This window comes from Rana temporaria, chromosome 11 (assembly GCF_905171775.1).
Source record: "Rana temporaria chromosome 11, aRanTem1.1, whole genome shotgun sequence".
NCBI classification, from domain to species: Eukaryota; Metazoa; Chordata; class Amphibia; order Anura; family Ranidae; genus Rana; species Rana temporaria.
This window is the reverse complement of record NC_053499.1, coordinates 164,023,171-164,093,123: the sequence shown is the minus strand read 5'-3', so window position 1 is coordinate 164,093,123 and position 69,953 is coordinate 164,023,171. Positions and strand designations below refer to the sequence as shown.

The window sequence follows — 69,953 nt, the reverse complement described above, 5'->3', positions numbered from 1 at the left end:
CCCCCTCCAGTGTGAGACCAATATTTGAGGCAGTCAAGCTGGCATTCAGCTAGTCTTGTCACTCTATGATGAATATTGCACAGGTCTAGGAAAAGATGGGATTCTGAAATACTCTGCAGGATATTTGTATCGTCTGTGGACTTTGGATCTTTGTATGTTATTGGAAGTTAATAAAATTTTGTGTTCTCTGGAGAGCCTGAGTCGCTGCGAAACAACGTAATTTATGGTCATCATACTAACATCAAAGATATCAATTATCTAACCGGACTACTGGATACATATACATTATCACTACACAACCCCTCCCCCCCCCCGCTGTATAAAGGGGGGGGGTATAAAGACTCACCTGCTCCATGTACAGGATGTGATACGGTAACGAGGTTCCTTTTAGAATGTTCTCTATTTCAGACACGTCCCGCTCTCGCTCCTCCCAGCTCCGGCCGCACACGGCGCCTTCTATAGAGAGAGGAGACATCCGCAGTGTTGGGGTTGGAAGCCGCCGCTCACATACATCACAATACAGGAATCTGATTGGTTTGTACTAAAACTTCTCTTCCTTCAGGAGAATTTCCCATCCCCCGGGACTCGGCGTGAAGAAATGAAAAACGTACAAAAACAGCAATGAACACCTTACAGAGAATCCAACCCTTCCCCCCTCCCCCCAATCAGGGTGCAGGGATTGCCATCAGTGACCCCGATGGAGGGATTCTGCTCACTTCCTCTAATGTCCGGCTCTCCTCAGCAATCTGCTGATTTCTCTGCCTGTCTATGGACCACAGAAGGAGAAGGGGGGGGGTGGGTTATCTGCCTGAAGAAGAGAGTCTTGTGATTCCTCTTATTCGCTCTCCTTACATTGTATTTGCCGATTTCCTTCATAGAGGATCAGCCGAGTGAAACATGAAATAAAATCGCGTCGCTGTCACATTTCTGAACTCCGCTGACCAATGACGGCGGTCTGAGAGTTTTCAGTGATAAATATTTTCCCGCTTAACCCAAAAAGGACTGTGAACGATCGATATTCCCCCTACTCACCATCAATAAACAGAATGGCGGGTTCAAAACGCAGCTTCTTAGGAGCATCGCAGCTCCGCCCCTGGAAGATACAAATCCCGGTCAGTTTACAGCCATATAAAGAGATTATTTCTATTGTAAATGACAATCATATCAAACTTCCCGGCTCTGTGATGGTTCTACACAGAGCAGCCCCAATCCTCCTCTTCTGGGGCCCCACGCCGACGCTCCTGGCCCCTCTCCCTAACCAAGTGCCCACCATACACAGCCACTTGTGTGCTCGCTCCTCAGCCGGTAAAATGCCGATATGGTTCCGGCTAAAGGGAAAGTTCCTTCAAGGACTGCGCAGGCGCAAACTTGCTGACGGAAATCTCCGAACCTCGGCCGGCATCCAGGGCGACGTGGATTTCGAGGAAAGTGGCCAGTCGGCCTCATGTCCTCGCTCCGCTCGCTCGGCCTCCTGGCTCTTTTCTTAACATCCTCCAATCCACGGGGATGCGCAGTCCTTGAAGGAACTTTCTCGTTAGGGGAACCTTAAGGACAAGTCACCGGCTCTGTGTGGCTTGGTCCCGCCCACATCCCCTCCTCACTGGCTGTGATTGACAGTAGCAGGAGCCAATTGGAGGAGAAAGAGCGAGAGGGAGGGAGGGAGGAGAGGGAGGGAGGGAGGAGAGGGAGGAGAGGGAAGGAAGGAAGGAAGGAAGGAAGGAAGGAAGGAAGGAAGGAAGAGAAGTGTTGGATGGAGAAGGGGGTCAGGTAAGTATACAGTAGTAGTAGTAGTAGTAGTAGAGTTGGGGTGGTGGGCGGTGTAAGCGGTGGTGGGCAGTGTAAGCGGTGGTGGGCAGTGTAAGCGGTGGTGGGCGGTGGTGCGCAGTGCGGTGTAAGCGGTGGTGGGCAGTGTAAGCGGTGGTGGGCAGTGTAAGCGGTGGTGGGCAGTGTAAGCGGTGGTGGGCAGTGTAAGCGGTGGTGGTGGGCGGTGTAAGCGGTGGTGGTGGGCGGTGTAAGCGGTGGTGTAAGCGGTGGTGCGCGGTGTAAGCGGTGGTGGGCAGTGTAAGCGGTGGTGGGCAGTGTAAGCGGTGGTGGGCAGTGTAAGCGGTGGTGGGCAGTGTAAGCGGTGGTGGGCAGTGTAAGCGGTGGTGGGCAGTGTAAGCGGTGGTGGGCAGTGTAAGCGGTGGTGGGCAGTGTAAGCGGTGGTGGGCAGTGTAAGCGGTGGTGGGCAGTGTAAGCGGTGGTGGGCAGTGTAAGCGGTGGTGGGCAGTGTAAGTGGTGGTGCGCGGTGTAAGCGGTGGTGGGCAGTGTAAGCGGTGGTGGGCAGTGTAAGCGGTGGTGGGCGGTGTAAGCGGTGGTGGGCGGTGTAAGCGGTGGTGGGCAGTGTAAGCGGTGGTGGGCAGTGTAAGCGGTGGTGGGCAGTGTAAGCGGTGGTGGGCAGTGTAAGCGGTGGTGGGCAGTGTAAGCGGTGGTGGGCAGTGTAAGCAGTGGTGGGCAGTGTAAGCGGTGGTGGGCAGTGTAAGCGGTGGTGGGCAGTGTAAGCGGTGGTGGGCAGTGTAAGCGGTGGTGGGCAGTGTAAGCGGTGGTGGGCAGTGTAAGCGGTGGTGGGCAGTGTAAGCGGTGGTGGGCGGTGTAAGGGGCAGTGTAAGCGGTGGTGCGCGGTGTAAGGGGCAGTGTAAGCGGTGGTGCGCGGTGGTGGGCAGTGTAAGCGGTGGTGGGCAGTGTAAGCGGTGGTGGGCAGTGTAAGCGGTGGTGGGCAGTGTAAGCGGTGGTGGGCAGTGTAAGCGGTGGTGGGCAGTGTAAGCGGTGGTGGGCAGTGTAAGCGGTGGTGGGCAGTGTAAGCGGTGGTGTGCGGTGTAAGCGGTGGTGTGCGGTGTAAGCGGTGGTGTGCGGTGTAAGGGGCAGTGTAAGCGGTGGTGGTGTGCGGTGTAAGCGGCGGTGGTGGGCGGTGTAAGCGGCGGTGCGCGGTGGTGGGCGGTGCGGTGTAAGCGGTGGTGGTGTTCGGTGAAAATCTTATTTGGAGTCAATCTTTTTTCCTTCTCCTTTCACACCTCACACGGTCTTCATTTGTACAATACAGATTTTTATGGCCATTTTACCTATAAAACATCAGTGATTGGTTCTTACCTCCTGAACCTGCTGGATCAGAGCGCTAGAGGACGGCCCGCCGGAATACGCCAAGAGAACCTGAAACCAGCAGAAGATCAGACAGCGATCAATCGTCATGTTCTGGAGGATGGTACACATTGGGGTTCCACCAATACTAAGAATTTGAACCCGTATCGGAAATCGCATGAAACAGATATTTCCATTCTCGCTTCTTTCAGCCGGATTCCCCCACCGACACCCGAAATGTAAAAAAACACACACCTGGCAATTATCGGTTGTGAAGGCCGCAGCGTCCTAAACAACCGATGACTCAGAGGGGTTCCCCGATAAACTGAAGTCCTGGTGATTGGAGCCGTCATATAAAAAAGGGGGGGGGAGGGGCAGCTGGGAAATGTCCATCAACAACATCGCTCAGCCCAAAGGTAAAGAGAAACATTGTTTTGTATCTTTCTGTTTCTTCATCTACAGATCAAAGAGATGAACTTCCCTCTGCAGATGAAGTTTAAAGCAACCTGACAATATTTCTCTGTTTAACCCCTCATTTACTCTAATCAGCCCCAATTAACTCCTTATTCTCCGTCTCCATTTAAATTATCTTCCTGTTTTTTTTTTCTACTTCCATTTTATAAACTATTAAAACATTTTTTTTTCTTTGTTTTCTTGCGTTAATATTTTTACACTTTTCACAAAAAATAAATAAAAAAGGTCATTTGTAATGAACTGTTCAATGCTTTGTACCGTTGCTGAAGTGTAGAGGAAACAGTTGCGGTCGGGATCGGTAATTGGTGAGTAATATAATAAAGTTTTGTCACTCGTAGTAAAAAAAATAAAAAAATAATGTTATTGGTGCGTCCGCACTACACTGGCCGGCACCAACAGGCTGAGCAAAAGTATTCAGCAGCAAAAAGAGGCTGTAAATAGAGAACATGGGGGGTGCGTCCCGCCCCCGGAGTCCCCCCAATACACCCCACAATCTCCGCTCACCTTCTCTCCTGGGAACACCACTCGGTTCTTCCCCAACGCGGCTCGGAATTTGTGCACAAAGTATTCCCTGAAGCAGGACCTGGAGGAAGAGAAGAGAGATGATCTACATTCTGGATTCCCTCTGCTGACCGGATTTATAGAGATTCCATTTTCCAGCAGGACTTGGCTCCTCCCACATTGCCAAAACTACCAATACCTGGTCACATGATCATGGGATCGCTGTGCTTGATTGGCCAGCAAACTGGCCTGACCTGAACCCCATAGAGAACCCAGGCTGGTCGCCTCCAGGCCACGCCCCATTGATGCCGTAATTCATGGAAGAGGACCCCCGAGCGAGTACCGGGCACATAGATCTGCAGTATTGTGTCCCTCACCCCTCTCCTGACCCTTCCTCTGTTATCAGCCTGAGAACTCCTGACAAATCCTCACATCAGATAAAAGCAGCCAGAATCCTCTGTCCGGGGAGGTTGCTATAAATAGATTAGCAGGGAGCTGGCCCTGTTACAAAACACCTCGGAGAATCTCTGCCTATGATGAGAGGGGGGTGTGCGCCTTTCCTCCAATCAGCAATGTTATCCATCTTGGCTGTATAGCCAGACACCACACTCTGTTATACAGGAAGAGAAAATCATTATACAATATATATTTGTTATTGTAACACCCTAGAGAATAAAATGGTGGACATTGCAATACTTTCCGTCACACCGTATTTGCGCAGCGGTCTTACAAGTGCACTTTTTTGGGAAGAAAATACACTTTTTAAATTAAAACCAGAAAATTTAGCCCATTTTTTTTTTATATTGTGAAAGATAATGTTATGCCGAGTAAATTGATACCCAACATGTCACGCTTCAAAATTGCGCCCGCTCGTGGAATGGCGACAAACTTTTACCCTTTAAAATCTCCATAGGTGACGTTTAAAAAATTCTACAGGTTGCATGTTTTGAGTTACAGGGGAGGTCTACGGCTAGAATTACGATCGCGGCGATACCTCACATGTGTGGTTTGAACGCCGTTTTCATATGCGGGCGCCGCTCACGTATGTGTTCGCTTCTGCGCGCGAGCTTGGCGGGACGGGGCGATTCCAAGTAAATCTGTCAGGCCCTGGTGTAATGTATCTATATAGAATATCGGAGTTTCACTTTTTTTAATTGAATTACTGAAATAAATGAACTTTTTGATGATATTCTAATTTTATGAGATAGATAGGAAATCCCTTTATACACATCACTACTACTACACAGCTACTACAGTGGAGTTCAGAGAGTGCATTTCATGAATGAAGGTAAAGTGTTCTCTGATTGGATGAGGTGAAGGGATGGGGTGGTGATGTCACAGTATAAAACACCCGGAACTCTTCTCTATCACCCGAAGTACATCTGTGGCTCATCCGGTCTTTTTTATGAGAACCTCTGAAGAACGATTCAGGAAGGACACTGACCTGCAGAAGGCGTCTCCGACCCGGATGATGAGGACAGCGGGGGACTCCCGGCATTTCATACACCGCTCACCGACCCTGCAACCAAACCATAACAATTTACCCTTCCATCTCACTGACTCCGCCCCAATACCCACCCCGCCTTCAATCCCCACCCCCCAACTCCACCCCAATGTTCAAACTCCACCCAAATCCCAACCCCACCTTCAAACCCCAACTCCACCCAAATCCCAACCCCACCTTCAAACCCTGCCTCCAATCCCCACCCCCCCCCCCCAACTCCACCCAAATACCAACCCCGCCTTCAAACCCTAAACCCACCTCAATCCCTGCCTCCAATCCCCACCCCACCCAAATCCAAAACCCCGCCTTCAATCCCCACCCCAATGTCCAAACTCCACCCAAATCAGCCTTCAAACCCCAACCCCATCTCACCGACCCTGCAACCAAACCATAGACCAACAATTTACCCTTTCCATCTCACCGACTCCGCCCCAATACCCACCCCACCTTCAATCCCCACCCCCCAACTCCACCCTAATGTCCAAACTCCACCCAAACACCAACCCCGCCTTCAAACCCTACCTCAATCCCTGCCTCCAATCCCCACCCCCCCCCCCCCCAACTCCACCCATATCCCAACCCCGCCTTCAAACCCTACCTCAATCCCTGCCTCCAATCCCCACCCCCCCCCCCAACTCCACCCATATCCCAACCCCGCCTTCAAACCCTACCTCAATCCCTGCCTCCAATCCCCCCCCCCCCAAATCCCAACCCCGCCTTCAATCCCCACCCCCCAACTCCACCCCAATGTCCAAACTCCACCCAAATACCAACCCCGCCTTCAATCCCCACCCCCCAACTCCACCCAAATCCCAACCCTGCCTTCAATCCCCAACTCCACCCCAATGTCCAAACTCCATCCAAATACCAACCCCGCCTTCAATCCCCACCCCCCAACTCCACCCCAATGTCCAAACTCCACCCAAATCCCAACCCCGCCTTCAAACCCTACCTCAATCCCTGCCTCCAATCCCCCCCCCCCCCAACTCCACCCATATCCCAACCCCGCCCCAAATCCCAACCCCGCCTTCAATCCCCACCCCCCAACTCCACCCCAATGTCCAAACTCCATCCAAATACCAACCCCGCCTTCAAACCCCAACTCCACCCCAATGTCCAAACGCCACCCAAATCCCAACCCCGTCTTCAATCCCCACCCCCCAACTCCACCCCAATGTCCAAACGCCACCCAAATCCCAACCCCGCCTTCAATCCCCACCCCCCAAATCCCAACCCCCCAAATCCCAACCCCGCCTTCAATCCCCACCCTAATGTCCAAACTCCACCCAAATCCCAACCCCGCCTTCAATCCCCACCCTAATGTCCAAACTCCACCCAAATCCCAACCCCGCCTTCAAACTCTACCTCAATCCCTGCCTCCAATCCCCACTCCCCCCCCCCCAACTCCACCCAAATACCAACCCCGCCTTCAAACCCTAACCCCACCTCAATCCCTGCCTCCAATCTACACCCCCCCCCCAACTCCACCCATATCCCAACCCCGCCTTCAAACCCTAACCCCACCTCAATCCCTGCCTCCAATCCCCCCCCCCCGCCTTCAAACCCCAACTCCACCTCCATCCTGGCAACCAATCCCCCCCCCGCCCCGCCTTCAAACCCCAACTCCACCTCAATCCTGGCAACCAATCCCCGCCCCCCCCCCCAACTCCACCCCAATTTCCAAACTTCATCCAAATACCAACCCCGCCTTCAAACCCCAACCCTACCTCAATCCCTGCCTCCAATCCCCACCCCCCCAAATCCACCCATATCCCAAACCCCGCCTTCAAATCATAACCCACCTCAATCCCCACCCCCCAACTCCACCCATATCCCAACCCGCCTTCAAACCCTAACCCCACCTCAATCCCTGCCTCCAATCCCCACCCAAATCCCAACCCCGCCCTCAAACCCTTCCTCAATGTCCAAACTCTACCCTGATTCCGCCCCAATCCTACCCCTATCCCCCAACTCCACCTCCAAAACCCTAAACCCACCCCGCTGCCCAAACTTTACCCTGATTCCGTCATAATCCCGCTTCTAAACCCTAACCCCACCCCAACGCCCAAACTCCACCCTTATTCTGCCCTGATCCCAACCCTGCCCCAATCCCCCAACTCCACCCTAACTCCACCTCCACCAACTCTGCCCCAATCCCCGACTTCACCCAAGTCCAAACTCTGCCCGCAAAAACGTCACTCAAGTGTTTGCTGGGTACAGCCCCTCCCCCTTTACTCTCTTTCCCCTCCTCATCCGCAACACACCTCCCATCTTTCTGAAATGGGAATGAGAGACACCTATTAGCAAATGTATGCAGGCAAAGGACACACCCCTGCCACACCCCCCTTAAAGCAGAGTACCGCCCAAAAACTGGAAGTTTTGTTTTAAGGCCTCCTCCCCGTGTTCTGTTTGTGAAACTGAGGGGGGGGTACCCGATTTTGCCAGGTACCCACTCCCACGGCATTCGGAAGTTCTCCTTCCCCCTCCTGAAGTCTTCTGGGACACACAATGAATTCTAGAAGACTTTGGGACCGGTCAGAGTGCAGTGTCACTCGCGCATGCGAGGCGGGGGCAAGATGCCGGGGAGGACGCGTGGGCAGGAGGCGGGGAAAGGAAGCGGGGGACGAGGCGGTGGAGGATGCGGGGGAAGAGGCAGGGCCAGGGAGGACGCAGGGGCATGATGCGGAGGAGGGACAAGGCGGGGGAGGAGGCGGGGCAGGACGCAGGGGAAGAGGCGGGGGCAGGACGCGGGGGTGGGACGTGGAGGAGGAGGGGGGAAGGAAGCAGGGAGACGAGGCAGGGGCAGGACACGGAAGAAGAGGCAGGAGGCGGGGGCAGGACACGGGGGAGGGACGTGGAGGAGGAGGGGGGGGAGGAAGCGGGGGCAGGACGTGGAGGCGGGGGCAAGACGCGGGGGAGGGACGTGGAGGAGGTGGAGGAAGGAAGTGGGGGAAAAGGCGGGGGCAGGATGCGGGGGAGGGACGTGGAGGAGGATGCGGTGGAGGAGGAAGGAAGCGGAGGACGAGGCGGGGGAAGAGGAAGAGGCAGGGCCAGGAGGCGGGGGCAGGACGCGGGGAGGGACGTGCAGGAGGCGGGGGCAGGACGCGGGGAGGGACGTGCAGGAGGCGGGGGAAGAGGCAGGAGGCGGGGGCAGGACGCGGGGGAGGGACGTGCAGGAGGCGGGGGAAGAGGCAGGAGGCGGGGGCAGGACGCGGGGGAGGGACGCGGAGGAGGCGGGGGAAGAGGCAGGACGCGGGTGAGGGACAAGGCGGGGGAGGAGGCGGAGCAGGATGCAGGGGGAAGAGGCAGGGCAGGATGCGGGGGTGGGACGTGGAGGAGGAGGAGGGGGGAAGGAAGCAGGGGGACGAGGCAGGGGCAGGACACGGAAGAAGAGGCAGGAGGCGGGGGCAGGACGTGGAGGAGGAGGCGGGGGAAGGAAGTGGGGGAAAAGGCGGGGGCAGGACGCGGGGGAGGGACGTGGAGGAGGATGCGGGGGAGGAGGCGGAGGAAGGAAGCGGAGGACGAGGCGGGGGAAGAGGCAGGAGGCGGGGCAGGACGCGGGGGAGGGACGTGGAGGAGGAGGGGGGGAGGAAGCGGGGGCAGGACGTGGAGGAGGAGGCGGGGGCAAGACGCTGGGGAGGGACGTGGAGGAGGTGGAGGAAGGAAGTGGGGGAAAAGGCGGGGCAGGATGCGGGGGAGGGACGTGGAGGAGGATGCGGTGGAGGAGGAAGGAAGCGGAGGACGAGGCGGGGGAAGAGGAAGAGGCAGGGCCAGGAGACGGGGGCAGGACGCGGGGAGGGACGTGCAGGAGGCGGGGGCAGGACGCGGGGGAGGGACGCGGAGGAGGCGGGGGAAGAGGCAGGACGCGGGGGAGGGACAAGGCGGGGGAGGAGGCGGGGCAGGACGCAGGGGGAAGAGGCAGGGCAGGATGCGGGGGTGGGACATGGAGGAGGAGGAGGGGGGAAGGAAGCAGGGGGACGAGGCAGGGGCAGGACACGGAAGAAGAGGCAGGAGGCGGGGGCAAGACGCGGGGGAGGGACGTGGAGGAGGAGGGGGGGAAGCGGGGGCAGGACGTGGAGGAGGAGGCGGGGGCAGGACGCGGGGGAAAAGGCGGGGGCAGGACGCGGGGGAGGGACGTGGAGGAGGATGCGGGGGAGGAGGAAGGAAGCGGAGGACGAGGCGGGGGAAGAGGAAGAGGCAGGGCCAGGAGGCGGGGGCAGGACGCGGGGAGGGACGTGCAGGAGGCGGGGGCAGGACGCGGGGGAGGGACGCGGAGGAGGCGGGGGAAGAGGCAGGAGGCGGGGGCAGGACGCGGGGGAGGGACAAGGCGGGGGAGGAGGCGGGGCAGGACGCAGGGGGAAGAGGCAGGGCAGGATGCGGGGGGTGGGACGTGGAGGAGGAGGAGGGGGGAAGGAAGCAGGGGGACGAGGCAGGGGCAGGACACGGAAGAAGAGGCAGGAGGCGGGGGCAGGACACGGGGGAGGGACGTGGAGGAGGAGGGGGGGGAAGCGGGGGCAGGACGTGGAGGAGGAGGCGGGGGAAGGAAGTGGGGGAAAAGGCGGGGGCAGGATGCGGGGGAGGGACGTGGAGGAGGATGCGGTGGAGGAGGAAGGAAGCGGAGGACGAGGCGGGGGAAGAGGAAGAGGCAGGGCCAGGGGCAGGACGCGGGGAGGGACGTGCAGGAGGCGGGGGCAGGACGCGGGGGAGGGACGCGGAGGAGGCGGGGGAAGAGGCAGGACGCGGGGGAGGGACAAGGCGGGGGAGGAGGCGGAGCAGGACGCAGGGGGAAGAGGCAGGGCAGGATGCGGGGGTGGGACGTGGAGGAGGAGGAGGGGGGAAGGAAGCAGGGGGACGAGGCAGGGGCAGGACACGGAAGAAGAGGCAGGAGGCGGGGGCAAGACGCGGGGGAGGGACGTGGAGGAGGAGGGGGGGGAAGCGGGGGCAGGACGTGGAGGCGGGGGCAGGACGCGGGGGAAAAGGCGGGGGCAGGACGCGGGGGAGGGACGTGGAGGAGGATGCGGGGGAGGAGGAAGAGGCAGGGCCAGGACGCGGGGAGGGACGTGCAGGAGGCGGGGGCAGGACGCGGGGGAGGGACGCGGAGGAGGCGGGGGAAGAGGCAGGAGGCGGGGGCAGGACGCGGGGGAGGGACAAGGCGGGGGAGGAGGCAGGGCAGGATGCGGGGGTGGGACGAGGAGGAGGGGGGAAGGAAGCAGGGGGACGAGGCAGGGGCAGGACACGGAAGAAGAGGCAGGAGGCGGGGGCAGGACACGGGGGAGGGACGTGGAGGAGGAGGGGGGGAAAAGGCGGGGGCAGGACGTGGAGGAGGCGGGGGCAAGACGCGGGGGAGGGACGTGGAGGAAGGAAGTGGGGGAAAAGGCAGGGGCAGGATGCGGGGGAGGGACGTGGAGGAGGATGCGGTGGAGGAGGAAGGAAGCGGAGGACGAGGCGGGGAAGAGGAAGAGGCAGGGCCAGGAGGCGGGGGCAGGACGCGGGGAGGGACGTGCAGGAGGCGGGGGCAGGACGCGGGGGAGGGACGCGGGGGAGGCGGGGGAAGAGGCAGGACGCGGGGGAGGGACAAGGCGGGGGAGGAGGCGGGGCAGGACGCAGGGGGAAGAGGCAGGGCAGGATGCGGGGGTGGGACGTGGAGGAGGGGGGAAGGAAGCAGGGGGACGAGGCAGGGGCAGGACACGGAAGAAGAGGCAGGAGGCGGGGGCAGGACACGGGGGAGGGACGTTTAGGAGGAGGGGGGGGAAGCGGGGGCAGGACGTGGAGGAGGAGGCGGGGGAAGGAAGTGGGGGAAAAGGCGGGGGCAGGACGCGGGGGAGGGACGTGGAGGAGGATGCGGGGGAGGAGGCGGAGGAAGGAAGCGGAGGACGAGGCGGGGGAAGAGGCAGGAGGCGGGGCAGGACGCGGAGGAGGCAGGGGGAAGAGGCAGGAGGCGGGGGCAGGACGCGGGGGAGGGACGCGGAGGAGGCGGGGGAAGAGGCAGGAGCAGGACGCGGGGGGAGGGACGTGGAGGAGGCGGGGGAAGAGGCAGGAGGCGGGGGGCAGGACGCGGAGGAGGCGGGGGAAGAGGCAGGAGGCGGGGGCAGGACGCGGAGGAGGCGGGGAAGAGGCAGGAGGCGGGGCAGGACGCGGGGGAAGAGGCGGGGGCAGGACGCGGGGGTGGGACGTGGAGGAGGAGGGGGGAAGGAAGCAGGGAGACGAGGCAGGGGCAGGACACGGAAGAAGAGGCAGGAGGCGGGGGCAGGACACGGGGGAGGGACGTGGAGGAGGAGGGGGGGGAGGAAGCGGGGGCAGGACGTGGAGGAGGCGGGGGCAGGACGCGGGGGAGGGACGTGGAGGAAGGAAGTGGGGGAAAAGGCAGGGGCAGGATGCGGGGGAGGGACGTGGAGGAGGATGCGGTGGAGGAGGAAGGAAGCGGAGGACGAGGCGGGGGAAGAGGAAGAGGCAGGGCCAGGAGGCGGGGGCAGGACGCGGGGAGGGACGTGCAGGAGGCGGGGGCAGGACGCGGGGGAGGGACGCGGAGGAGGCGGGGGAAGAGGCAGGACGCGGGGGGAGGGACAAGGCGGGGGAGGAGGCGGAGCAGGACGCAGGGGGAAGAGGCAGGGCAGGATGCGGGGGTGGGACGTGGAGGAGGAGGAGGGGGGAAGGAAGCAGGGGGACGAGGCAGGGGCAGGACACGGAAGAAGAGGCAGGAGGCGGGGGCAAGACGCGGGGGAGGGACGTGGAGGAGGAGGGGGGGAAGCGGGGGCAGGACGTGGAGGAGGAGGCGGGGGCAGGACGCGGGGGAAAAGGCGGGGGCAGGACGCGGGGGAGGGACGTGGAGGAGGATGCGGGGGAGGAGGAAGGAAGCGGAGGACGAGGCGGGGGAAGAGGAAGAGGCAGGGCCAGGAGGCGGGGGCAGGACGCGGGGAGGGACGTGCAGGAGGCGGGGGCAGGACGCGGGGGAGGGACGCGGAGGAGGCAGGGGAAGAGGCAGGAGGCGGGGGCAGGACGCGGGGGAGGAGGCGGGGCAGGACGCAGGGGGAAGAGGCAGGGCAGGATGCGGGGGTGGGACGTGGAGGAGGAGGAGGGGAGAAGGAAGCAGGGGGACGAGGCAGGGGCAGGACACGGAAGAAGAGGCAGGAGGCGGGGCAGGACACGGGGGAGGGACGTGGAGGAGGAGGGGGGGAAGCGGGGGCAGGACGTGGAGGAGGAGGCGGGGGAAGGAAGTGGGGGAAAAGGCGGGGGCAGGACGCGGGGGAGGGACGTGGAGGAGGATGCGGGGGAGGAGGCGGAGGACGAGGCGGGGGAAGAGGCAGGAGGCGGGGCAGGACGCGGGGGAGGGACGCGGAGGAGGCGGGGGAAGAGGCAGGACGCGGGGGAGGGACAAGGCGGGGGAGGAGGCGGAGCAGGACGCAGGGGGAAGAGGCAGGGCAGGATGCGGGGGTGGGACGTGGAGGAGGAGGAGGGGGAAGCGGGGGCAGGACGTGGAGGAGGAGGCGGGGGCAGGACGCGGGGGAAAAGGCGGGGGCAGGACGCGGGGGAGGGACGTGGAGGAGGAGGGGGGGGAAGCGGGGGCAGGACGCGGGGGAGGAGGCGGGGGCAGGACGCGGGGGAAAAGGCAGGGGCAGGACGCGGGGGAGGGACGTGGAGGAGGAGGGGGGGGAAGCGGGGGCAGGACGTGGAGGAGGAGGCGGGGGCAGGACGCGGGGGAAAAGGCGGGGGCGGGACGTGGAGGAGGATGCGGGGGAGGAGGAAGGAAGCGGAGGACGATGCGGGGGAAGAGGCAGGAGGCGGGGCAGGACGCGGAGGAGGCAGGGGGAAGAGGCAGGAGGCGGGGGCAGGACGCGGGGGAGGGACGCGGAGGAGGCGGGGGAAGAGGCAGGAGCAGGACGCGGGGGGAGGGACGTGGAGGAGGCGGGGGAAGAGGCAGGAGGCGGGGGCAGGACGCGGGGGAGGGACGCGGAGGAGGCGGGGGAAGAGGCAGGAGGCGGGGGCAGGACGCGGGGGAGGGACGCGGAGGAGGCGGGGGAAGAGGCAGGAGCAGGACGCGGGGGGAGGGACGTGGAGGAGGCGGGGGAAGAGGCAGGAGGCGGGGGCAGGACGCGGGGGAGGGACGTGGAGGAGGGGGGGAGGAAGCGGGGGCAGGACGTGGAGGAGGAGGCGGGGGCAAGACGCGGGGGAGGGACGTGGAGGAGGTGGAGGAAGGAAGTGGGGGAAAAGGCGGGGGCAGGACGCGGGGGAGGGACGTGGAGGAGGAGGGGGGGGAAGCGGGGGCAGGACGTGGAGGAGGAGGCGGGGGCAGGACGCGGGGGAAAAGGCGGGGGCAGGACGCGGGGGAGGGACGTGGAGGAGGATGCGGGGGAGGAGGAAGGAAGCGGAGGACGAGGCGGGGGAAGAGGAAGAGGCAGGGCCAGGAGGCGGGGGCAGGACGCGGGGAGGGACGCGGAGGAGGCGGGGGAAGAGGCAGGAGGCGGGGGCAGGACGCGGGGAGGGACAAGGCGGGGGAGGAGGCGGGGCAGGACGCAGGGGGAAGAGGCAGGGCAGGATGCGGGGGTGAGACGTGGAGGAGGAGGAGGGGGGAAGGAAGCAGGGGGACGAGGCAGGGGCAGGACACGGAAGAAGAGGCAGAAGGCGGGGGCAGGACACGGGGGAGGGACGTGGAGGAGGAGGGGGGGGGGGAAGCGGGGGCAGGACGTGGAGGAGGAGGCGGGGGCAGGACGCGGGGGAGGGACGTGGAGGAGGAGGAAGGAAGTGGGGGAAAAGGCGGGGGCAGGACGCGGGGGAGGGACGTGGAGGAGGATGCGGGGGAGGAGGCGGAGGAAGGAAGCGGAGGACGAGGCGGGGGAAGAGGCAGGAGGCGGGGCAGGACGCGGAGGAGGCGGGGGGAAGAGGCAGGAGGCGGGGGAGGGACGTGGAGGAGGCGGGGGAAGAGGCAGGAGCAGGACGCGGGGGGAGGGACGTGGAGGAGGCGGGGGAAGAGGCAGGAGGCGGGGGCAGGACGCGGGGGAGGGACGTGGAGGAGGCGGGGGAAGAGGCAGGAGGCGGGGGCAGGACGCGGAGGAGGCGGGGGAAGAGGCAGGAGCAGGACGCGGAGGAGGCGGGGGAAGAGGCAGGAGGCGGGGCAGGACGCGGGGGAGGGACGTGGAGGAGGCGGGGGAAGAGGCAGGACGCGGGGGAGGGACGCGGAGGAGGCGGGGGAAGAGGCAGGAGGCGGGGCAGGACGCGGAGGAGGCGGGGGAAGAGGCAGGAGGCGGGGCAGGACGCGGAGGAGGCGGGGGGGAAGAGGCAGGAGGCGGGGGAGGGACGTGGAGGAGGCGGGGGAAGAGGCAGGAGCAGGACGCGGGGGGAGGGACGTGGAGGAGGCGGGGGAAGAGGCAGGAGGCGGGGGCAGGACGCGGGGGAGGGACGCGGAGGAGGCGGGGGAAGAGGCAGGAGCAGGACGCGGAGGAGGCGGGGGAAGAGGCAGGAGGCGGGGCAGGACGCGGGGGAGGGACGCGGAGGAGGCGGCTGGGCACAGCACCGGATCCCGGGACAGGCGGGGGTTTATTATCAGTCAGAAAATACAGAGATGACCGGAACTCCTCCTTCCCACCGCTATTCCTCCATATTGTCTTCTGAGAGGATTATCAATATACAGAGAATCACAAGGCGGGACTTCAGCGGGGATCTCTCACCTCCCGGCCGGCTCTTCTCTCTTCACCTCCCGGCATTCTCTTTCCTCCACCTCACACATTTCTTCCACAACGTGACTAACTCCACTGACAGCAACTTCCGGCCCGCTCTGAAGACGTCATATCTGCTTGCGACACACTTCGCTCTGATTGGCTAATGGGTGAAAGTGGGTCAGAAGTTGTAACGGAAGTGACGTTTCGTCGCGGCCATCTTGGTACACCCCGCACTCGGCCGCAGTAAGGATACAGTGAGAGGTCGCCAAGCGGCCATCTTGTTACACCCCCCCGGAGTCTGGCATTTGACACTTATTTTTAGCAGTAAACGGACCTCAGATAAGAGACATTCGGGATTTAGAAATCTTTCTGAATGTTTTGATGTTGAATCATAAAATCAGCAAACCTGTGAGACCAGAAAACTCGCCGCTGCTTTTATAATTTAGACTCAGAACAGTCCGACGGATTTCTAAATCCCGAATATCACTATATAAGGTCCTGGTACTGGTAAAAATAAACTACCTACTCCACAGTGCGTTCCACACATTATGTGTGCAGAGCTCCCAACTGTCCCGGATTTGGAGGGACTGTCCCTGATTTGGAGTAATGTCCCGGATTTGGAGGGACTGTCCCTGATTTGGAGTAATGTCCCAGATTTGGAGTAATGTCCCTGATTTGGAAGGACTGTCCTGGATTTAGAGGGACTGTCCCTGATTTGGAGGGACTGTCCCGGATTTGGAGTAATGTCCCTGATTTGGAGTAATGTCCCTGATTTGGAGGGACTGTCCTGGATTTAGAGGGACTGTCCCTGATTTGGAGGGACTGTCCCGGATTTGGAGTAATGTCCCTGATTTGGAGTAATGTCCCTGATTTGGAGTAATGTCCCTGATTTGGAGGGACTGTCCTGGATTTAGAGGGACTGTCCCGGATTTGGAGTAATGTCCCTGATTTGGAGGGACTGTCCCTGATTTGGAGGGACTGTCCTGGATTTAGAGGGACTGTCCCGGATTTGGAGTAATGTCCCTGATTTGGAGGGACTGTCCCTGATTTGGAGGGACTGTCCTGGATTTAGAGGGACTGTCCCGGATTTGGAGTAATGTCCCTGATTTGGAGGGACTGTCCCTGATTTGGAGGGACTGTCCTGGATTTAGAGGGACTGTCCCGGATTTGGAGTAATGTCCCTGATTTGGAGTAATGTCCCTGATTTGGAGGGACTGTCCTGGATTTAGAGGGACTGTCCCGGATTTGGAGGGACTGTCCCGGATTTGGAGTATGTCCCTCTGTTCCTCATTCCTCCTCATTTGTCCCGATCTCTATAGAGTTCTATTGTTTCCCAGAGCTAAACCTTTCATCTGATCTCTAAATTGCTACATTTGTAAATTCCAAAAGCCGATATAAAGGAAGAGAAGTGGTAAAAAAAGCACTTGTGGGTGTAACCAATCTTGTATTTTTGTACAATTCTCCTTTAAGGGGGCGTGGCAAGGGGTGTGTCCTATACCTGCATACTTTTGCTGATAGGTGTCCCTCATTCCCATCTCAGAAAGTTGGGAGGTGTACCTGTGTGTGATGGGTAGCGGCTTTCTGATAGAACGATTGTGAGCACACTGAGCATGCACAAGCGGTGTGGGCCGCGGCGGGGCGAGGAGTAGATAATTGCCGCGTCACATTCTCTATTGCAAACGTTTTTAAACTTCATTACTTGTATTTCTTTAGTTGTCATGTGATGTTCTGTATTCTACTTGTAACGACTCGTAATTGGTGCTCGCTCCCGCCGCGGCCCGCCCCGCTCAGAACAGCGCTACCCATCACACTGTGGAACGCATCGCACATGTACAGTGGGCCGGGCAGAACACCAACTTCTCACTGTATCCTTACTGCGGACGAGTGCGGGGTGTACCAAGATGGTGGCGACAGAACCTCACTTCCGTTACCTAATCTGACAAAACACCTGTTCATCTCACATAGCGACGAGGAGGCGGAAAACGCTGGAGGGAGGAGTTATCTCAGGGAGATGAAGAGATGGGCGGGGTTTTGATATATATATATATATATAGTGACGTTGAGGGCGAGGCTATATTTAAAATAAGAACGTGGGTGGAGTCTAGGTTAGGGTTAAGAGATGGGCGGGGTTTTGATATATATATAGTGACGTTGAGGGCGAGGCTATACTTAAAATAAGAACATGGGTGGAGTCTAGGTTAGGGAGGGGTTATCTCAGTCAGGTTAAGAGGTGGGCGGGGTTTATGGGTTGGGTAAAAGGAGGAGTTATCTCAGAGATGTGGCTGGGGTTATCTCGCAGGTGGTGGGTTTTAGAGGTTTTGGGGTTGGGTTAGGGGAGGATTTATGTCTGAGAGGTGGGTGGAGTTTAGAGATGTTGGTTTAGGGGAGTGGTTATCAGAAAACAGGGCAGTGGTGAGAGGAGGAGTTATCTCAGTGAGGTGGGTGGGATTTAATGTTTACTAGAAGGAGAGCTGTGAAATCTGAGCCAACCAATGGGAAGTGAGTGTTGGCTGCACCCCTCCCCCAATACATACATATATATATATACAGCGGGGGTGATAAATATATATATTACATACACACTTTTCACATATTTATTTGTATCATTTTCTTTCCACTTCACAATACATGATGTACCCGGCAATACCGCCATAATGTACCCGGCTACACCGCCATAATGTACCCGGCAATACCGCCATAATGTACCCGGCTACACCGCCATAATGTACCCGGCAATACCGCCATAATGTACCCGGCAATACCGCCATGATGTACCCGGCAATACCGCCATGATGTACCCGGCTACACCGCCATAATGTACCCGGCAATACCGCCATAATGTACCCGGCTACACCGCCATAATGTACCCGGCTACACCGCCATAATGTACCCGGCAATACCGCCATAATGTACCCGGCAATACCGCCATAATGTACCCGGCTACACCGCCATAATGTACCCGGCTACACCGCCATAATGTACCCGGCTACACCGCCATAATGTACCCGGCTACACCGCCATGATGTACCCGGCTACACCTCCATGATGTACCCGGCTACACCACCATGATGTACCCGGCTACACCGCCATAATGTACCCGGCTACACCGCCATAATGTACCCGGCTACACCTCCATGATGTACCCGGCTACACCGCCATAATGTACCCGGCTACACCGCCATAATGTACCCGGCTACACCGCCATAATGTACCCGGCTACACCGCCATGATGTACCCGGCTACACCTCCATGATGTACCCGGCTACACCACCATGATGTACCCGGCTACACCGCCATAATGTACCCGGCTACACCGCCATAATGTACCCGGCTACACCTCCATGATGTACCCGGCTACACCGCCATGATGTACCCGGCTACACCGCCATGATGTACCCGGCAATACCGCCATGATGTACCCGGCTACACCGCCATGATGTACCCAGCTACACCGCCATAATGTACCCGGCTACACCGCCATGATGTACCCGGCTACACCTCCATGATGTACCCGGCTACACCACCATGATGTACCCGGCTACACCTCCATGATGTACCCGGCTACACCACCATGATGTACCCATCTACACCTCCATGATGTACCCGGCTACACCTCCATGATGTACCCGGCTACACCGCCATGATGTACCCGGCTACACCACCATGATGTACCCGGCTACACCTCCATGATGTACCCGGCTACACCTCCATGATGTAACCGGCTACACCTCCATGATGTACCCGTCTACACCTCCATGATGTACCCGGCTACACCTCCATGATGTAACCGGCTACACCACCATGATGTACCCGTCTACACCTCCATGATGTACCCGTCTACACCTCCATGATGTACCCGGCTACACCTCCATGATGTACCCGGCTACACCGCCATAATGTACCCGGCTACACCGCCATGATGTACTCGGCTACACCGCCATGATGTACCCGGCTACACCACCATGATGTACCCGGCTACACCTCCATGATGTACCCGGCTATACCTCCATGATGTACCCGTCTACACCTCCATGATGTACCCGTCTACACCTCTATGATGTACCTGGCTACACCACCATGATGTACCCGTCTACACCTCCATGATGTACCCGGCTACACCTCCATGATGTCCCCGGCTACACCTCCATGATGTACCCGTCTACACCTCCATGATGTACCCGGCTACACCTCCATGATGTACCCGGCTACACCGCCATAATGTACCCGGCAATACCGCCATGATGTACCCGGCTACACCGCCATGATGTACTCGGCTACACCGCCATGATGTACCCGGCTACACCACCATGATGTACCTAGGGTGACCACGTGTCCCGCATTTTGCAGGTCTGTCCCGGGCACATTCATTCCAGGACAATACAGTGTCCCGGAATGAAACTGACACAGCCACCCCCCCCCGGGCCAATCTGATGCCCCCAAAAAAGGCCGCCACATCACCGCTTTACTCACCGACAGTACTTGTCCTGGCCTGGAGGAGCACAATCCCTCCCCCTGCTTGTAATTGGAGAAATCATAAATCCCGCCTCTTGTGTCCAATCACTGTGCAGTGATTCGTTACAGCACATGCTGATTTTTGGGAAGGGAGGGTGTCCCTGAATGGTAGTTTGGAAATGTGGTCACCCTAGATGTACCCTGCTACACCGCCATGATGTACCCTGCTACACCGCCATGATGTACCCTGCTACACCTCCATGATGTACCCGGCTAAACCTCCATGATGTACCCGGCTAAACCTCCATGATGTACCCGGCTAAACCTCCTTGATGTACCCGGCTACACCTCCATGATGTACCCGGCTACACCGCCATGATGTACCCGGCTACACCTCCATGATGTACCCGGCTACACCTCCATGATGTACCCGGCTAAACCTCCATGATGTACCCGTCTACACCTCCATGATGTACCCGGCTACACCTCCATGATGTACCCGGCTACACCTCCATGATGTACCCGGCTACACCTCCATGATGTACCCGGCTAAACCTCCATGATGTACCCGGCTAAACCTCCTTGATGTACCCGGCTACACCTCCATGATGTACCCGGCTAAACCTCCATGATGTACCCGGCTACACCTCCATGATGTACCCGGCTACACCGCCATGATGTACCCGGCTACACCTCCATGATGTACCCGTCTACACCTCCATGATGTACCCGGCTACACCTCCATGATGTACCCGGCTACAACTCCATGATGTACCCGGCTACACCTCCATGATGTACCCGACTAAACCTCCATGATGTACCCGGCTAAACCTCCTTGATGTACCCGGCTAAACCTCCTTGATGTACCCGGCTACACCTCCATGATGTACCCGGCTACACCTCCATGATGTACCCGGCTACACCTCCATGATGTACCCGGCTAAACCTCCATGATGTACCCGGCTACACCTCCATGATGTACCCGGCTACACCTCCATGATGTACCCGGCTAAACCTCCATGATGTACCCGGCTACACCGCCATGATGTACCCGGCTACACCTCCATGATGTACCCGACTACACCGCCATGATGTACCCGGCTAAACCTCCTTGATGTACCCGGCTACACCTCCATGATGTACCCGGCTACACCTCCATGATGTACCCGACTACACCTCCATGATGCACCCGACTACACCTCCATGATGTACCCGGCTACACCACCATGATGTACCCGACTACACCTCCATGATGTAACCCCCCCCCCCCCCCCCCCCCCCCCCCCCATAGAAATGGCAGTATACGGTTATCTCTGCTGTTTTATTATTTTTATTTTCTCCTCCTCATCACAAGGGATTCTGGGAGGTCTGACATGACTTTTATGGGGAAGGGGCTGGCACATTGGAAAACCTGCATGATTGGCCACTCCAAACCAGCTTGACCACAGAAAAACGGCCACAAAGTCCATGACCCATATTAGTTTTACAATACATGAGTTCAGGTAGAAGTCACATCAGCTCTGAGTCCGGGGCTCCCCTGACTAGAGATTTTTTTTGCCCTCACTTAACATGGCGGACGGCGCCTCAGCGTACAGATATCAGAGGCTTCAGCACTATACTAGCGATATCAATCTATATTCTAGTTTCTGATAACATTTCTCTTTATTTCCAGTCTGCGGCTCTCCTCATAGGTCAGTAAAGGTTTGTAAAATAAAAGCGAGGTTTGCCCTTAGATAAGATGGCGGCCGAGCCTCTGTGAGTTGGAAATTGCCATCTATGAGAGGATTGGGGGGTCTGTCGGGGTGTATTGAGCTCTGGTGTCCGCCATTCCCGGGGAGAAGGACCTCCGTCCTCTCATTCTCCGCTCAGGAAGGGCGGACAGGCCTGGCGGGTCTCCATGGTGACGCGTGTCGCCGCGCAGTGACGTCAGCGGGCCCGGGGTGATGACGTGTAGTGTTTATGTCCTGCTGCAGCCGCTGAGGTGACGGTGTTGCGGCGGTCATGGCAATGTTCCGGAATCTGGTGGCCTCAGCCCAACACCGGCAACACCAACATCACCAGAACCCGGCCGTCCCGTCCTCCGCCGACAGCCTGGAGACCCAATACGGCTGTCCCATCTGTCTGGAGGTCTATCACAAGCCTGTGGCCATAGGGAGCTGCGGACACACGTGAGTGCCAGGGGCCCGGGAGGAGGGGGCCCCACTGACAGGGGGAGGGGACATGGGGGCCACACTGACTGGGGGAGGGGACATGGGGCCACACTGACTGGGGGAGGGGCCATACTGACAGGGGGAGGGGACATGGGGGCCACACTGACGGGGAGAGGGGCCCTACTGACTGGGGGAGGGGACACGGGGGCCACACTGACAGGGGGAGGGGACATGGGGGCCACACTGACTGGGGGAGGGGACACGGGGGCCACACTGACAGGGGGAGGGGACATGGGGGCCACACTGACTGGGGGAGGGGACACAGAGGCCACACTGACAGGGGGAGGGGACATGGGGGCCACACTGACAGGGGGAGGGGACACGGGGGCCACACAGACAGGGGGAGGGGACATACTGGGGGAGGGGACACAGAGGCCACACTGACAGGGGGAGGGGACATGGGGGCCACACTGACTGGGGGAGGGGCCACACTGACAGGGGGAGGGGACATGGGGGCCACACTGACAGGGGGAGGGGCCATACTGACAGGGGGAGGGGCCACACTGACTGGGGGAGGGGCCACACTGACTGGGGGAGGGGCCACACTGACTGGGGGAGGGGCCATACTGACAGGGGGAGGGGACATGGGGCCACACTGACTGGGGGAGGGACCATACTGACGGGGGGAGGGGACACAGAGGCCACACTGACGGGGAGGGGGCCACACTGACAGGGGGAGGGGACACAGGGGCCATACTGACAGGGGGAGGGGACATGGGGGCCACACTGACTGGGGGACGGGCCATACTGACTGGGGGAGGGGACACAGGGGCCATACTGACAGGGGGAGGGGGGACACCGGGGGGGGGACATGGGGGCCACACTGACTGGGGGATGGGCCATACTGACAGGGGGAGGGGACACAGGGGCCCCACTGACAGGGGGAGGGACCATACTGACCGGGGGAGGGGGACACAGGGGCCTCACTGACAGGGAGAGGGGCCCTACTGACTGGGGGAGGGGACACAGGGGCCATACTGATAGGGGGAGGGACCATACTGACCAGGGGAGTGGCCCCACTGACAGGGGGAGGGGACACAGGGGGAGGAGCCATACTGACAGGGGAGGGGGACGGACCTGGAGAGGAGGGGCCGGGAAGGGGTTCATGGGGGGGGGTGAAACCAGAGAGGAGGGGAAGGGAAGAGGTTAATGGGGGGGTGAACCCGGAGAAGAGGGGCTGGGAAGAGGTTAATGGTGGGGGTAACCCCGGAGAGGAGGGGCCGGGAAGGGGTTCATGGGGGGGTAACCCCGGAGAGGAGGGGCCGGGAAGAGGTTAATGGGGGGGGTAACCCCGGAGAGGAGGGGCCGGGAAGAGGTTAATGGGGGGGGTAACCCCGGAGAGGAGGGGCCGGGAAGGGGTTTATTGGGGGGGTAACCCCGGAGAGGAGGGGCCGGGAAGAGGTTAATGGGGGGGTAACCCCGGAGAGGAGGGGCCGGGAAGGGGTTTATTGGGGGGGTAGCCCCGGAGAGGAGGGGCCGGGAAGAGGTTAATGGGGGGGTAACCCCGGAGAGGAGGGGCTGGGAAAGGGTTAATTGGGGGGGTAACCCCGGAGAGGAGGGGCCGGGAAGGGGTTTATGGGGGGGTAACCCCGGAGAGGAGGGGCCGGGAAGGGGTTCATGGGGGGTAACCCCGGAGAGGAGGGGCCGGGAAGGGGTTCATGGGGGGTAACCCCGGAGAGGAGGGGCCGGGAAGAGGTTAATGGGGGGGGTAACCCCGGAGAGGAGGGGCTGGGAAAGGGTTAATTGGGGTAACCCCGGAGAGGAGGGGCCGGGAAGGGGTTTATGGGGGGGTAACCCCGGAGAGGAGGGGCCGGGAAGGGGTTCATGGGGGGTAACCCCGGAGAGGAGGGGCCGGGAAGGGGTTAATGGGGGTGAAACCGGAGAGGAGGGGCCGGAAAGGGGTTCATGGGGGGTAACCCCGGAGAGGAGGGGCCGGGAAGGGGTTAATGGGGGTGAAACCGGAGAAGAGGGGCCGGGAAGGGGTTAATTGACAGGAGCGGGAGCCACATCTGCAAAGTTAGTGAGACCCGGAAGTGCGGGGAGAGAAGAGCTGCAGACGGGCCCAGCGCTGGATCCAATGGGGGCTCAGGTGAGTGAGGGGGAGGGCTCAGGTGAGTATGGGGGAGAGCTCAGGTGAGTGAGGGGGAGGGCTCAGGTGAGTGAGGGGGAGGGGCATAACCGATAACGACACATTTTATACCCCAATACAAGTGAAGGAAATGTTCCGGCTTTGCAGCCACTTTTACTTTCTCTATTATTATTATTCAGGAATCTGTACATCTACAAGGCAGGAGGGTCCAGGGGGCGGGTCTCTGCCGCCTGATTGGATTAGCACTCTGGGTGGGGCCTAACATCGTCTTTTTATATCAATTGATGTGCAAGTACCATGTGACTTGAAGATCGCAACACCCGCCATTCATTCTCTGGGGTCTCTGCTATACAGAATGTTTGGGGCTATTGGTCTGGGCAGGAAGTATTGCTAAAGATTAACCCCTTCACCTCCGGAAGGTTCTCCCCCTGGTAATTGAGCGGTCGTGCGACGCGGCACCCAAATTACATTTATATTTTCCCTGTTCGTCTTTCAGGACAGGTACTGTAGAGAGACACAGGCTCCTCCCCTCACAGGAAACACCGCCTTCCAATTAAGAATTTAAGCCTCATCCTCCCTCAGCTCCTCAGTTTTATGGTGTTTCCTCCGGAGGGGAGACACCGCTGGGGGCCAAGGGCCAGACAGCTGGGGAAGCTGAGGCCAGTTTTCCTGAGAGGGGGGACCTGTTCTCCCTGGGCTCAGGGCTATTTTTTAAACGCATGGCGTCCTGGTTGACTGGGGAAGTCACTTACCCAGGACATCGCCGTGTAGCGTCCCGCGGACATTCCTGGGGTGGATTCAGCCGCGGAGGCCTATTCACTCAACGCACAGGGGTGGCGCTGCAGGCGGGGTGCACGCTCCCTGTGAGATTTCACAGTCGGCCAGGAGCTGGGCCGGACCGGATGACGAGTGACGTCAGTTCCGGGGGGGGCGGGCACTTCCGCCGGATACGCGTCACTGGTCCCGGACGCTGCAGTGTGAAAAGGCCTGACGCTGGGCTGGTGCGGCCTCTCTCTTCTCAGCCGTAGGGTCGGCGTTTTGGCAGGCAGTCGCGACCACATTCCTCAGCGAGATGTCGGAAGCAGAGGCTTCCCGTGCACCTCCGGATGACGACAGCACCAGCCACTCTAAGGTAAGGAGAACCCTGGGGTGGTGTTCCCTTATCATGTTGTACAGCTTCACTGGTGATTTTTTTGTTTTCCTGGTGGTCGGGGAGTTTGTTAGTGTAGTGTGTCTGGAACCCTGGTGGTGGTTGGTCCTAGAACACTCCTGGTGGTTACCTGTGTTATGCGCTGGTCTCTCTTTTAATCTAGCCTCCACTTTCTTCTGTGTTTTTCAGAAATCCACAGAAAAATCAGCCCACAGCAGGAAGAAATGCCCTTCCTGCAGATCTTCACTTAGTGAGAGTTGGAACAAAGCACTTTGCAGGAGATGTATTGAGGGGCTGGTTAAAGAAAGGGAGGCAGAGCAGGCATCTGAATTAGCAGCTTCTATGAAAGAGCTTTCTGGCACCTTTCAATCGTTTAAAGATATTTTTGCTAATTTTCAATTGCCCCAAAGCAGCCCTTCTGTAGCGCAACAGGTAATTCCACCGAATCCTGAGGTTCTTCCCTCTGGGAGTAGAGAGAAACCTGCGGATATCAGAGAGGATGCTGAGGAGGAGCAAGACAGTGCCGCTTCTAGCTCCCAAGAGGAGTCAGATAGTGAGAAGACAGAGGCAGGGTCCTCAAAGGTCTCTCGCTACAAGCTTTCCCTTGAAGAGGTGGAAGAGTTATTGGAAACTATCCACGCTACTTTAGGGATAGTTGAGGAGAAAAAGACACTGTCACTCCATGACCAGATGTACAGTGGTTTGGGAGAACAAAAGAAAAGGGTTTTTCCAGTCCATGAAGTACTGGTCAATGCCATCAAAAAAGAATGGCAGGACCCAGAGAGGAAACCTTTCTTCTCAAACTCTTTGAAGAGGAGGTTTCCTTTTTCTGAAGAGGAGGCTTCAGTGTGGAACAAATCCCCCAAACTAGATGCCGCCTTTTCGCAGGTATCCCGACATACGGACTTGGCGTTTGAGGACATGGGGGTCCTTTCAGACCCCATGGACAGGCGGATGGATTCGCTATTAAAAAAGTCCTGGGATGCTTCCCAGGGGAACCTTAAGCCAGCTATGGCAGCAACAGTGGTGGCCCGTAATTTAGAGCATTGGCTCTTACAAATTAAGGCACATATTGAGGCCGGAACGCCAAAAGAGACTATACTTTCCTCTTTTCCAACTTTACTGAGTGGCGTACGGTATGTAGCGGACGCCTCAGCAGAGTCAATCCGCATGTCTGCCAGATCTGCAGCTCTATCTAATTCTGCAAGAAGAGCTCTCTGGCTCAAGACATGGCAGGGGGATAGCGCCTCAAAGGTTAAATTGTGCGGGATCCCCCTTACAGGAGACTTATTATTTGGGCCAGGCTTGGAGGCTGTCTTAGATCGTACAGCCGACAAGAAGAAGGCTTTCCCCTTAAAGAAAAAATTTGGGGGACAGACAAAGAAAAAATTCTGGACCCAAAAGAAGGTGGAAGTCCCCAAACCTGAGGGAAAGAAAAAGTTTTGGGGACCAAAAGGGAAAGGCCGTGCCGGGGCACTTTTTCGTGCTCCTGAACAGCCCCAAAAACCTCAATGACGGAGTCAAGGTGGGAGGAAGGTTGGGGGCCTTTCTCCCACAATGGGAGACGATCACCAGCAACCAATTTGTGCTGGGGATCATAAGGAGAGGGTACAGACTAGAGTTCTCAAGTCCCCCCCCATCCAGACTCTTAGTCACCAATTTGCCCCAATGCAAAGAGAAATCTGTGGCTCTGATCTCCTCTCTTCAGGAGTTGGAGGATCAGGAGGTGGTAGTTCGGGTTCCATCGGAGGAGATAGGAAAGGGCTTCTACTCCCACATATTTGTGGTCCGCAAGCCTTCAGGGAAATTCAGGCTTATACTGAATTTAAAACCTCTAAACACCTCGGTCACGTACAAACGGTTTCGGATGGATTCCATCTATTCCGTGAGGACACTCCTCCTTCCGAACTGCTTCATGGCATCCATAGATTTAAAGGATGCCTACCTACACATCCCAATAGCGGAATGCCATCAGAGATTTCTCAGACTGGCCGTGAGGTCCAGAGAGGGGATGTTTCACCTGCAATTCAAAGCACTCCCCTTCGGGCTCTCCTCTTCCCCCCGCATATTCACCAAAGTGATGGTGGAGGTACTAGCCTTTCTACGTCTCAAGGGCATCCTGGTGATAGCTTACCTGGACGATCTGCTATTCTTTGCAGACTCTCCGACACGGTTGTCCCAGGACCTCCAGGTTGCAAAGGGGATTCTGGAGAACCTAGGTTGGTTACTCAATCTGGAAAAATCCAGCCTGACACCCTCCCAAAGAGTCACTTTTCTGGGATATGTACTGGACTCAACCAGACAGATGACTTTTCTCCCAATAGAAAAAGTTCAGAAGGTGGACAACGTAATATCACTTCTTCAGAGCAGTTGCCAGCTTCCGATAAGGAAAGTCATGTCAGCTCTGGGGTTATTAACATCTTGTCTTCCTGCAGTGCAGTGGGCGGGTCTGCATTTCCGACCTCTACAACTGTTCATACTGAACATTTGGGACCACAAACCGGAATCCTTGGATTCCCTGATATCCATACCGGTTCACATCAAGAGGTCCCTTTGGTGGTGGAGGAAGGGGGCGAACCTTTTACAGGGCCTGGATTGGATCTCCCCGATTTCCAGAACAGTGACAACAGATGCCAGTGGCTCCGGTTGGGGAGCACACCTGGACTCCCTTCTGACACAGGGTCGCTGGGCAAAAGAGGACTCGCAAAAATCTTCGAATTGGAGAGAACTAAAAGCGATAGAGTTAGCCCTCAAAGCCTTTCAGAAGGAGCTGCAGGGACAGCATGTTCGAATCAGGACAGACAACTCCTCGGCAGTAGCTTATGTCAACAAGCAGGGGGGCACCAGGAGCAAGTCCTTATGGGATCTGACAAAATCTATTCTCATATGGGCGGAGGCCAATGTCTTGTCCCTCTCAGCCATACATCTGAAGGGAGAATTAAATCAGGTCGCAGACTTCCTCAGCAGGAAGAAACTGAGGGAGGGCGATTGGGTTCTGAATCAGGAAGTTTTCAGAGCGATCACTCAAAGATGGGGTCTTCCGGAGGTGGATTTATTCGCCTCAAGAGAAAATGCCAAAACTCGGCTCTTTTTTTCCCTAAACAGATGGGATGGAGCTCTGGCGGTGGACGCTCTGGCCCAAACCTGGAAGTTCTCCAGGTGTTATGCTTTCCCCCCTCCGGTTCTAATACCAGCAGTCCTGAGGAAACTGCAGGGGGAGAACACAACACTCATTCTCATCGCACCTCATTGGCCCAGGAGACCATGGTTCTCTATCCTAAAAAATCTATCGATAGAATCTCCTTGGATTCTACCAATTCGGGAGGATCTCCTTTTGCAGGGTCCAATCTGCTGCCCGCAGGTAGAGAGATGGAACCTGGCAGCCTGGCTTCTGAGGAAGAGCTGCTGAGGGGCAAAGGGTTTTCAGAACGCTTGGTTGAAACACTCCTAAGCTGTAGAAAGAAGGAGACGCAAGCCATTTACCAAAAAGTGTGGAAACGGTTTAACATCTGGTGTGCAGAAAGCTCATTCAGTGTCAACAGCTCTGTGGCTGTTTTAGAATTTCTTCAAGCTGGAGCTGATAAAGGGTTGGCAACTAGCACGCTGAAGGGTCAGGTGTCAGCGCTAAGTGTATTTTTTGAAAAACAACTAGCATTTGACCCTTGGGTCTCTAGATTTTTTAAGGCTTTGAGTAGACGGAGACCTGTTAAAACCTCCAACTTCCCAGTTTGGGATCTCTCATTGGTTCTTCAAGCCTTTACAGTAGAACCATTTGAGCCTTTAGACAAATGTAGTTTAAAAGTGATCACTCTCAAAACAGTGTTTTTAGTAGCGATCACTACTGCCAGGAGAGTGAGCGAACTCGAGGCCCTATCTATTAGGGTCCCCTTTTTTCAAGTTTTTCCGGATCGCATCATTTTTAAGACAGATCCGGCTTTTCTACCAAAGGTAGCTTCTAAGTTTCACAGAAGTCAAGAAATAACATTGCCTTCTTTTTGTTCAAATCCTGTGAGGGAACAGGAACACAAGTTTCACAACCTAGATGTTAGGAGGTGTGTCCTACAATACTTGGATTACACAAGTCAGTTCAGGAAAGCTGATTCACTATTTGTTTTGTTTTCTGGGTCCAAGAAAGGGTCTAGGGCTTCTAGACGCACGATAGCCAGGTGGTTAAGGGCAGCCATCGTTCTAGCCTATTCTTCTAGGGGAGTAGAGCCTCCACAGGGTATCAAGGCTCATTCCACCAGGGCAGTAGCAACTTCCCAAGCAGAGTGTGCTGGTGCTTCCCCGGAGCAGATCTGCAAGGCTGCAACATGGTCTAGTTTCTCAACGTTTGTAAAACATTACAGACTGGACCTACTTTCAACCAAAGACCAGGCTTTTGGACGCAAAGTACTGCAAGCAGTTGTCCCACCCTAGGGTAAGGTGCTCGCTTATCCTCTCTACAGTACCTGTCCTGAAAGACGAACAGGGAAAAACGGGGTTACTTACCGGTAACATCCCTTTTCCTGGAGTCTTTCAGGACAGCACTGGTACCCACCCTCTTTTGTTGTAGGGGATATTATGGAAACTCATCAGACGAGGCCGTCAGGTAAGATGTAATTTTATACTTTTATGACGTGTTCTTGTGTCTCCCCAGCTGGCCGGAGGTACTCTGGAAAAAACTGAGGAGCTGAGGGAGGATGAGGCTTAAATTCTTAATTGGAAGGCGGTGTTTCCTGTGAGGGGAGGAGCCTGTGTCTCTCTACAGTACCTGTCCTGAAAGACTCCAGGAAAAGGGATGTTACCGGTAAGTAACCCCGTTTTTTGTGATATAAATGAGAAAAGCCGACGAGATATTTTCACTTTCTGCTCGGAAACCTCCAATGAGTGTTCAGTGATTGGTTTGTGTGAAAGTTTTATATTATCTTTATATGGTGGCATTTTTTATTAAATTATTATGGGGACTGCAATAGTGCGGCGGCCAATCTGACACTAACTGACATCACCAGTGACACCAATACAGTGATAATACTATGCACTGTCACTGTACTAAGGTACAAGGGGTGTGATGTGTGCGGCTGTTACCGGGGATCCCCTCTTATCAGATACCGATCACAGCTCAGTATTGTTTACACTCAGAGGGAAGATCAGAGCCGATCACCCGTGTCCCCCTCCCCCACTCAGCGATTGGCATGTGACCAATCACATTACTGGAAGGCACGCCCCCTTCCTGGAGAATCTCCGCCCCGCACTGGCGGGTAAAGTCGAGTTCCACTCAGAAGTGTCAGTTCCTCTTTCTCTTTAAGGACTTGACGGGGGGGGGGGGGGGGGGGGGGGTGACGCCATGTTGCGGTCTTTCCGCTGCGTCTTCTCGGGCCGGCCTGGCGGTTGATGACCCAGCTGTCATTTGATGGGGGGGGGATGGGGGGGTGCCGCCATGTTGCGGTCTTTCCGCTGCGTCTTCTCGGGCCGGCCTGGCGGTTGATGACCCAGCTGTGCTTCTCTTGCAGGTTCTGTGGAGAATGTTTGCAGCCGTGTCTCCAGGTGTCGTCTCCTCTCTGCCCGCTCTGTCGTATGCCCTTTGACCCAAAGAAGGTGGACAAAGCCTCCAATGTAGACAAACAACTCTCTTCATATAAAGCTCCCTGCAGAGGATGCAGTAAGAAGGTGGGTGTGGTCCCGGGGGCGGTGGGTGTGGTCCCGGGGGCGGTATGTGTGGTCCCGGGGGCGGTGGGTGTGGTCCCGGGGGCGGTGGGCGTGGTCCCGGGTGCGGTAGGCGTGGTCCCGGGTGCGGTAGGCGTGGTCCCAGGTCTGGCGGGTGGGGTCCCGGGTCTGGCGGGTGGGGTCCCGGGTCTGGTGGGTGGAGTCCCAGATGTGGTGGGTGGGGTCCCGGGTCTGATGGGTGGAGCCCCGGGTGTGGTGGGTGGGGTCCCAGATGTGGTGGGTGGAGTCCCAGATGTGGTGGGTGGGGTCCCGGGCCTGGTGGGTGGGGTCCCGGGCCTGGTGGGTGGGGTCCCGGGCCTGGTGGGTGGGGGTCTGGTGAGCGGGGTCCCGGGCGTGGTGGGTGGGGTCGTGGGTGTGGTCCCGGGTGTGGTGGGTGTGGTCCCGGGTCTGGTGGGTGGAGTCCCAGATGTGGTGGGTGGGGTCCCGGGTGTGGTGGGTGGGGTCCCGGGCCCGGTGGGTGGGGTCCCGGGTGTGGTGGGTGGGGTCCCGGGTCTGGTGAGTGGGGTCCTGGGTGGGGTCCCGGGTCTGGTGAGTGGGGTCCTGGGTGGGGTCCCGGGTCTGGTGAGTGGGGTCCTGGGTGGGGTCCCGGGTGTGGTGGGTGGGGTCCCGGGTGTGGTGGGTGGGGTCCCGGGTCTGGTGAGTGGGGTCCTGGGTGGGGTCCCGGGTCTGGTGAGTGGGGTCCTGGGTGGGGTCCCGGGTCTGGTGAGTGGGGTCCTGGGTGGGGTCCCGGGTGTGGTGGGTGGGGTCCCGGGTCTGGTGAGTGGGGTCCTGGGTGGGGTCCCGGGTCTGGTGAGTGGGGTCCTGGGTGGGGTCCCGGGTCTGGTGAGTGGGGTCCTGGGTGGGGTCCCGGGTCTGGTGAGTGGGGTCCTGGGTGGGGTCCCGGGTCTGGTGAGTGGGGTCCTGGGTGGGGTCCCGGGTCTGGTGAGTGGGGTCCTGGGTGGGGTCCCGGGTCTGGTGAGTGGGGTCCTGGGTGGGGTCCCGGGTCTGGTGAGTGGGGTCCTGGGTGGGGTCCTGGGTGTGGTGGGTGGGGTCCCGGGTGTGGTGGGTGGGGTCCCGGGCCCGGTGGGTGGGGTCCTGGGTGTGGTGGGTGGGGTCCCGGGTCTGGTATAACAGAATGTTCCTTTTATTGAAAACCTTGAGCCTGATATCCAGACATGGGAAGGAGGAGGAGACAACGGGCTCCTCCCCTCTGCCGTCCTGCGGATGTGATTGGTGTAGGTAGGGCTCTGATCCTCCTCGTAGATCTTTGTGCTGATTGGATGATGTGTTTCCTGCACAGGTGACTCTCGCCAAGATGAGATCCCACATTTCCTCGTGTGCCAAGGTCCAGGAACAGATGGCCAACTGTCCAAAGTTTGTTCCCGTAGTGCCAACGTCTCAGCCCATTCCCAGGTACCGATCGTTCCCCTCCCCCATCATACCGATCGTTCCCCTCCCCCATCATACCGATCGTTCCCCCTCCCCCATCGTACCGATCGTTCCCCCTCCCCCATCGTACCGATCGATTATCCCATTCCCAGGTACCGATCGATTATCCCATTCCCAGGTACCGATCATTCCCCACCCCCATCATACCGATCGATCATCACATTCCCAGGTACCGATCATTCCCCTCCCCCATCATACCGATCATTCCCCACCCCCATCATACCGATCGTTCCCCTCCCCCATCATACCGATCATTCCCCACCCCCATCATACCGATCGTTCCCCTCCCCCATCATACCGATCATTCCCCTCCCCCATCATACCGATCATTCCCCTCCCCCATCGTACCGATCGATTATCCCATTCCCAGGTACCGATCGATTATCCCATTCCCAGGTACCGATCATTCCCCTCCCCCATCATACCGATCATTCCCCACCCCCATCATACCGATCATTCCCCTCCCCCATCATACCGATCGTTCCCCTCCCCCATCATACCGATCGTTCCCCTCCCCCATCATACCGATCGTTCCCCTCCCCCATCATACCGATCGTTCCCCTCCCCCATCATACCGATCGTTCCCCTCCCCCATCATACCGATCATTCCCCTCCCCCATCATACCGATCGTTCCCCTCCCCCATCATACCGATCGTTCCCCTCCCCCATCATACCGATCGTTCCCCTCCCCCATCATACCGATCATTCCCCTCCCCCATCATACCGATCATTCCCCTCCCCCATCATACCGATCATTCCCCTCCCCATCATACCGATCGTTCCCCTCCCCCATCATACCGATCGTTCCCCTCCCCCATCATACCGATCATTCCCCTCCCCCATCATACCGATCGTTCCCCTCCCCCATCATACCGATCATTCCCCTCCCCCATCATACCGATCATTCCCCTCCCCCATCATACCGATCATTCCCCTCCCCCATCATACCGATCGTTCCCCTCCCCCATCATACCGATCGTTCCCCTCCCCCATCATACCGATCGTTCCCCTCCCCCATCATACCGATCATTCCCCTCCCCCATCATACCGATCATTCCCCTCCCCCATCATACCGATCATTCCCCTCCCCCATCATACCGATCATTCCCCTCCCCCATCATACCGATCATTCCCCACCCCCATCATACCGATCGATCGATCATCACATTCCCAGGTACCGATCGTTCCCCTCCCCCGTCATACCGATCATTCCCCTCCCCCATCATACCGATCGTTCCCCTCCCCCATCATACCGATCATTCCCCTCCCCCATCATACCGATCATTCCCCTCCCCCATCATACCGATCATTCCCCTCCCCCATCATACCGATCATTCCCCTCCCCCATCATACCGATCGATCGATCATCACATTCCCAGGTACCGATCGTTCCCCTCCCCCGTCATACCGATCATTCCCCTCCCCCATCATACCGATCATTCCCCTCCCCCATCATACCGATCATTCCCCTCCCCCATCATACCGATCATTCCCCACCCCCATCATACCGATCGATCGATCATCACATTCCCAGGTACCGATCGTTCCCCTCCCCCGTCATACCGAGCGATCGATTATCACATTCCCAGGTACCGATCGTTCCCCACCCCCGTCATACCGATCATTCCCCACCCCCATCATACCGATCATTCCCCACCCCCATCATACCGATCATTCCCCTCCCCCGTCATACCGAGCGATCGATTATCACATTCCCAGGTACCGATCACTCCCCTCCCCCATCATACCGATCACTCCCCTCCCCCATCATACCGATCGATTATCCCATTCCCAGGTACCGATCGTTCCCCTCCCCCATCATACCGATCGTTCCCCTCCCCCATCATACCGATCATTCCCCTCCCCCATCATACCGATCATTCCCCACCCCCATCATACCGATCGTTCCCCTCCCCCATCATACCGATCATTCCCCACCCCCATCATACCGATCATTCCCCACCCCCATCATACCGATCATTCCCCTCCCCCGTCATACCGAGCGATCGATTATCACATTCCCAGGTACCGATCACTCCCCTCCCCCATCATACCGATCACTCCCCTCCCCCATCATACCGATCGATTATCCCATTCCCAGGTACCGATCGTTCCCCTCCCCCATCATACCGATCGTTCCCCTCCCCCATCATACCGATCATTCCCCTCCCCCATCATACCGATCATTCCCCACCCCCATCGTACCGATCATTCCCCTCCCCCATCATACCGATCATTCCCCTCCCCCATCATACCGATCGTTCCCCTCCCCCATCATACCGATCATTCCCCTCCCCCATCATACCGATCATTCCCCTCCCCCATCATACCGATCATTCCCCTCCCCCATCATACCGATCGATTATCACATTCCCAGGTACCGATCATTCCCCTCCCCCATCATACCGAGCGATCGATTATCCCATTCCCAGGTACCGATCATTCCCCTCCCCCATCATACCGATCGATTATCCAATTCCCAGGTACCGATCGATTATCCCATTCCCAGGTACCGATCGATTATCCCATTCCCAGGTACCGATCATTCCCCTCCCCCATCATACCGATCATTCCCCACCCCCATCATACCGATCGATTATCCCATTCCCAGGTACCGATCATTCCCCTCCCCCATCATACCGATCATTCCCCACCCCCATCATACCGATCGATTATCCCATTCCCAGGTACCGATCATTCCCCTCCCCCATCATACCGATCGATTATCACATTCCCAGGTACCGATCATTCCCCACCCCCATCATACCGATCATTCCCCACCCCCATCATACCGATCGATTATCCCATTCCCAGGTACCGATCGATTATCCCATTCCCAGGTACCGATCATTCCCCTCCCCCATCATACCGATCATTCCCCACCCCCATCATACCGATCGATTATCCCATTCCCAGGTACCGATCATTCCCCTCCCCCATCATACCGATCATTCCCCACCCCCATCATACCGATCGATTATCCCATTCCCAGGTACCGATCATTCCCCACCCCCGTCATACCGATCGATTATCCCATTCCCAGGTACCGATCATTCCCCACCCCCATCATACCGATCGATTATCACATTCCCAGGTACCGATCATTCCCCTCCCCCATCATACCGATCGATTATCACATTCCCAGGTACCGATCATTCCCCTCCCCCATCATACCGATCGATTATCCCATTCCCAGGTACCGATCATTCCCCTCCCCCAACATACCGATCGATTATCCCATTCCCAGGTACCGATCATTCCCCTCCCCCATCATACCGATCGATTATCACATTCCCAGGTACCGATCATTCCCCTCCCCCATCATACCGATCGATTATCCCATTCCCAGGTACCGATCATTCCCCACCCCCATCATACCGATCGATTATCCCATTCCCAGGTACCGATCATTCCCCTCCCCCATCATACCGATCGATTATCCCATTCCCAGGTACCGATCATTCCCCTCCCCCATCATACCGATCGATTATCCCATTCCCAGGTACGGATCATTCCCCACCCCCATCATACCGATCGATCATCACATTCCCAGGTACCGATCATTCCCCTCCCCCATCATACCGATCGATTATCCCATTCCCAGGTACCGATCATTCCCCTCCCCCATCATACCGATCGATTATCCCATTCCCAGGTACCGATCATTCCCCACCCCCATCATACCGGTCGATTATCCCATTCCCAGGTACCGATCATTCCCCTCCCCCATCATACCGATCGATTATCCCATTCCCAGGTACCGATCATTCCCCTCCCCCATCATACCGATCGATTATCCCATTCCCAGGTACCGATCATTCCCCACCCCCATCATACCGATCGATTATCCCATTCCCAGGTACCGATCATTCCCCTCCCCCATCATACCGATCGATTATCACATTCCCAGGTACCGATCATTCCCCACCCCCATCATACCGATCGATTATCCCATTCCCAGGTACCGATCATTCCCCTCCCCCATCATACCGATCGATTATCCCATTCCCAGGTACCGATCATTCCCCACCCCCATCATACCGATCGATTATCACATTCCCAGGTACCGATCATTCCCCTCCCCCATCATACCGATCGATTATCCCATTCCCAGGTACCGATCATTCCCCTCCCCCATCATACCGATCGATTATCCCATTCCCAGGTACCGATCATTCCCCTCCCCCATCATACCGATCGATTATCCCATTCCCAGGTACCGATCATTCCCCTCCCCCATCATACCGATCGATTATCCCATTCCCAGGTACCGATCATTCCCCACCCCCATCATACCGATCATTCCCCTCCCCCATCATACCGATCGATTATCACATTCCCAGGTACCGATCATTCCCCTCCCCCATCATACCGATCGATTATCCCATTCCCAGGTACCGATCATTCCCCTCCCCCATCATACCGATCGATTATCCCATTCCCAGGTACCGATCATTCCCCACCCCCATCATACCGATCGATTATCCCATTCCCAGGTACCGATCATTCCCCACCCCCATCATACCGATCGATTATCCCATTCCCAGGTACCGATCATTCCCCTCCCCCATCATACCGATCGATTATCCCATTCCCAGGTACCGATCATTCCCCACCCCCATCATACCGATCGATTATCACATTCCCAGGTACCGATCATTCCCCTCCCCCATCATACCGATCGATTATCCCATTCCCAGGTACCGATCATTCCCCTCCCCCATCATACCGATCGATTATCCCATTCCCAGGTACCGATCATTCCCCTCCCCCATCATACCGATCGATTATCCCATTCCCAGGTACCGATCATTCCCCACCCCCATCATACCGATCATTCCCCTCCCCCATCATACCGATCGATTATCACATTCCCAGGTACCGATCATTCCCCTCCCCCATCATACCGATCGATTATCCCATTCCCAGGTACCGATCATTCCCCTCCCCCATCATACCGATCGATTATCCCATTCCCAGGTACCGATCATTCCCCACCCCCATCATACCGATCGATTATCCCATTCCCAGGTACCGATCATTCCCCACCCCCATCATACCGATCGATTATCCCATTCCCAGGTACCGATCATTCCCCTCCCCCATCATACCGATCGATTATCCCATTCCCAGGTACCGATCATTCCCCTCCCCCATCATACCGATCGATCATCACATTCCCGTAGATTGCGATTAGAACTTTGTATCAGTTGGGAGTTTATTATAGTCAGCGGGGGGGAGGAGTCAATCAAAGAATGAAAATGGCGCAATACGATTGGTTGTGCCGCCATTTGTTTGTCTAAACGCAATCCAGCCTGTTGGATCGGCAACTTCCAATCACGGCCTGGCTGTCCCGCTGACACCCTCTGAAAATGTCCCTGGCCTGGCTGTTCCGCTGACACCCCCTGATAATGTCCCTGGCCTGGCTGTTCCGCTGACACCCCCTGAAAATGTCCCTGGCCTGGCTGTCCCGCTGACACCCTCTGAAAATGTCCCTGGCCTGGCTGTCCCGCTGACACCCTCTGAAAATGTCCCTGGCCTGGCTGTCCCGCTGACACCCTCTGAAAATGTCCCTGGCCTGGCTGTCCCGCTGACACCCTCTGAAAATGTCCCTGGCCTGGCTGTCCCGCTGACACCCTCTGATAATGTCCCTGGCCTGGCTGTCCCGCTGACACCCTCTGAAAATGTCCCTGGCCTGGCTGTCCCGCTGACACCCTCTGAAAATGTCCCTGGCCTGGCTGTCCCGCTGACACCCTCTGATAATGTCCCTGGCCTGGCTGTCCCGCTGACACCCTCTGATAATGTCCCTGGCCTGGCTGTCCCGCTGACACCCTCTGAAAATGTCCCTGGCCTGGCTGTCCCGCTGACACCCTCTGAAAATGTCCCTGGCCTGGCTGTCCCGCTGACACCCTCTGAAAATGTCCCTGGCCTGGCTGTCCCGCTGACACCCTCTGAAAACTTTTCCCTTCCTGTAGAGATGATGACGATCGTTTTCCTTCCTGTAGAGATGATGACGATCGTTTCCTGTAGAGATGACGATCGTTTCCCTTCCTGTAGAGATGACGATCGTTTCCCTTCCTGTAGAGATGACGATCGTTTTCCTTCCTGTAGAGATGACGATCGTTTTCCTTCCTGTAGAGATGATGACGATCGTTTTCCTTCCTGTAGAGATGATGACGATCGTTTTCCTTCCTGTAGAGATGATGACGATCGTTTCCCTTCCTGTAGAGATGATGACGATCGTTTTCCTTCCTGTAGAGATGATGACGATCGTTTCCCTTCCTGTAGAGATGACGATCGTTTCCCTTCCTGTAGAGATGACGATCGTTTTCCTTCCTGTAGAGATGACGATCGTTTCCCTTCCCGTAGAGATGATGACGATCGTTTCCCTTCCTGTAGAGATGACGATCGTTTCCCTTCCTGTAGAGATGACGATCGTTTCCCTTCCTGTAGAGATGACGATCGTTTTCCTTCCTGTAGAGATGACGATCGTTTCCCTTCCTGTAGAGATGACGATCGTTTTCCTTCCTGTAGAGATGACGATCGTTTCCCTTCCCGTAGAGATGATGACGATCGTTTCCCTTCCTGTAGAGATGATGACGATCGTTTCCCTTCCTGTAGAGATGACGATCGTTTCCCTTCCTGTAGAGATGATGATCGTTTCCTGTAGAGATGATGACGATCGTTTTCCTTCCTGTAGAGATGACGATCGTTTCCCTTCCTGTAGAGATGACGATCGTTTTCCTTCCTGTAGAGATGACGATCGTTTCCCTTCCCGTAGAGATGATGACGATCGTTTCCCTTCCTGTAGAGATGATGACGATCGTTTCCCTTCCTGTAGAGATGACGATCGTTTCCCTTCCTGTAGAGATGACGATCGTTTCCTGTAGAGATGATGACGATCGTTTCCCTTCCCGTAGAGATGATGACGATCGTTTCCCTTCCTGTAGAGATGATGACGATCGTTTTCCTTCCTGTAGAGATGACGATCGTTTCCCTTCCTGTAGAGATGATGACGATCGTTTTCCTTCCTGTAGAGATGATGACGATCGTTTCCCTTCCTGTAGAGATGATGACGATCGTTTTCCTTCCTGTAGAGATGACGATCGTTTCCCTTCCTGTAGAGATGATGACGATCGTTTCCTGTAGAGATGACGATCGTTTCCCTTCCTGTAGAGATGACGATCGTTTCCCTTCCTGTAGAGATGACGATCGTTTCCCTTCCTGTAGAGATGATGATCGTTTCCTGTAGAGATGATGACGATCGTTTTCCTTCCTGTAGAGATGACGATCGTTTCCCTTCCTGTAGAGATGATGATCGTTTCCTGTAGAGATGATGACGATCGTTTCCCTTCCTGTAGAGATGACGATCGTTTTCCTTCCTGTAGAGATGACGATCGTTTCCCTTCCCGTAGAGATGATGACGATCGTTTCCCTTCCTGTAGAGATGATGACGATCGTTTCCCTTCCTGTAGAGATGACGATCGTTTCCCTTCCTGTAGAGATGACGATCGTTTCCTGTAGAGATGATGACGATCGTTTCCCTTCCCGTAGAGATGATGACGATCGTTTCCCTTCCTGTAGAGATGATGACGATCGTTTTCCTTCCTGTAGAGATGACGATCGTTTCCCTTCCTGTAGAGATGATGACGATCGTTTTCCTTCCTGTAGAGATGATGACGATCGTTTCCCTTCCTGTAGAGATGATGACGATCGTTTTCCTTCCTGTAGAGATGACGATCCTTTCCCTTCCTGTAGAGATGATGACGATCGTTTCCTGTAGAGATGACGATCGTTTCCCTTCCTGTAGAGATGACGATCGTTTCCCTTCCTGTAGAGATGACGATCGTTTCCCTTCCTGTAGAGATGACGATCGTTTCCCTTCCTGTAGAGATGACGATCGTTTCCCTTCCTGTAGAGATGATGACGATCGTTTTCCTTCCTGTAGAGATGATGACGATCGTTTTCCTTCCTGTAGAGATGATGACGATCGTTTTCCTTCCTGTAGAGATGATGACGATCGTTTTCCTTCCTGTAGAGATGATGACGATCGTTTCCCTTCCTGTAGAGATGATGACGATCGTTTCCCTTCCTGTAGAGATGATGACGATCGTTTCCCTTCCTGTAGAGATGACGATCGTTTCCCTTCCTGTAGAGATGATGACGATCGTTTCCCTTCCTGTAGAGATGATGACGATCGTTTCCCTTCCTGTAGAGATGACGATCGTTTCCCTTCCCGTAGAGATGATGACGATCGTTTTCCTTCCTGTAGAGATGACGATCGTTTCCCTTCCCGTAGAGATGATGACGATCGTTTCCCTTCCTGTAGAGATGACGATCGTTTCCCTTCCTGTAGAGATGACGATCGTTTCCCTTCCCGTAGAGATGATGACGATCGTTTTCCTTCCTGTAGAGATGACGATCGTTTCCCTTCCCGTAGAGATGATGACGATCGTTTCCCTTCCCGTAGAGATGATGACGATCGTTTTCCTTCCCGTAGAGATGATGACGATCGTTTCCCTTCCTGTAGAGATGATGACGATCGTTTCCCTTCCCGTAGAGATGATGACGATCGTTTCCCTTCCCGTAGAGATGATGACGATCGTTTCCCTTCCCGTAGAGATGATGACGATCGTTTCCCTTCCCGTAGAGATGATGACGATCGTTTCCCTTCCTGTAGAGATGATGACGATCGTTTCCTGTAGACGATCGTTTCCCTTCCTGTAGAGATGACGATCGTTTCCCTTCCTGTAGAGATGATGACGATCGTTTCCCTTCCTGTAGAGATGACGATCGTTTTCCTTCCTGTAGAGATGATGACGATCGTTTCCCTTCCTGTAGAGATGATGACGATCGTTTTCCTTCCTGTAGACATGATGACGATCGTTTCCCTTCCCGTAGAGATGATGACGATCGTTTCCCTTCCTGTAGAGATGATGACGATCGTTTCCCTTCCTGTAGAGATGATGACGATCGTTTCCCTTCCTGTAGAGATGATGACGATCGTTTTCCTTCCTGTAGACATGATGACGATCGTTTCCCTTCCCGTAGAGATGATGACGATCGTTTCCCTTCCTGTAGAGATGATGACGATCGTTTCCCTTCCTGTAGAGATGATGACGATCGTTTCCCTTCCTGTAGAGATGACGATCGTTTCCCTTCCTGTAGAGATGACGATCGTTTCCTGTAGAGATGATGACGATCGTTTTCCTTCCTGTAGAGATGACGATCGTTTCCCTTCCTGTAGAGATGACGATCGTTTCCCTTCCTGTAGAGATGACGATCGTTTTCCTTCCTGTAGAGATGATGACGATCGTTTCCCTTCCTGTAGAGATGATGACGATCGTTTCCCTTCCTGTAGAGATGACGATCGTTTCCCTTCCTGTAGAGATGAAGACGATCGTTTCCTGTAGAGATAACAAGTTGTCCTTTCTTGTCGCAGTAATATTCCGAACCGATCGACATTTGTGTGTCCCTACTGTGGGGCCCGGAACCTGGACCAGCAGGAGCTTGTGAAGCATTGCATGGAGAACCACCGGAGTGACCCCAACAAAGTGGTAGGTCCCGAGTCCTGAGGGCCGATCGATGGGTACAAGTGGGCGCTGTCTGGGGGGGTGAGACCTGAGGGCCGATCGATGGGTACAAGTGGGCGCTGTCTGGGGGGGTGAGACCTGAGGGCCGATCGATGGGTACAAGTGGGCGCTGTCTGGGGGGGTGAGTCCTGAGGGCCGATCGATGGGTACAAGTGGGCGCTGTCTGGGGGGGTGAGACCTGAGGGCCGATCGATGGGTACAAGTGGGTGCTGTCTGGGGGGTGAGTCCTGAGGGCCGATCGATGGGTACAAGTGGGCGCTGTCTGGGGGGTGAGTCCTGAGGGCCGATCGATGGGTACGAGTGGGCGCTGTCTGGGGGAGTGAGTCCTGAGGGCCGATCGATGGGTACAAGTGGGCGCTGTCTGGGGGGGTGAGACCTGAGGGCCGATCGATGGGTACAAGTGGGCGCTGTCTGGGGGGGTGAGTCCCGAGGGCCGATCGATGGGTACAAGTGGGCGCTGTCTGGGGGGGGGGAGTGAGTCCTGAGGGCCGATCGATGGGTACAAGTGGGCGCTGTCTGGGGGGGTGAGACCTGAGGGCCGATCAATGGGTACAAGTGGGCGCTGTCTGGGGGGGTGAGTCCTGAGGGCCAATCGATGGGTACAAGTGGGCGCTGTCTGGGGGGGTGAGTCCTGAGGGCCGATCGATGGGTACAAGTGGGCGCTGTCTGGGGGGGGGGGGTGAGTCCCGAGGGCCGATCGATGGGTACAAGTGGGCGCTGTCTGGGGGGGTGAGTCCTGAGGGCCGATCGATGGGTACAAGTGGGCGCTGTCTGGGGGAGTGAGTCCTGAGGGCCGATCGATGGGTACAAGTGGGCGCTGTCTGGGGGGGGGGTGAGTCCCGAGGGCCGATCGATGGGTACAAGTGGGCGCTGTCTGGGGGGGTGAGTCCCGAGGGCCGATCGATGGGTACAAGTGGGCGCTGTCTGGGGGGGTGAGTCCTGAGGGCCGATCGATGGGTACAAGTGGGCGCTGTCTGGGGGGGTGAGTCCCGAGGGCCGATCGATGGGTACAAGTGGGGGCTGTCTGGGGGGGTGAGTCCCGAGGGCCGATCGATGGGTACAAGTGGGCGCTGTCTGGGGGGTGAGTCCTGAGGGCCGATCGATGGGTACAAGTGGGCGCTGTCTGGGGGGTGAGTCCTGAGGGCCGATCGATGGGTACAAGTGGGCGCTGTCTGGGGGGGGGGGGAGTGAGTCCTGAGGGCCGATCGATGGGTACAAGTGGGGGCTGTCTGGGGGGGTGAGTCCTGAGGGCCGATCGATGGGTACAAGTGGGCGCTGTCTGGGGGGGTGAGTCCTGAGGGCCGATCGATGGGTACCAGTGGGCGCTGTCTGGGGGGCTGTTCATGGAAATACAAGTCTAGAGATGAGGACTCTCTCTTATGTTTCAGGTGGGGGGGGGGAGGGGAGGGGGCGGGGCCAAATGACACCCCAAGCACTGCGCTGTACAAAATGCTCTGAAGGAGGAGGATCCAATTATTTTATTTTTTTAGGGTAACAAATGCTTTTAATTAGCACAATATTGTAAACATGGCCTGGTCATGGGGGGGTAAATCTTCCAGAACAGAAGGGTTAGGGTTGCACCATGGTGGACGATCCCTGAACCGATCCTCACCCTCCTCGTTCCCTTCCAGGTGTGTCCCATCTGCTCCGCCATGCCCTGGGGAGACCCCGCCTACAAGAGCGCCAACTTCCTGCAACATCTTCTCCACCGACACAAATTCTCCTACGACACCTTCGTGGTACGTAACGCTGCTTCTTCATCAGGGGGCAGGAAAAAGTATTCACACCCCTCTATGTACAGGGCCTGGAAAAAGTATTCATACCCCTCTATGTACAGGGCCCGGAAAAAGTATTCACACCCCTCTATACACAGAGACAGGAAAAAGTATTCACACCCCTTTATATACAGAGAGACAGGAAAAAGTATTCATACCCCTCTATGGACAGGGCCCGGAAAAAGTATTCACACCCCTCTATGTACAGGGCCCGGAAAAAGTATTCATACCCCTCTATACACAGAGACAGGAAAAAGTATTCATACCCCTCTATGGACAGAGACAGGAAAAAGTATTCATACCCCTTGAAATTCCCCACATTTTCTCAGGTGACAACCAGAAACGTAAATGTATTTATTGGGATTTTATGTGAGAGACACAAAGTGTCACATAATTGTGAAGTGGAAGGAAAATGATACAAATAAATCGATGAAAAGTGTGGGGGGAGGGGCATTTGTAGGGCGCCCCCCGGAGTCCATACTTTGTAGAACCCCCTTTCTCTACAAGTCTTTTTGGGGGGTCTCTACCAGCTTTGCCCATCTAGAGAGGGACATTTCCCCTCCATTCTTCTTCTCTGTAAAATATCCCTGTCTCTGTCAGATTGGATGGAGAGCGTCTGTGATCAGCAATTTTTTGCCGGTCTCCAGTCTTTTGCAGGTTTTCTCCTAAGATTGTCCTGTATTTGTCTCCATCCATCTTCCCATCAACTCTGACCAGCTTCCCTGTCCCTGCTGAAGAAAAGCATCCCCACCACATGATGCTGCCACCACCATGTTTCACGGTGGGGATGGTGTGTTCAGGGTGATGTGCAGTGTTAGTTTTCCCCACACATAGCAATTTGGTATCATGTGACCAGAGCACCTTCTTCCACATGTTTGCTGTGTCCCCTCCCCCACATGTTTGCTGTGTCCCCTCCCCCACATGTTTGCTGTGTCCCCTCCCCCACATGTTTGCTGTGTCCCCTCCCCCACATGTTTCCGTGTCCCCTCCCCCACGTGTTTGCTGTGTCCCTTCCCCCACATGTTTGCTGTGTCCCTTCCCCCACATGTTTGCTGTGTCCCCTCCCCCACATGTTTGCCGTGTCCCCCAACGTGGTGCTGCGTTGTGGAGAGGGATGGGTGGTGCTAGGCGTGGGTGGTGCTGCGTTGTGGAGAGGGGTGGGTGGTGCTGCGTTGTGGAGAGGGATGGGTGGTGCTGCGTTGTGGAGAGGGATGGGTGGGGCTGCGTTGTGGAGAGGGATGGGTGGGGCTGCGTTGTGGAGAGGGATGGGTGGTGCTAGGCGTGGGTGGTGCTGCGTTGTGGAGAGGGATGGGTGGTGCTGCGTTGTGGAGAGGGATGGGTGGTGGTAGGCGTGGGTGGTGCTGCGTTGTGGAGAGGGATGGGTGGTGCTGCGTTGTGGAGAGGGATGGGTGGTGGTAGGCGTGGGTGGTGCTGCGTTGTGGAGAGGGGTGGGTGGTGCTAGGCGTGGGTGGTGCTGCGTTGTGGGGAGGGATGGGTGGTGCTAGGCGTGGGTGGTGCTGCGTTGTGGAGAGGGGTGGGTGGTGCTAGGCGTGGGTGGTGCTGCGTTGTGGAGAGGGGTGGGTGGTGAGTGCTGCGTTGTGGAGAGGGGTGGGTGGTGCTAGGCGTGGGTGGTGCTGCGTTGTGGAGAGGGGTGGGTGGTGCTAGGCGTGGGTGGTGCTGCGTTGTGGAGAGGGGTGGGTGGTGCTAGGCGTGGGTGGTGCTGCGTTGTGGAGAGGGGTGGGTGGTGCTGCGTTGTGGAGAGGGATGGGTGGTGGTAGGCGTGGGTGGTGCTGAGTTGTGGAGAGGGGTGGGTGGTGCTAGGCGTGGGTGGTGCTGCGTTGTGGAGAGGGATGGGTGGTGCTGCGTTGTGGAGAGGGATGGGTGGTGCTGCGTTGTGGAGAGGGATGGGTGGTGGTAGGCGTGGGTGGTGCTGCGTTGTGGAGAGGGATGGGTGGTGGTAGGCGTGGGTGGTGCTGCGTTGTGGAGAGGGATGGGTGGTGGTAGGCGTGGGTGGTGCTGCGTTGTGGAGAGGGATGGGTGGTGCTGCGTTGTGGAGAGGGATGGGTGGTGGTAGGCGTGGGTGGTGCTGCGTTGTGGAGAGGGATGGGTGGTGCTGCGTTGTGGAGAGGGATGGGTGGTGCTGCGTTGTGGAGAGGGATGGGTGGTGCTGCGTTGTGGAGAGGGATGGGTGGTGCTGCATTGTGGAGAGGGGTGGGTGGTGCTGCGTTGTGGGGAGGGATGGGTGGTGCTAGGCGTGGGTGGTGCTGCGTTGTGGAGAGGGGTGGGTGGTGCTGTGTTGTGGAGAGGGATGGGTGGTGGTAGGCGTGGGTGGTGCTGCGTTGTTGTGGAGAGGGGTGGGTGGTGCTAGGCGTGGGTGGTGCTGCGTTGTGGAGAGGGGTGGGTGGTGCTAGGGGTGGGTGGTGCTGCGTTGTGGGGAGGGATGGGTGGTGCTGCGTTGTGGAGAGGGGTGGGTGGTGCTAGGCGTGGGTGGTGCTGCGTTGTGGAGAGGGGTGGGTGGTGGGTGCTGCGTTGTGGAGAGGGGTGGGTGGTGCTAGGCGTGGGTGGTGCTGCGTTGTGGAGAGGGGTGGGTGGTGCTGCATTGTGGAGAGGGATGGGTGGTGCTAGGCGTGGGTGGTGCTGCGTTGTGGAGAGGGATGGGTGGTGCTAGGCGTGGGTGGTGCTGCGTTGTGGAGAGGGGTGGGTGGTGCTAGGCGTGGGTGGTGCTGCGTTGTGGAGAGGGATTGGTGGTGCTGCGTTGTGGAGGGGGATGGGTGGTGGTAGGCGTGGGTGGTGCTGCGTTGTGGAGAGGGGTGGGTGGTGATGTGTTGTGGAGAGGGGTGGGTGGTTCTAGGCGTGGGTGGTGCTGCGTTGTGGAGAGGGATGGGTGGTGGTAGGCGTGGGTGGTGCTGCGTTGTGGAGAGGGATGGGTGGTGCTGCGTTGTGGAGAGGGATGGGTGGTGCTAGGCGTGGGTGGTGCTGCGTTGTGGAGAGGGATGGGTGGTGCTGCGTTGTGGAGAGGGATGGGTGGTGGTAGGCGTGGGTGGTGCTGCGTTGTGGAGAGGGATGGGTGGTGCTGCGTTGTGGAGAGGGATGGGTGGTGGTAGGCGTGGGTGGTGCTGTGTTGTGGAGAGGGATGGGTGGTGCTAGGCGTGGGTGGTGCTGCGTTGTGGAGAGGGATGGGTGGTGCTAGGCGTGGGTGGTGCTGTGTTGTGGAGAGGGGTGGGTGGTGCTGTGTTGTGGAGAGGGATGGGTGGTGCTAGGCGTGGGTGGTGCTGCGTTGTGGAGAGGGATGGGTGGTGCTAGGCGTGGGTGGTGCTGTGTTGTGGAGAGGGATGGGTGGTGCTAGGCGTGGGTGGTGCTGCGTTGTGGAGAGGGATGGGTGGTGCTGCGTTGTGGAGAGGGATGGGTGGTGCTAGGCGTGGGTGGTGCTGCGTTGTGGAGAGGGATGGGTGGTGCTAGGCGTGGGTGGTGCTGCGTTGTGGGGAGGGATGGGTGGTGCTAGGCGTGGGTGGTGCTGCGTTGTGGAGAGGGATGGGTGGTGGAGAGGGATGGGTGGTGCTGCGTTGTGGAGAGGGATGGGTGGTGGTAGGCGTGGGTGGTGCTGTGTTGTGGAGAGGGATGGGTGGTGCTAGGCGTGGGTGGTGCTGCGTTGTGGAGAGGGATGGGTGGTGCTAGGCGTGGGTGGTGCTGCGTTGTGGAGAGGGGTGGGTGGTGCTGTGTTGTGGAGAGGGATGGGTGGTGCTAGGCGTGGGTGGTGCTGCGTTGTGGAGAGGGATGGGTGGTGCTAGGCGTGGGTGGTGCTGCGTTGTGGAGAGGGATGGGTGGTGCTAGGCGTGGGTGGTGCTGCGTTGTGGAGAGGGATGGGTGGTGCTGCGTTGTGGAGAGGGATGGGTGGTGCTAGGCGTGGGTGGTGCTGCGTTGTGGAGAGGGATGGGTGGTGCTAGGCGTGGGTGGTGCTGCGTTGTGGGGAGGGATGGGTGGTGCTAGGCGTGGGTGGTGCTGCGTTGTGGAGAGGGATGGGTGGTGGAGAGGGATGGGTGGTGCTGCGTTGTGGAGAGGGATGGGTGGTGGTAGGCGTGGGTGGTGCTGCGTTGTGGAGAGGGGTGGGTGGTGCTAGGCGTGGGTGGTGCTGCGTTGTGGAGAGGGGTGGGTGGTGCTGCGTTGTGGAGAGGGATGGGTGGTGGTAGGCGTGGGTGGTGCTGCGTTGTGGAGAGGGGTGGGTGGTGCTAGGCGTGGGTGGTGCTGTGTTGTGGAGAGGGGTGGGTGGTGCTAGGCGTGGGTGGTGCTGCGTTGTGGAGAGGGATGGGTGGTGCTGCGTTGTGGAGAGGGATGGGTGGTGCTGCGTTGTGGAGAGGGATGGGTGGTGGTAGGCGTGGGTGGTGCTGCGTTGTGGAGAGGGATGGGTGGTGGTAGGCGTGGGTGGTGCTGCGTTGTGGAGAGGGATGGGTGGTGCTGCGTTGTGGAGAGGGATGGGTGGTGGTAGGCGTGGGTGGTGCTGCGTTGTGCAGAGGGATGGGTGGTGCTGTGTTGTGGAGAGGGATGGGTGGTACTGTGTTGTGGAGAGGGATGGGTGGTGCTGCGTTGTGGAGAGGGATGGGTGGTGCTGCGTTGTGGAGAGGGATGGGTGGTGCTGCGTTGTGGAGAGGGATGGGTGGTGCTGCGTTGTGGAGAGGGATGGGTGGTGCTGCGTTGTGGAGAGGGATGGGTGGTGCTGCGTTGTGGAGAGGGATGGGTGGTGCTGCATTGTGGAGAGGGGTGGGTGGTGCTGCGTTGTGGGGAGGGATGGGTGGTGCTAGGCGTGGGTGGTGCTGCGTTGTGGAGATGGGTGGGTGGTGCTGTGTTGTGGAGAGGGATGGGTGGTGGTAGGCGTGGGTGGTGCTGCGTTGTTGTGGAGAGGGATGGGTGGTGGTAGGCGTGGGTGGTGCTGCGTTGTGGAGAGGGGTGGGTGGTGCTAGGCGTGGGTGGTGCTGCGTTGTGGAGAGGGGTGGGTGGTGCTAGGGGTGGGTGGTGCTGCGTTGTGGGGAGGGATGGGTGGTGCTGCGTTGTGGAGAGGGGTGGGTGGTGCTAGGCGTGGGTGGTGCTGCGTTGTGGAGAGGGGTGGGTGGTGGGTGCTGCGTTGTGGAGAGGGGTGGGTGGTGCTAGGCGTGGGTGGTGCTGCGTTGTGGAGAGGGGTGGGTGGTGCTGCGTTGTGGAGAGGGATGGGTGGTGCTGCGTTGTGGAGAGGGGTGGGTGGTGCTAGGCGTGGGTGGTGCTGCGTTGTGGAGAGGGGTGGGTGGTGCTAGGCGTGGGTGGTGCTGCGTTGTGTAGAGGGATTGGTGGTGCTGCGTTGTGGAGAGGGATGGGTGGTGGTAGGCGTGGGTGGTGCTGCGTTGTGGAGAGGGGTGGGTGGTGATGTGTTGTGGAGAGGGGTGGGTGGTGCTAGGCGTGGGTGGTGCTGCGTTGTGGAGAGGGATGGGTGGTGGTAGGCGTGGGTGGTGCTGCGTTGTGGAGAGGGATGGGTGGTGCTGCGTTGTGGAGAGGGATGGGTGGTGGTAGGCGTGGGTGGTGCTGCGTTGTGGAGAGGGATGGGTGGTGCTGCGTTGTGGAGAGGGATGGGTGGTGGTAGGCGTCGGTGGTGCTGCGTTGTGGAGAGGGATGGGTGGTGCTGCGTTGTGGAGAGGGGTGGGTGGTGCTGTGTTGTGGAGAGGGATGGGTGGTGCTAGGCGTGGGTGGTGCTGCGTTGTGGAGAGGGATGGGTGGTGCTAGGCGTGGGTGGTGCTGCGTTGTGGAGAGGGATGGGTGGTGCTAGGCGTGGGTGGTGCTGCGTTGTGGAGAGGGATGGGTGGTGCTGCGTTGTGGAGAGGGATGGGTGGTGCTAGGCGTGGGTGGTGCTGCGTTGTGGAGAGGGATGGGTGGTGCTGCGTTGTGGGGAGGGATGGGTGGTGCTAGGCGTGGGTGGTGCTGCGTTGTGGAGAGGGATGGGTGGTGGAGAGTGATGGGTGGTGGAGAGGGATGGGTGGTGCTGCGTTGTGGAGAGGGATGGGTGGTGGTAGGCGTGGGTGGTGCTGTGTTGTGGAGAGGGATGGGTGGTGCTAGGCGTGGGTGGTGCTGCGTTGTGGAGAGGGGTGGGTGGTGCTAGGCGTGGGTGGTGCTGCGTTGTGGAGAGGGGTGGGTGGTGCTGTGTTGTGGAGAGGGATGGGTGGTGCTAGGCGTGGGTGGTGCTGCGTTGTGGAGAGGGATGGGTGGTGCTAGGCGTGGGTGGTGCTGCGTTGTGGAGAGGGATGGGTGGTGCTAGGCGTGGGTGGTGCTGCGTTGTGGAGAGGGATGGGTGGTGCTGCGTTGTGGAGAGGGATGGGTGGTGCTAGGCGTGGGTGGTGCTGCGTTGTGGAGAGGGATGGGTGGTGCTAGGCGTGGGTGGTGCTGCGTTGTGGGGAGGGATGGGTGGTGCTAGGCGTGGGTGGTGCTGCGTTGTGGAGAGGGATGGGTGGTGGAGAGGGATGGGTGGTGCTGCGTTGTGGAGAGGGATGGGTGGTGGTAGGCGTAGGTGGTGCTGCGTTGTGGAGAGGGATGGGTGGTGGAGAGGGATGGGTGGTGCTGCGTTGTGGAGAGGGATGGGTGGTGGTAGGCGTGGGTGGTGCTGCGTTGTGGAGAGGGATGGGTGGTGCTAGGTGTGGGTGGTGCTGCGTTGTGGGGAGGGATGGGTGGTGCTGCGTTGTGGAGAGGGATGGGTGGTGCTAGGCGTGGGTGGTGCTGTGTTGTGGGGAGGGATGGGTGGTGGTAGGCGTGGGTGGTGCTGCGTTGTGGGGGGGGATGGGTGGTGCTAGGCGTGGTTGGTGCTGCGTTGTGGAGAGGGGTGGGTGGTGCTAGGCGTGGGTGGTGCTGCGTTGTGGAGAGGGATGGGTGGTGCTTGGCGTGGGTGGTGCTGCGTTGTGGAGAGGGATGGGTGGTGCTAGGCGTGGGTGGTGCTGCGTTGTGGAGAGGGATGGGTGGTGCTAGGCGTGGGTGGTGCTGCGTTGTGGAGAGGGATGGGTGGTGGTAGGCGTGGTTGGTGCTGCGTTGTGGGGAGGGATGGGTGGTGGTAGGCGTGGGTGGTGCTGCTGCGTTGTGGGGGGGGATGGGTGGTGCTAGGCGTGGTTGGTGCTGCGTTGTGGAGAGGGGTGGGTGGTGCTAGGCGTGGGTGGTGCTGCGTTGTGGAGAGGGATGGGTGGTGCTTGGCGTGGGTGGTGCTGCGTTGTGGAGAGGGATGGGTGGTGCTAGGCGTGGGTGGTGCTGCGTTGTGGAGAGGGATGGGTGGTGCTAGGTGTGGGTGGTGCTGCGTTGTGGAGAGGGATGGGTGGTGGTAGGCGTGGGTGGTGCTGCGTTGTGGAGAGGGATGGGTGGTGCTAGGCGTGGGTGGTGCTGCGTTGTGGAGAGGGATGGGTGGTGCTAGGCGTGGGTGGTGCTGTGTTGTGGGGAGGGATGGGTGGTGGTAGGCGTGGGTGGTGCTGCGTTGTGGGGGGGGATGGGTGGTGCTAGGCGTGGTTGGTGCTGCGTTGTGGAGAGGAATGGGTGGTGCTAGGCGTGGGTGGTGCTGCGTTGTGGAGAGGGATGGGTGGTGGTAGGCGTGGTTGGTGCTGCGTTGTGGAGAGGGGTGGGTGGTGCTAGGCGTGGGTGGTGCTGCGTTGTGGAGAGGGATGGGTGGTGCTAGGCGTGGGTGGTGCTGCGTTGTGGAGAGGGATGGGTGGTGCTAGGCGTGGGTGGTGCTGCGTTGTGGAGAGGGATGGGTGGTGCTGCGTTGTGGAGAGGGATGGGTGGTGCTAGGCGTGGGTGGTGCTGCGTTGTGGAGAGGGATGGGTGGTGCTAGGTGTGGGTGGTGCTGCGTTGTGGAGAGGGATGGGTGGTGCTAGGCGTGGGTGGTGCTGTGTTGTGGGGAGGGATGGGTGGTGGTAGGCGTGGGTGGTGCTGCGTTGTGGGGGGGGATGGGTGGTGCTAGGCGTGGTTGGTGCTGCGTTGTGGAGAGGGATGGGTGGTGCTAGGCGTGGGTGGTGCTGCGTTGTGGAGAGGGATGGGTGGTGCTAGGCGTGGGTGGTGCTGCGTTGTGGAGAGGGATGGGTGGTGCTGCGTTGTGGAGAGGGATGGGTGGTGCTAGGCGTGGGTGGTGCTGCGTTGTGGAGAGGGATGGGTGGTGCTAGGTGTGGGTGGTGCTGCGTTGTGGAGAGGGATGGGTGGTGCTAGGCGTGGGTGGTGCTGTGTTGTGGGGAGGGATGGGTGGTGGTAGGCGTGGGTGGTGCTGCGTTGTGGGGGGGGATGGGTGGTGCTAGGCGTGGTTGGTGCTGCGTTGTGGAGAGGGATGGGTGGTGCTAGGCGTGGGTGGTGCTGCGTTGTGGAGAGGGATGGGTGGTGGTAGGCGTGGGTGGTGCTGCGTTGTGGAGAGGGGTGGGTGGTGCTAGGCGTGGGTGGTGCTGCGTTGTGGAGAGGGGTGGGTGGTGCTAGGGGTGGGTGGTGCTGCGTTGTGGGGAGGGATGGGTGGTGCTGCGTTGTGGAGAGGGGTGGGTGGTGCTAGGCGTGGGTGGTGCTGCGTTGTGGAGAGGGGTGGGTGGTGGGTGCTGCGTTGTGGAGAGGGGTGGGTGGTGCTAGGCGTGGGTGGTGCTGCGTTGTGGAGAGGGGTGGGTGGTGCTGCGTTGTGGAGAGGGATGGGTGGTGCTGCGTTGTGGAGAGGGGTGGGTGGTGCTAGGCGTGGGTGGTGCTGCGTTGTGGAGAGGGGTGGGTGGTGCTAGGCGTGGGTGGTGCTGCGTTGTGTAGAGGGATTGGTGGTGCTGCGTTGTGGAGAGGGATGGGTGGTGGTAGGCGTGGGTGGTGCTGCGTTGTGGAGAGGGGTGGGTGGTGATGTGTTGTGGAGAGGGGTGGGTGGTGCTAGGCGTGGGTGGTGCTGCGTTGTGGAGAGGGATGGGTGGTGGTAGGCGTGGGTGGTGCTGCGTTGTGGAGAGGGATGGGTGGTGCTGCGTTGTGGAGAGGGATGGGTGGTGGTAGGCGTGGGTGGTGCTGCGTTGTGGAGAGGGATGGGTGGTGCTGCGTTGTGGAGAGGGATGGGTGGTGGTAGGCGTCGGTGGTGCTGCGTTGTGGAGAGGGATGGGTGGTGCTGCGTTGTGGAGAGGGGTGGGTGGTGCTGTGTTGTTGAGAGGGATGGGTGGTGCTAGGCGTGGGTGGTGCTGCGTTGTGGAGAGGGATGGGTGGTGCTAGGCGTGGGTGGTGCTGCGTTGTGGAGAGGGATGGGTGGTGCTAGGCGTGGGTGGTGCTGCGTTGTGGAGAGGGATGGGTGGTGCTGCGTTGTGGAGAGGGATGGGTGGTGCTAGGCGTGGGTGGTGCTGCGTTGTGGAGAGGGATGGGTGGTGCTGCGTTGTGGGGAGGGATGGGTGGTGCTAGGCGTGGGTGGTGCTGCGTTGTGGAGAGGGATGGGTGGTGGAGAGGGATGGGTGGTGGAGAGGGATGGGTGGTGCTGCGTTGTGGAGAGGGATGGGTGGTGGTAGGCGTGGGTGGTGCTGTGTTGTGGAGAGGGATGGGTGGTGCTAGGCGTGGGTGGTGCTGCGTTGTGGAGAGGGGTGGGTGGTGCTAGGCGTGGGTGGTGCTGCGTTGTGGAGAGGGGTGGGTGGTGCTGTGTTGTGGAGAGGGATGGGTGGTGCTAGGCGTGGGTGGTGCTGCGTTGTGGAGAGGGATGGGTGGTGCTAGGCGTGGGTGGTGCTGCGTTGTGGAGAGGGATGGGTGGTGCTAGGCGTGGGTGGTGCTGCGTTGTGGAGAGGGATGGGTGGTGCTGCGTTGTGGAGAGGGATGGGTGGTGCTAGGCGTGGGTGGTGCTGCGTTGTGGAGAGGGATGGGTGGTGCTAGGCGTGGGTGGTGCTGCGTTGTGGGGAGGGATGGGTGGTGCTAGGCGTGGGTGGTGCTGCGTTGTGGAGAGGGATGGGTGGTGGAGAGGGATGGGTGGTGCTGCGTTGTGGAGAGGGATGGGTGGTGGTAGGCGTAGGTGGTGCTGCGTTGTGGAGAGGGATGGGTGGTGGAGAGGGATGGGTGGTGCTGCGTTGTGGAGAGGGATGGGTGGTGGTAGGCGTGGGTGGTGCTGCGTTGTGGAGAGGGATGGGTGGTGCTAGGTGTGGGTGGTGCTGCGTTGTGGGGAGGGATGGGTGGTGCTGCGTTGTGGAGAGGGATGGGTGGTGCTAGGCGTGGGTGGTGCTGTGTTGTGGGGAGGGATGGGTGGTGGTAGGCGTGGGTGGTGCTGCGTTGTGGAGAGGGGTGGGTGGTGCTGCGTTGTGGGGGGGGATGGGTGGTGCTAGGCGTGGTTGGTGCTGCGTTGTGGAGAGGGGTGGGTGGTGCTAGGCGTGGGTGGTGCTGCGTTGTGGAGAGGGATGGGTGGTGCTTGGCGTGGGTGGTGCTGCGTTGTGGAGAGGGATGGGTGGTGCTAGGCGTGGGTGGTGCTGCGTTGTGGAGAGGGATGGGTGGTGCTAGGCGTGGGTGGTGCTGCGTTGTGGAGAGGGATGGGTGGTGGTAGGCGTGGTTGGTGCTGCGTTGTGGGGAGGGATGGGTGGTGGTAGGCGTGGGTGGTGCTGCTGCGTTGTGGGGGGGGATGGGTGGTGCTAGGCGTGGTTGGTGCTGCGTTGTGGAGAGGGGTGGGTGGTGCTAGGCGTGGGTGGTGCTGCGTTGTGGAGAGGAATGGGTGGTGCTTGGCGTGGGTGGTGCTGCGTTGTGGAGAGGGATGGGTGGTGCTAGGCGTGGGTGGTGCTGCGTTGTGGAGAGGGATGGGTGGTGCTAGGTGTGGGTGGTGCTGCGTTGTGGAGAGGGATGGGTGGTGGTAGGCGTGGGTGGTGCTGCGTTGTGGAGAGGGATGGGTGGTGCTAGGCGTGGGTGGTGCTGCGTTGTGGAGAGGGATGGGTGGTGCTAGGCGTGGGTGGTGCTGTGTTGTGGGGAGGGATGGGTGGTGGTAGGCGTGGGTGGTGCTGCGTTGTGGGGGGGGATGGGTGGTGCTAGGCGTGGTTGGTGCTGCGTTGTGGAGAGGAATGGGTGGTGCTAGGCGTGGGTGGTGCTGCGTTGTGGAGAGGGATGGGTGGTGGTAGGCGTGGTTGGTGCTGCGTTGTGGAGAGGGGTGGGTGGTGCTAGGCGTGGGTGGTGCTAGGCGTGGGTGGTGCTGCGTTGTGGAGAGGGATGGGTGGTGCTAGGCGTGGGTGGTGCTGCGTTGTGGAGAGGGATGGGTGGTGCTAGGCGTGGGTGGTGCTGCGTTGTGGAGAGGGATGGGTGGTGCTAGGTGTGGGTGGTGCTGCGTTGTGGAGAGGGATGGGTGGTGCTAGGCGTGGGTGGTGCTGTGTTGTGGGGAGGGATGGGTGGTGGTAGGCGTGGGTGGTGCTGCGTTGTGGGGGGGGGGATGGGTGGTGCTAGGCGTGGTTGGTGCTGCGTTGTGGAGAGGGATGGGTGGTGCTAGGCGTGGGTGGTGCTGCGTTGTGGAGAGGGATGGGTGGTGCTAGGCGTGGGTGGTGCTGCGTTGTGGAGAGGGATGGGTGGTGCTGCGTTGTGGAGAGGGATGGGTGGTGCTAGGCGTGGGTGGTGCTGCGTTGTGGAGAGGGATGGGTGGTGCTAGGTGTGGGTGGTGCTGCGTTGTGGAGAGGGATGGGTGGTGCTAGGCGTGGGTGGTGCTGTGTTGTGGGGAGGGATGGGTGGTGGTAGGCGTGGGTGGTGCTGCGTTGTGGGGGGGGATGGGTGGTGCTAGGCGTGGTTGGTGCTGCGTTGTGGAGAGGGATGGGTGGTGCTAGGCGTGGGTGGTGCTGCGTTGTGGAGAGGGATGGGTGGTGCTAGGCGTGGTTGGTGCTGCGTTGTGGAGAGGGGTGGGTGGTGCTAGGCGTGGGTGGTGCTGCGTTGTGGAGAGGGATGGGTGGTGCTTGGCGTGGGTGGTGCTGCGTTGTGGAGAGGGATGGGTGGTGCTAGGCGTGGGTGGTGCTGCGTTGTGGTAATGAAGATGATTGATTTGCAATGCATTGTGAAAATGAATGAGGATGAGCGTTACATTGTGAAGGGCGCAGTACAGTAGCACACAATTTTGGCAAATGACCCTCCATAAATGCTGGTATCTATCTGCATGCACCTGATAGGCTAGGTGCATGCTGATGAGATGACCAGCCAATCATTGAACAAGAGTGTAATACAAGCAGCCAGCAGGAAAGGAGGACATAGCCAGTGCTGGCCACGGTCGCCGCGCTTTGGACGGGGGCGGGATTCGGCGATGAACGTGTGTCTGCAAGGCAGCCTGAGAGGAAACCCGTCGGGGAAAACGTAGTTTGTGCGAGGCATCAAACTTGTGACTGGACTGCAGTTCTTTATTATTGCGCTCCTACTGCAGTATGAGTTCTATGGCATTGCTGCCTGCCGGGGGGGGGGGGGGGGATGGAAAGAGATCTGGTGATGTCACTACTGTGCTCCCCACTGTTCTCTTCACTGGAGGCTCTGACATGAGGAAGCAAAGCCCCGCCTCTACCAAGATGGCCGCCTCCATACAGACGCAGAGCAAGGCATAGGTCAAAACTGAGAAAATAAATTGGCAGCTGGAAGACGGCGGCCATATTGGTGCGTTGTGTGGGCGGAGCTTCCATGGTTGAGGTCTTGTGTTATTGGATGAGCTGTAGAGAAGGCGTATTTAGTGTCATGTTTGTGTTTTTCAGGATTACAGCATCGATGAGGAAGCGGCATTACAAGCGGCGCTCGCCCTCTCGCTGTCAGAGAACTGAAGATTCTTTTAGGCGCAAGTTTTCCCTTCTCGGTTTTGTCGCCACAGCCGAGGCTTGTACATTCCTTCCAAAACTAGCTAATCACTCCCCCAACACCCCTCCCCCATGCCTTTTTATTTTACTAGTGTTATTACTATTAGTAAGGTGGAATCTTTTAAGAATTACAAAAGAAAAAAAGGCCGGAGATGTCATAGAGTGCAATTGTGAAGGGAAAGGGGGCAGGGGCTGAACAATTCCTCCTTCATGTGTGCTACCGGGGATTCTAGTTCCAAAGTGTGCCGCTTTTATGTAATAGAATAAGGAACTCTGATGTACCTATAAAACACGCCTAGTGGGTAGGGCTTGGGGGGCGGGGGGGTAGTAGGGAGGATGACTAGGAGGGGGGCGGGAGGTAGCAGGGGGGCTGACGGGGCAGGAGGAAGTAGTGGCGATGACGGGGACGGGAGGTAGTAGGGGGGATGATGGGGCAGAAGGAAGTAGGGGGGATGACTGGGCGGGGGGGGTAGTAGGGGGATGACTGGGTGGAAGGTAGTAGGGGGTATGACTGGGCGGGGGGAAGTAGGGGGATGACGGGGCAGAAGGAAGTAGGGGGGATGACTGGGCGGGGGGTAGTAGGGGGATGACTGGGTGGAAGGTAGTAGGGGGGATGAATGGGCGGGGGGTAGTAGGGGGATGACGGGGCAGAAGGAAGTAGGGGGGATGACTGGGCGGGGGGGGTAGTAGGGGGATGACTGGGCGGAGGGGTAGTAGGGGGGTGGGGGTTTGTAGGAAGGGTGACGGGGGGGGGTAGTGGGGATGACGGGGTAGTAGGGGGGGTGATGGGGCGGGACGATGCGGTGGCTGATTAAATCAGTATGTAGGCCGCACTGCGGGAAGCCGAGGGGCGCACTGCGGGAAGCCGAGGGGCGCACTGCGGGGAGCCGAGGGGCGCACTGCGGGAAGCCGAGGAGCGCACTGCGAGGAGCCGAGGGGCGCACTGCGGGAAGCCGAGGGGCGCACTGCGGCAAGCCGAGGGGCGCACTGCGGCAAGCCGAGGGGCGCACTGCGGGGAGCCGAGGGGCGCACTGCGGGAAGCCGAGGGGCGCACTGCGGGAAGCCGAGGGGCGCACTGCGGGAAGCCGAGGGGCGCACTGCGGCGAGCCGAGGGGCGCACTGCGGCGAGCCGAGGGGCGCACTGGGGCAAGCCGAGGGGCGCACTGGGGCAAGCCGAGGGGCGCACTGCGGGGAGCCGAGGGGCGCACTGGAAGAACACTGACCGCCTTATTTAATGAAGTGCAATAACCCAGACAGACCAATCAGAACTCCCTTTCTAACCCTCCTAGTCGCCGTGTCTCCCGGGGGCAGCCATGTGGTAGATTTGGGGTTAGAGAAAGGACCTCTGGGGCCGTCCTCAGCATGTTGGGGTCCGATCGCCGCTCATTCATCCTGTAAATTCTGTAGTCACCTTAGTATTATTATTAGAATCTTTCCTGACTTGTCAGCCGTGCCAGACATTTCCAAGCCAAAGACAGAATCCTGACTGACAATAGGAATGTTTACAGACAGAAGAAGGCGGTGCTTGAAATGATAGAAACGTCACGTGGCTCCATTCATGTGGCATGAAAATCACACAAATAAGGCTGCCGGATAGAAGAATAGAATAGGACAGAATAGAAGAATAGAATAGGACAGGATTTGGTTCCTCGGATTCATTGACTAGAAAATAAATTCTGTGAAGATTCCACCTTGAAGCCGGGACGGTACGGCTGTGTTCAGATGGGGGACACAGGCAGCACAGGCTGCTGGTAATATACTTTAAGGCTACATGCACAGGGCAGCTTGTCCCGTCAGCATTGAATGGTGGTATTTTCAGGCCCCTAGGAGGAGGACCGGGGGGGGGGTGTTCAGCCCCTAGGAGGAGGACCGGGGGGGGGGGGGTGTTCAGCCCCTAGGAGGAGGATCGGGGGGGGGGTGTTCAGCCCCTAGGAGGAGGATCGGGGGGGGGGGGTGTTCAGCCCCCAGGAGGAGGATCGGGGGGGGGGTGTTCAGCCCCTAGGAGGAGGATCGGGGGGGGGGGTGTTCAGCCCCTAGGAGGAGGACCGGGGGGGGGTGTTCAGCCCCTAGGAGGAGGATCGGGGGGGTGTTCAGCCCCTAGGAGGAGGACCGGGGGGGGGGGGGGTGTTCAGCCCCTAGGAGGAGGACCAGGGGGGTGTTCAGCCCCTAGGAGGAGGACTGGGGGGGGGGTGTTCAGCCCCTAGGAGGAGGACCGGGGGGGGGGGTGTTCAGACCGGCCGCCGTGTATTTCAGTCATTGATCTGCACAAGCTTCAGGGCCCCTCCCCCGAGGCTCTGGGAAATCCCAGGATGTGAGGGTGTCAGCCCGCCGGTGTGCATGAAGTCCAACTAGGACCACATAAAGGTCCTGACATTTCCAACCATGGGTTCAGCATATAGCGCCCCCTTATGGTTACACTTGGTACTGCCGCTGCCCCCCTTTCATCTCTGGGCGATTCTCTGGTACTCGGATCTCATTGGAGCTTTGCAGGTGATTTCATATCCTGGGGTTGTGCTCATTGGGGGGAGAGAGAAATCTGGTGCAGCTCTGCATGGCAGCCAATCGGCTTCTGACTTCAATGAAGCTTTAATAATTAAAACCTGGAAGCTGATTGGTTACTATGCAGAGCTGCACTGGATTCTGCCCCCTCCAGTTATTAATCCCCCCCTCCCCCGTGTTGTCTGACCTTTACCCTCCCTTTTATATATCTTCATTGGATGCTATAATGACTTCCTTGTAGGCGGTACTATAATCTTACCCAATTCTGATTGGTTGCTGTGAGAAACGGCACATAGAGTGCTACACCATTGTTTACAAATCTCACAGGCGTTTCAAATTGTACGGCGTGCAAGTTTTTTATTATTATTATGGCTGCATTGCAGGGACATGTAGCCATTGCTAGAATCTTCTTCAAACAATGTTGGTTGCCTGTCTCCTGTACGGGGTGGGGCGTGCCCTGTACGGGTTCGGGGCGTGTCCTGTATGGGTGGGACGTGTCCTGTACGGGTTTGGGGCGTGTCCTGTACGGGTTTGGGGCGTGTCCTGTACAGGGTGGGACGTGTCCTGTACGGGTTTGGGTGTGTCCTGTTCGGGGCGTGTCCTGTATGGGTGGGGCATGCCCTGTACGGGTTTGGGGCGTGTCCTGTACAGGGTGGGACGTGTCCTGTAGGGGTTTGGGTGTGTCCTGTAAGGGGTCGGGCATCTCCTGTACAGGTGGGGCGTGCCCTGTACGGGTTTGGGGCGTGTCCTCTACAGGGTGGGACGTGTCCTGTACGGGTTCGGGGCGTGTCCTGTACAGGGTGGGACGTGTCCTGTACGGGTTTGGGGCGTGTCCTGTACAGGGTGGAACATGTCCTGTACGGGGTTGGGGCGTCTCCTGTACAGGTGGGGCGTGTCCTGTACAGGGTGGGACGTGTCCTGTACAGGGTGAGGCGTGTCCTGTACGGGGTCGGGCGTGTCCTGTACAGGTTTGGGTGTGTCCTGTACAGGGTAGGGCGTGTCCTGTACGGGGTCGGGGGTCTCCTGTACAGGGTGGGACGTGTCCTGTACGGGGTTGGGGCGTCTCCTGTACAGGTGGGGTGTGTCCTGTACGGGGTCGGGCGTGTCCTGTACAGGTTTGGGTGTGTCCTGTACAGGGTAGGGCGTGTCCTGTACGGGGTCGGGGGTCTCCTGTACAGGGTGGGACGTGTCCTGTACGGGGTTGGGGCGTCTCCTGTACAGGTGGGGCGTGTCCTGTACGGGGTCGGGCGTCTCCTGTACGAGTTTGGGTGTGTCCTGTAAGGGGTGGGGCGTGTCCTGCAGAGGGGAATGCAGCTCCTTGAAACGCGTCGGATTACCCTTCAGTCTTTTATATAATATCTGACCTGATCAGACACCGGTGCTAATTCCAATCTCCTCACCGATGGGGGTTCTCGGGGCTTCACGTTCTTTGGGCCTCGACATGTTCTGCTGGGCCCCCCATTTTTAGGGCCCGTCCATAACACGGGCTCCATGTTAGTATGGCACACAGCCAGGTAATTGGCATTTTTTAGGAGTTCAGCAAAGGCGGCCCACTTGTTTCTCTGTATATAGAGAACTTTGTGCTCCAATCAGGTTCTCTCTGGAAATGAAGATGGTATAAAGGGGGGGGAGGTTTGGTTTTCTGTAGACAACACAGACAGTTCTTATTTCAGACTCGGTGTATACGATGGGGGAGGAGTACAGAACCTGCACATGTGGAGAGCTGGGTGAAATCTGCTCAGAATCTCGGGTTCTCTCTACCTGTGCCGGTTCTTCCAGGTCCCCAATATCCTGCATTGCTGCTGCGCCCCCCAGAGGTGAAAGGTGGAACTTTTCTCATTTTTACTTCATTATTGTGAAGCTTTGCTATTTTCTCGTGTGATAAATTCCTCAGAGCGCAATGTCTGTGACAAGTCATTCAATCCACGCAAAGGAGGGAAGACTTTTATTTGGCTATTTTGTACTGCGCCGGGGGGGGGGGGGGTGTTCCACGCCGGGGGGGGAGTCCTTGGATTCTCCTCATTGGACAATGCGATCCGGGGCGGGAGACCTCGGATTCTCCTCATTGGAGGATGCGATTTGGGGCGGGAGACCTCGGATTCTCCTCATTGGAGGATGCGATTTGGGGCGGGAGACCTCGGATTCTCCTCATTGGACGATGCGATTTGGGGCGGGAGACCTCGGATTCTCCTCATTGAACGATGAGATCCGGGGCGGGAGACCTCGGATTCTCCTCATTGAACGATGAGATCCGGGGCGGGAGACCTTGGATTCTCCTCATTGGACGATGCGATTTGGGGCGGGAGACCTCGGATTCTCCTCATTGGACGATGAGATCCGGGGCGGGAGACCTCGGATTCTCCTCATTGGACGATGCGATCCGGGGCGGGAGACCTCGGATTCTCCTCATTGGACGATGAGATCCGGGGCGGGAGACCTCGGATTCTCCTCATTGGACGATGAGATCCGGGGCGGGAGACCTCGGATTCTCCTCATTGGACGATGCGATTTGGGGTGGGAGACCTCGGATTCTCCTCATTGGACGATGCGATTTGGGGTGGGAGACCTCGGATTCTCCTCATTGGACGATGCGATTTGGGGTGGGAGACCTCGGATTCTCCTCATTGGACGATACGATCCGGGGCGGGAGACCTCGGATTCTCCTCATTGGACGATGCGATCCGGGGCGGGAGACCTCGGATTCTCCTCATTGGACGATGCGATTTGGGGCGGGAGACCTCGGATTCTCCTCATTGGACGATGCGATTTGGGGCGGGAGACCTCGGATTCTCCTCATTGAACGATGAGATCCGGGGCGGGAGACCTCGGATTCTCCTCATTGAACGATGAGATCCGGGGCGGGAGACCTTGGATTCTCCTCATTGAACGATGAGATCCGAGGCGGGAGACCTCGGATTCTCCTCATTGGACGATGCGATCCGGGGCGGGAGACCTTGGATTCTCCTCATTGGACGATGCGATCCGGGGCGGGAGACCTCGGATTCTCCTCATTGGACGATGCGATTTGGGGCGGGAGACCTCGGATTCTCCTCATTGGACGATGAGATCCGGGGCGGGAGACCTCGGATTCTCCTCATTGAACGATGAGATCCGGGGCGGGAGACCTCAGATTCTCCTCATTGGACGATGCGATTTGGGGCGGGAGACCTCGGATTCTCCTCATTGGACGATGAGATCCGGGGCGGGAGACCTCGGATTCTCCTCATTGAACGATGAGATCCGGGGCGGGAGACCTCGGATTCTCCTCATTGGACGATGCGATCCGGGGCGGGAGACCTCGGATTCTCCTCATTGGACGATGAGATCCGGGGCGGGAGACCTCGGATTCTCCTCATTGGACGATGAGATCCGGGGCGGGAGACCTCGGATTCTCCTCATTGGACGATGAGATCCGGGGCGGGAGACCTCGGATTCTCCTCATTGGACGATGAGATCCGGGGCGGGAGACCTCGGATTCTCCTCATTGGACGATGAGATCCGGGGCGGGAGACCTCGGATTCTCCTCATTGGACGATGCGATTTGGGGTGGGAGACCTCGGATTCTCCTCATTGGACGATGCGATTTGGGGTGGGAGACCTCGGATTCTCCTCATTGGACGATGCGATTTGGGGTGGGAGACCTCGGATTCTCCTCATTGGACGATACGATCCGGGGCGGGAGACCTCGGATTCTCCTCATTGGACGATGCGATCCGGGGCGGGAGACCTCGGATTCTCCTCATTGGACGATGCGATTTGGGGCGGGAGACCTCGGATTCTCCTCATTGGACGATGCGATTTGGGGCGGGAGACCTCGGATTCTCCTCATTGGACGATGCGATCTGGGGCGGGAGACCTCGGATTCTCCTCATTGGACGATGCGATTCGGGGCGGGAGACCTCGGATTCTCCTCATTGAACGATGAGATCCGGGGCGGGAGACCTTGGATTCTCCTCATTGAACGATGAGATCCGGGGCGGGAGACCTCGGATTCTCCTCATTGGACGATGCGATCCGGGGCGGGAGACCTTGGATTCTCCTCATTGGACGATGCGATCCGGGGCGGGAGACCTCGGATTCTCCTCATTGGACGATGCGATTTGGGGCGGGAGACCTCGGATTCTCCTCATTGGACGATGCGATCCGGGGCGGGAGACCTCAGATTCTCCTCATTGGACGATGAGATCCGGGGCGGGAGACCTCAGATTCTCCTCATTGGACGATGCGATTCGGGGCGGGAGACCTCGGATTCTCCTCATTGGACGATGCGATTCGGGGCGGGAGACCTCGGATTCTCCTCATTGGACGATGAGATCCGGGGCGGGAGACCTCAGATTCTCCTCATTGGACGATGAGATCTGAGAGTCTGGAGAGGTCAGACAATTAAAGGAAAAAGCTCGGAGTCGCTCGGAGGGACATTCAGTATTTTTATTTATATTTATATTTCGGAGGGTTTTGCGGGTCTTTGGGGTTCCGGTTTTGGTACCAATGTAGATGAGGGAAGTGTGCGGTGCGGTGAAGTCCGTTCTCAATGGCCGCCGTCCGCTCAGACGGGTCACTTCTCCGTCTCTCATTTACGGAGCAATTGTTTGTTTGGTTTTTACTTTTTTTTATATTTGCATTCTTTATTTTATGTTTTTTATTGTAGGTTGTGATTTTAGCTGCATGTTTCCTCACCGTTCCCAGCCCCGGGTTCCAGAATCTGGGGCCCGGCCCCCGCCCCGGGTTGCAGCGTCTGGGGCCCGCCCCGGGTTGCAGCGCTTAGGGCCCAGCCCCCCCCCCCCCCCGGGTTGCAGCACTTGGGGCCCGGCCCCCGCCCCGGGTTGCAGTGTCTGGGGTCCGGGTTCCAGAATCTGGGGCCCGGCCCCCGCCCCAGGTTGCAGTGTCTGGGGTCCGGGTTGCAGCGTCTGGGGCCCGCTCCCCGCCCCGGGTTGCAGCGTCTGGGGCCCGCCCCGGGTTGCAGCGTCTGGGGCCCGCCCCGGGTTGCAGCGTCTGGGGCCCGGCCCCTGCCCCGGGTTGCAGCGTTTGGGGCCCGGGTTCCAGAATCTGGGGCCCGGCCCCCGCCCTCGGGTTGCAGTGTCTGGGGCCCGGCCCCCGCCCCGAGTTGCAGTGTCTGGGGCCCGGGTTCCAGAATCTGGGGCCCGGCCCCCGGGTTGCAGAGTGGGGTGTGCTGGGCTCGGTATATTCTGTGCCGGATACGCACAACTCGCAAACAAAGGCTTCACTCATCTGAAAAGTTTCCCAATCATTTCTTTTTATTTCTTGAAGGATGTGGAGATCCAGAAGAATCTTTTCATTATGTGAATGTCGCTCTGCAGCCCGTCTCTCTTTATTATTAGATGTGGAGGGGGGAGGGGGGAAGGGTTAATTCCGTGGTAAAGCCGTGGAGGGCGGGGGAAGGGTTAATTCCGTGGTAAAGCCGTGGAGGGCGGGGGAAGGGTTAATTCCGTGGTAAAGCCGTGGAGGGCGGGGGAAGGGTTAATTCCGTGGTAAAGCCGTGGAGGGCGGGGGAAGGGTTAATTCCGTGGTAAAGCCGTGGAGGGAGGGGGAAGGGTTAATTCCGTGGTAAAGCCGTGGAGGGGTGGGAGGGGTTAATTCCGTGGTAAAGCCGTGGAGGGCGGGGGAAGGGTTAATTCCGTGGTAAAGCCGTGGAGGGCGGTGGAAGGGTTAATTCCGTGGTAAAGCCGTGGAGGGGGGGGGAGGGTTAATTCCGTGGTAAAGCCGTGGAGGGCGGGGGAAGGGTTAATTCCGTGGTAAAGCCGTGGAGGGCGGGGGAAGGGTTAATTCCATGGTAAAGCCGTGGAGGGTGGGGGAAGGGTTAATTCCGTGGTAAAGCCGTGGAGGGGGGGAGGGTTAATTCCGTGGTAAAGCCGTGGAGGGCGGGGGGAGGGTTAATTCCGTGGTAAAGCCGTGGAGGGTGGGGGAAGGGTTAATTCCGTGGTAAAGCCGTGGAGGGCGGGGGGAGGGTTAATTCCGTGGTAAAGCCGTGGAGGGCGGGGGGAGGGTTAATTCCGTGGTAAAGCCGTGGAGGGCGGGGGAAGGGTTAATTCCGTGGTAAAGCCGTGGAGGGTGGGGGAAGGGTTAATTCCGTGGTAAAGCCGTGGAGGGGGGGAGGGTTAATTCCGTGGTAAAGCCGTGGAGGGCGGGGGGAGGGTTAATTCCGTGGTAAAGCCGTGGAGGGTGGGGGAAGGGTTAATTCCGTGGTAAAGCCGTGGAGGGCGGGGGAAGGGTTAATTCCGTGGTAAAGCCGTGGAGGGGGGGAGGGTTAATTCCGTGGTAAAGCCGTGGAGGGCGGGGGGAGGGTTAATTCCGTGGTAAAGCCGTGGAGGGTGGGGGAAGGGTTAATTCCGTGGTAAAGCCGTGGAGGGGGGGGAGGGTTAATTCCGTGGTAAAGCCGTGGAGGGGGGGAGGGTTAATTCCGTGGTAAAGCCGTGGAGGGCGGGGGGAGGGTTAATTCCGTGGTAAAGCCGTGGAGGGCGGGGGAAGGGTTAATTCCGTGGTAAAGCCGTGAAGGGGGGGGGTGGGTTAATTCCGTGGTAAAGCCGTGGAGGGCGGGGGGAGGGTTAATTCCGTGGTAAAGCCGTGGAGGGTGGGGGAAGGGTTAATTCCGTGGTAAAGCCGTGGAGGGCGGGGGGAAGGGTTAATTCCGTGGTAAAGCCGTGGAGGGGGGAGGGTTAATTCCGTGGTAAAGCCGTGGAGGGCGGGGGGGAGGGTTAATTCCGTGGTAAAGCCGTGGAGGGTGGGGGAAGGGTTAATTCCGTGGTAAAGCCGTGAAGGGGGGGGAGGGTTAATTCCGTGGTAAAGCCGTGAAGGGGGGGGGGAGGGTTAATTCCGTGGTAAAGCCGTGGAGGGGGGGAGGGTTAATTCCGTGGTAAAGCCGTGGAGGGGGGGAGGGTTAATTCCGTGGTAAAGCCGTGGAGGGCGGGGGGAGGGTTAATTCCGTGGTAAAGCCGTGGAGGGCGGGGGAAGGGTTAATTCCGTGGTAAAGCCGTGGAGGGGGGGGAGGGTTAATTCCGCGGTAAAGCCGTGGAGGGCGGGGGAAGGGTTAATTCCGTGGTAAAGCCGTGAAGGGGGGGGGAGGGTTAATTCCGCGGTAAAGCCCAAGTGAAGTTGCCGTTTGGCTGAATTGCGGAGGATGAAATGCGTTGGAAAGATTTGGTTTCTTTCAGAAATGAGTAGAAGAGTCTGTCCCCGGCCAGCATGCTGCAGAGAAACAGCGGTCTCTCTGCTGAGGGACACAAATAATTCTTTGATTGGCTAAGCGTTTTGCTCCCTGCTGATTGGAGAGCTCTAGTTCTGACTTGCCATTGGGCATCTTGGACCTCTGCAGAGAAACCAATGTTTCCGCACAGCCACCGCTTTGGTGGTAAAAGCGCAGAGCTGCCTCTATTTGCCATCCGTGTCAGCCGCTCATTTTACGTTTTTATCTCTCAAAATGTGTATATCACGGGTTCACTTTAATCCCAGCCCCTCCCCCCTGGGAGGCGGGGACATGTGATGTCACATCAATGGCTGGACATTGGGAGGCGGGGACATGTGATGTCACATCAATGGCTGGACATTGGGAGGCGGGGACATGTGACGTCACATCAATGGCTGGACATTGGGAGGCGGGGGACATGTGACGTCACATCAATGGCTGGACATTGGGAGGCGGGGACATGTGACGTCACATCAATGGCTGGACATTGGGAGGCGGGGACATGTGACGTCACATCAATGGCTGGACATTGGGAGGCGGGGACATGTGATGTCACATCAATGGCTGGACATTGGGAGGCGGGGACATGTGACGTCACATCAATGGCTGGACATTGGGAGGCGGGGACATGTGACGTCACATCAATGGCTGGACATTGGGAGGCGGGGACATGTGACGTCACATCAATGGCTGGACATTGGGAGGCGGGGACATGTGACGTCACATCAATGGCTGGACATTGGGAGGCGGGGACATGTGACGTCACATCAATGGCTGGACATTGGGAGGCGGGACATGTGATGTCACATCAATGGCTGGACATTGGGAGGCGGGGACATGTGATGTCACATCAATGGCTGGACATTGGGAGGCGGGGACATGTGATGTCACATCAATGGCTGGACATTGGGAGGCGGGGACATGTGATGTCACATCAATGGCTGGACATTGGGAGGCGGGGACATGTGACGTCACATCAATGGCTGGACATTGGGAGGCGGGGACATGTGACGTCACATCAATGGCTGGACATTGGGAGGCGGGACATGTGACGTCACATCAATGGCTGGACATTGGGAGGCGGGGACATGTGACGTCACATCAATGGCTGGACATTGGGAGGCGGGACATGTGACGTCACATCAATGGCTGGACATTGGGAGGCGGGGACATGTGACGTCACATCAATGGCTGGACATTGGGAGGCGGGGACATGTGATGTCACATCAATGGCTGGACATTGGGAGGCGGGGACATGTGACGTCACATCAATGGCTGGACATTGGGAGGCGGGGACATGTGACGTCACATCAATGGCTGGACATTGGGAGGCGGGACATGTGATGTCACATCAATGGCTGGACATTGGGAGGCGGGGACATGTGACGTCACATCAATGGCTGGACATTGGGAGGCGGGGACATGTGATGTCACATCAATGGCTGGACATTGGGAGGCGGGGACATGTGATGTCACATCAATGGCTGGACATTGGGAGGCGGGGACATGTGACGTCACATCAATGGCTGGACATTGGGAGGCGGGGACATGTGACGTCACATCAATGGCTGGACATTGGGAGGCGGGACATGTGACGTCACATCAATGGCTGGACATTGGGAGGCGGGGACATGTGACGTCACATCAATGGCTGGACATTGGGAGGCGGGACATGTGACGTCACATCAATGGCTGGACATTGGGAGGCGGGGACATGTGACGTCACATCAATGGCTGGACATTGGGAGGCGGGGACATGTGATGTCACATCAATGGCTGGACATTGGGAGGCGGGGACATGTGACGTCACATCAATGGCTGGACATTGGGAGGCGGGGACATGTGACGTCACATCAATGGCTGGACATTGGGAGGCGGGACATGTGATGTCACATCAATGGCTGGACATTGGGAGGCGGGGACATGTGACGTCACATCAATGGCTGGACATTGGGAGGCGGGGACATGTGATGTCAGATCAATGGCTGGACATTGGGAGGCGGGACATGTGATGTCACATCAATGGCTGGACATTGGGAGGCGGGGACATGTGATGTCACATCAATGGCTGGACATTGGGAGGCGGGGACATGTGACGTCACATCAATGGCTGGACATTGGGAGGCGGGGACATGTGACGTCACATCAATGGCTGGACATTGGGAGGCGGGGACATGTGACGTCACATCAATGGCTGGACATTGGGAGGCGGGGACATGTGATGTCACATCAATGGCTGGACATTGGGAGGCGGGACATGTGACGTCACATCAATGGCTGGACATTGGGAGGCGGGGACATGTGACGTCACATCAATGGCTGGACATTGGGAGGCGGGGACATGTGATGTCACATCAATGGCTGGACATTGGGAGGCGGGGACATGTGACGTCACATCAATGGCTGGACATTGGGAGGCGGGGACATGTGACGTCACATCAATGGCTGGACATTGGGAGGCGGGGACATGTGACGTCACATCAATGGCTGGACATTGGGAGGCGGGGACATGTGACGTCACATCAATGGCTGGAGATTGGGAGGCGGGACATGTGACGTCACATCAATGGCTGGACATTGGGAGGCGGGACATGTGATGTCACATCAATGGCTGGACATTGGGAGGCGGGGACATGTGACGTCACATCAATGGCTGGACATTGGGAGGCGGGGACATGTGATGTCACATCAATGGCTGGACATTGGGAGGCGGGGACATGTGACGTCACATCAATGGCTGGACATTGGGAGGCGGGGACATGTGACGTCACATCAATGGCTGGACATTGGAAGGCGGGACATGTGACGTCACATCAATGGCTGGACATTGGGAGGCGGGACATGTGACGTCACATCAATGGCTGGACATTGGGAGGCGGGGACATGTGATGTCACATCAATGGCTGGACATTGGGAGGCGGGGACATGTGACGTCACATCAATGGCTGGACATTGGGAGGCGGGGACATGTGATGTCACATCAATGGCTGGACATTGGGAGGCGGGGACATGTGATGTCACATCAATGGCTGGACATTGGGAGGCGGGACATGTGACGTCACATCAATGGCTGGACATTGGGAGGCGGGACATGTGACGTCACATCAATGGCTGGACATTGGGAGGCGGGGACTTGTGATGTCACATCAATGGCTGGACATTGGGAGGCGGGGACATGTGATGTCACATCAATGGCTGGACATTGGGAGGCGGGACATGTGACGTCACATCAATGGCTGGACATTGGGAGGCGGGGACATGTGACGTCACATCAATGGCTGGACATTGGGAGGCGGGGACATGTGATGTCACATCAATGGCTGGACATTGGGAGGCGGGGACATGTGATGTCACATCAATGGCTGGACATTGGGAGGCGGGACATGTGACGTCACATCAATGGCTGGACATTGGGAGGCGGGACATGTGACGTCACATCAATGGCTGGACATTGGGAGGCGGGGACTTGTGATGTCACATCAATGGCTGGACATTGGGAGGCGGGGACATGTGATGTCACATCAATGGCTGGACATTGGGAGGCGGGACATGTGACGTCACATCAATGGCTGGACATTGGGAGGCGGGGACATGTGACGTCACATCAATGGCTGGACATTGGGAGGCGGGGACATGTGATGTCACACTGAGGGGCTGTATTTGTGAATGGAGGAGGATCGCTGTACATTGATTTCTGATGTAACCAAAAGTGTTGATTCCCAGGACAAGCAATGCGAAGCCCGACTATTCTATTGTACCGGATCCTGGTGGGCGGGGCGGGGGCGGGGCACAGATGGGTCCCTGTTACCCACATAGGTCACTTTAATGCCCCCGATATTGTATGAGAATAT

General features: G+C 58.3%; 2 protein-coding genes across 3 annotated transcripts; one reads left to right on the top strand and one right to left on the bottom strand.

The window, feature by feature from the left end:
* Positions 1-250: 250 nt before the first annotated feature.
* CTU2 (cytosolic thiouridylase subunit 2) lies at positions 251-15,398 on the bottom strand. The gene is made up of 6 exons (XM_040327801.1): positions 15,256-15,398; positions 5,534-5,608; positions 4,093-4,171; positions 3,127-3,186; positions 1,033-1,093; positions 251-456 (listed from the first exon to the last, which is right to left on the bottom strand). Exons 1-6 carry the CDS (start codon positions 15,312-15,314, stop codon positions 251-253), a joined length of 540 nt encoding a protein of 179 aa, XP_040183735.1. The 5' UTR covers positions 15,315-15,398.
* Positions 15,399-21,457: 6,059 nt separating this feature from the next.
* On the top strand, positions 21,458-56,711 carry RNF166 (ring finger protein 166). Of its 2 annotated transcripts, XM_040329669.1 has the most exons (6): positions 21,462-21,866; positions 30,640-30,796; positions 32,133-32,245; positions 41,725-41,839; positions 43,507-43,614; positions 56,304-56,711. In XM_040329669.1, exons 1-6 carry the CDS (start codon positions 21,700-21,702, stop codon positions 56,367-56,369), a joined length of 726 nt encoding a protein of 241 aa, XP_040185603.1. In that variant the 5' UTR covers positions 21,462-21,699; the 3' UTR covers positions 56,370-56,711. The 2 variants fall into 2 exon arrangements, with proteins under 2 accessions (XP_040185604.1, XP_040185603.1); XM_040329670.1 differs by lacking the exon at positions 43,507-43,614 and having other exon boundaries at positions 21,458-21,866.
* Positions 56,712-69,953: the final 13,242 nt, after the last annotated feature.

Excerpts from the sequence above, each read along its gene's own strand:
- CTU2 (XM_040327801.1), bottom strand. The coding sequence starts at position 15,314 with ATGTGTGAGGTGGAGGAAAGAGAATGCCGGGAGGTGAAGAGAGAAGAG. Across the intron at positions 5,609-15,255 it reads AGAGAAGAGCCGGCCGGGAG|GGTCGGTGAGCGGTGTATGA; the intron begins GTGAGAGATCCC and ends GTTTGGTTGCAG. Across the intron at positions 1,094-3,126 it reads TGATCCAGCAGGTTCAGGAG|GGGCGGAGCTGCGATGCTCC; the intron begins GTAAGAACCAAT and ends TGTATCTTCCAG.
- RNF166 (XM_040329669.1), top strand. The coding sequence starts at position 21,700 with ATGGCAATGTTCCGGAATCTGGTGGCCTCAGCCCAACACCGGCAACAC. Across the intron at positions 32,246-41,724 it reads ACGTCTCAGCCCATTCCCAG|TAATATTCCGAACCGATCGA; the intron begins GTACCGATCGTT and ends TTCTTGTCGCAG. Across the intron at positions 41,840-43,506 it reads GGAGTGACCCCAACAAAGTG|GTGTGTCCCATCTGCTCCGC; the intron begins GTAGGTCCCGAG and ends GTTCCCTTCCAG.